At 41.0% G+C, this 50,946-nt stretch overlaps 1 protein-coding gene across 1 annotated transcript; it reads left to right on the forward strand.

Annotated features, from left to right (window-relative positions):
* The first annotated feature begins 3,400 nt into the window (after positions 1–3,400).
* Positions 3,401–28,766, forward strand: PTDSS1 (phosphatidylserine synthase 1). The gene is made up of 13 exons (XM_009585447.1): positions 3,401–3,456; positions 5,088–5,179; positions 6,721–6,765; positions 8,949–9,073; positions 12,152–12,310; positions 15,851–16,002; positions 18,019–18,160; positions 19,095–19,207; positions 20,748–20,813; positions 25,109–25,208; positions 26,375–26,443; positions 26,973–27,042; positions 28,364–28,766. Exons 1-13 carry the CDS (start codon positions 3,401–3,403, stop codon positions 28,471–28,473), a joined length of 1,299 nt encoding a protein of 432 aa, XP_009583742.1. The 3' UTR covers positions 28,474–28,766.
* Positions 28,767–50,946: the final 22,180 nt, after the last annotated feature.

Here is a 50,946-nt window from a genome sequence, read left to right on the forward strand (position 1 = left end):
GGGGGCGGGTTAACGGGATACTTGCTATCGGGCAGTGACTTGCTGCATGGTGTGCAGGCAGGGGTGTTGCATCGCTAGCTGGCTGGGGAGCGCCTTGCTCGGGAGGCCCTCCTTTCGGAGAGCGGTTGTTTTCCTCTACTATATTTCCTGAGAACTTGTTGATCATTTTGTGGCTTTCTGTTAAAGTCTTCACTAAAATGAGTGTGTCTTTCAAGCAGTTGCTAAAATGGCTTTTGTTAGACCATCAAGAAGCCTAGCAATGACATCACTCAAGTAGATAATTTACTAAGCGTTCAGTGAACAGGAGTGACTGGTTTTTGTCATCATTTTCATACAACACACTTCGTCTGAGGCCAGTCACACGTTGGTTTAGGCCCCAGTGCTGATACGCTTAGCCACATCGTTTCCCCACCACGGGAACAGCTCTGTGGACTTCACTACTACAGTCATTCATGGAAATAAAGCTAAGAATGGACACAGTTATTTTCAGGAGCCTTATTTGTAAACAGAGGGTATAGCAGTGCAGTCTGAAGGGTATCTTGCAGTGTTTTGCTGAATGTGCATACTTTTTATTGCCTCCTACTGAATGGGGCTGTGGAGATGATAACATAATCCTTCCTTAGGCTAAATTGTGCGGTCTCTCGTCAAACAGTGATTCCTGAGAGGTTTTAGTTGAGTTGTGTGTAATGTTTTGGGCTCATTTATACTTCTGTGACATTCTATGTACACAATCACAGATTTCAATGGCCTTGTTGATTAACTCTGCATTTGGCAGAAGAACATCATTATTTGTCCCTAGGCCTGGTATACAATTCAGTGTGCAGTCTTCTGTCTTATTCTAAGAATCCAAAAGTATAGTTTTTATCAGCTATGAAAAAAAATGGTCAAGCCTGGGTTGAGCTGAGAAAGGAGAATAAGGGAACGTAAAATAGTGTAGCTGCAAATGGTCTGAGGTGTGTCTTTTCTTGTTTCAACTTGTGTATGGCCCCAAGGAAGATATTTTTGGTGAACACATCCCTTGTTCTACTTAGGTAATAAGGTCTAAACTAAGGTAGAATGTCGCAGGGATCCCTTCCTAACTCTTAAATTGGAGACATGTTTCTGTGCTTTGGCTCAATGTTTAATTAGACATCTTTGCTAGAGGTGCTCCTCTTGTCCTGTCTCCCCCCACCCGATCACTTTTCTCACTACAGGGCTAATTTAGGTCAAACTTGTGAGTTACTGAGGGATTCTTATCCAGACATCATTCTGAAGGATTAACGGAATTGATTGCTCACCTTTGGAGAAGGAAAGGAATTTTGCTGTTAATTCTTTCAAGCAGAGGATGAGCCAAGCAGCTATTTCAGAACTATGGAGTCTTCTAGGCTCAAAGAATAGTGCTTCACTTCTGGGATGTTTGTTTGCATTTTTCCGTTCGTCTTGCTAGCTTTCTAACTCTGACTTCTTCAGTTTCATTTTCTTCCCCCTGTCTGTCCCTGCTCTGCCTCACTTCCTGTGTTTAAATACCCGTTGACTTCTCTTTAACTCTTCTCTGTTTCTCCTCTTCTCAGGTTGTGGAAGCTACTTGGGATTTTTTTTTTTTCTCCCTCCCTCCCTCCACTATTTTCAACTGTCGCAGGAGTTTCCTACATCTTCTGGGTGATAACAGAATGCTGTCTCTGTTCCCTTATTTGGGACACTACCCTAGCCATATGTACTCTTCGAGAAGCTGGGGGGGAGGAGATAGTTCCCCACATGCTTACAGTATGTACTCCCAGGTCTGGTCTTTCTATTGCCATCAGCTTATTGCATTGAGTCTCTAGTGACTGGGTTCGTATTTCCACCTCCTGGGCACGAGGCACTGTAGACTTCCCAGTAAGGTGTGACAAGTGATTCCTTGCTTCCCCTGTGCTGTCAATTGTTCCATAGCTCTCCTGGTCAATTTGTTAAGCAGGGGATTTTCTATGATACATTCATACTGATGTTGTTAACTAAAATTTATTTTTTCAGGAACTTCAACATAGGCAGAGGAAATTCTGCTTCCCTCTTTCTTGTCTCTTCTATAATTGTTTTATGTCAGAAATATGTGGGGGTTCAGACAAACCTAGAAAATGCTTTTCCCTTGGATGTACCAAGCCATAATGTGGGGTCTCCCTTGGGATCACTGAGAGCAGTTGATACTGTCTTTGATCTGACAGGTAAAGGTGAAGCTGAACTTCAGATAGCAATAATCTTCAGGTAGCAATAATAATAATAATAATCCAGAAAAAAAAATGTGGGTGTGTTTAACTTCTCCATGTTAAAGTGGGGAGTAGAGGATATGCTGTTTTTTTAAAGCACATCCTTCTAGCGCTTCTGACAATGGCTGCAGCTGCCTTGATTATTTAAAAAAACGCAGGCTCCTCTGCTTCCAGGCTGTGCCCTGGAGCGAAGGCTTGGAGTGGCTCTGGCTTTCCCTGTCCTCTTCCTGCCTGGAGAGAGGGATGTGGCCTTCTCTGAACCTGGAGGCAACCAGCAGGAGGGCAGGTGGGTGCTGGAGGGATATTTTGTGGAGCATAACAGAAGGACTGAGGAAGGTGACAGATTGGTAGCTTCTGGTGTGAAGTTGCAGGGGTTTATGGAAGCAGGAGTAAGACCTACGAGGATGTAGGGCTGTTGTCTTTTATATCCCTTGATTAATGGACTTGATTAAACTGGATTATTGTGCATTTAGGTTTGATTTTGGGAGTCTATGGAAGACTTCCCACTCCCTCTAAATTTAGTGTCCTAGCTACTTTTTCCTCAGTTGAGTATCCTCATTTTTTTTTCTTCATGATATAATAATGTACTAGTTTACATCTTTGTAATGTGCCAGTGTAACGTAGTGCTCTGGAGCTGGGAGAAGAGCAGGAGAGAGAAGAAGGTTATGCAGTTATCATGTGCTTTATTTTTTTATTATTTCTTCTCCAAAAAGCCACAGAATTGAAAAATATGCTGGTAAAGTGGGTTTAAATTGAGAGAATTTTCATCTGTCCTCCCACACTAGCATTAAAACCTTGTTTTTGCTGCATGAATGCTTATATTTCAAAGTCAGCATCAAAATTCCTAAGGCTGAGGAGATGATTTAGCACATTTTCCTGATTGCAGCTTGTTGTGGTAGTGTCTTTCCTCCAAAAGTTATTTTGCTTCCCTGTTTCTTTTGGCGTTCCCCAAAAGAGTTCTTCCAGGCAAACACTATAATTCGTATTCTAATTAGTGCACAGCAGCAAGTCTCTTGCTCCCACCTGTTTTTACCTGCTTCTGGCAAGAACATCGTATGTCTATTCCTTTTGAAAGGTGTCCAAAAGCCAAAATGAAATGCCTCTACCACTCCCTTGGAATGAAATGCAGTTTAACACCGCATACAACATCTTTGTTGAATTTTGGGGGAAATGGTGCCAACATGACTAGGACAGCTTTCCTGAAGCTGAGTAGTACTCAGAATCCTGATATACAAAGGTGAGGACCCTTCAGCCCAGCTGGTGTGACAATTAAGTGATGTGATCACAGTGTCTTTCACTTCTTTCTTGGCCACGCTGACCTGTACAGTGATGTGACTCTAGTAATCTGTTCTCTCTTCAAAAAAAAAAAAAGAGAAATTCCCCCAGTTGGTGGTACCCGTGACAGCATGTGTGTTTGTGTTATTTGCATACGTTAAAACAGGAATATGGTTTTGCTGTGTGAGCCATTGGAGCCTGAGGCTCTGGCTGGGAAGTGTGCTGGATGGCACGAGGCTCTTGAGATTGCCAAGGGAGCCAGAGTTAAGCTCTGGAACTTGGGCTTCATAGCTGGTGTAGCATGCCTGCTGGAAAATAACTGGTAAATCTGGACTGAGCTGGTTTAAAAAAAAATGCTGTGGGGAGTCCCTGAGGCCTGCAGAGAAACCATTCAAGTTTAATGTACTTTTTCCTGCCATACAGTTAAACTAACCCAGTGCTTAAATACCTCACAATGATGGAAGTCTGCTGTGGAGCTCTTAAGGTTTAATTTTGAGGGAAAGGGAAATAATTTGGCAAAGTGGGAAATATTTTATAACTGCAGCAAATATCTAATGTGGAGCGCATTTATGCTGTCATAGATTCTTTACTGAACCATCCAGAAATGTGACAGATGATCTGCCGGAAGAGCTTTATCTCTCTAAAGTTTGCTGGGAATTTTCTCGTATCATGGGTTGGGAATAAATAAAGGAATATATTTAAATAGGTAAACTGATCCTAAGTACATGAAAATTACCCAGACAGTAAAACTTTAATTTGAGTTGTAGTGGGTGATACATTATGAAATACTAGCTATGCATATTACGATAGTCTGAAGTTTGTTTCTATTTGTATTACTGAAGTATCCTAGAAGCTGACTGCTGGTTAGAAAATTTAGGTGGAGGGTTTTTTTGTTAATCTCGCTGCTGTACACTGTATTCTATGTGCCTGAAAAGAAAGAAGAGCTCAGTCAAGCTTGCCTTGGCATTCCAAATTAATTCTTAGATCTCTCTTCTGTCCATAATATGACAGTAGCACAAATAATGCTTCGTATTTTATTCAGAGCTTTAGCTTAATAGATCTAAAAGCAAGTTGATGTTTTTCCCTGGTTCTTTTCAGTTTTGCTGTCTCTCTGTTATACATGGATTCTAAGCTGTGTAATCATTATTTCCCCCCCTCTCTGCACTCACCTCAGGCATTTGGCGTTGGAAACACGCCAAGGGAAGTGAAGGGGATTGTGAGCAGCACCAAAACAGCAGAGGGAAACCTGGGAATTGCATCCAGGCTTCCACAGTTTTTGGTCTAGATCTCTGTTTGCTGTGTAAAAGTACTTTTGATGTTTCTATGATCATTAAAGCAGGAAGATTTTTTTCTCCTTGTGTTAAATTTAGTCATTGCTTCTGCATTGACTTCTAACAATGCTTATGGCTTGCTTGTATTGATTATATGTTTAAGTCTCTTGTGAGAAGGGGATACGCAGAAGTGCAAAGTGAAAATCATTCAGTGCGGTTACTATCTTGACTTGTTATATAACCAGCATGCTTATTTCTGTCAAGCCTTTCGACTTCATCCTTACAATGTACTTTAACACTTTGATGTTGTCTGTCTCTTCAGGGATGATTCTGTCCCAGAGGATAATATTTGGAGGGGCATCCTTTCTGTGATTTTCTTCTTTCTAATCATCAGTGTTCTAGCTTTTCCTAATGGTAAGTAAGCTTTATACTGTTTATACTTCACTTTTTGAAACATGTGAATTTCTCTTTATTGCCACTATATTTATTTTGATTTTTATTAAAATACCAATTTTTAATTATTTTTTTCTTTGCTCTTTTGAATTCCTTTGTGTTAAGGAACAGTCTAAAAATGGGTTGCAATCATACTGAGTGGAGATAATGGTAAAATGCAAGTTATTTATAGCTTGTCTGTATCTAACAAGGAAGTCAGGTTCTCAAAATCAGTGTCTCTATTTGCAGGTGTGCAGTTGCAGCTCAGATTACTAAGTAATGATGCTGCCAGATCCTTAAATAATGTTTGAAAGGAGTCTGCCTCAGTGTGTTTTAACAGAAGTGTCATTCTACAGATTCTCAGAGATATAACACCTTACCAGAAGCTAGTGATAGTTCGAAATGGTCTAAGTCACATTGCAATGTAAAATCACAGTTGCTCAGTAAGGTTAAGTTGGACAAAAGTTGTGGTAATTGTGCGAGGAGCAGAAAGTGCAAAAAGGCAAAAACCCTTGTGTGACACTTAATTCTGTGGAGGGAATGCTGTCTTCCTGTTGGTTCTTTTTTATTATTTATTTATTATTTACTTATTTTCAATTTTTACTTATTGCTGTCAGCAAGAGCATAATTCTTGGGCCAAGTCTAAATTGTCTCAGGATTGGCAGTGTTCAGGGAAAAAAAAACAGTGATTGTGCTCAGGGCAGCTTTGTACTTCAGAGTTGGGATGTGTTTTTCTCCTATTTTAAAAATCATTAATCCATACTTTTTACAAAGTGCTCCCTGAAAAACTGAATGCCAGAGAAAAATGAGCTTTATGCATACAATGGTGAAAGAGCAGTCTGCAGTGTGTGCTGAAAGTGTTTGTTCAGCTACTTCTTGCTACTTAAATGTATGATTCATGTTTAGAGGCTTTCCAGTTTCACTAGACTTATCTTCTCTGCTCTTCACGTTAACTGAGAGGTTTTTAATCTGATAAAGTCAGTTTAATCATTGGCTCTAAAGTAAATAATATTGACACTGGTGAAAAGCATAGTTATCTTACTTGTTATATATATGATACTCAGTTTGGAAGTTTTAGGAGGCCTGTTTGCATGATTTTCTGAAGGCTAAGCACCATGTTTCTTTGCTAACACACAGAAATTTGTATTAGATGGCTTCATTGGGAGCAAGCCAAATGTGAGCTGTGGTCTAGAAACCAGATCAAGAGATCCTCAGGTGACACCTGATATGTGGTGTCTGCTGAGCAAACAGCATACTACTGTTCTGGAAACAACTCCATAAAAATAATGGAAAATTTTGTCTACACCCTACTAATTGGCAGTCTCCTTTTCCTCTCTGAAATCTGCTGTTACCATTTTTTTTAAATTTTTTTAACATAGAGCCCCAACTTTTGGGTATATTACATAGTTTGATGGAGAACTGATCTGTGCTCATGCCAAATCCTCATATGAGATATACTCAAAAATAGATTATGTGGTTCTTATTGACTGTCTTCTAATAAGCTTTTTTTTTACTGTCCACAGGCCCCTTTACACGACCCCACCCTGCAATATGGAGAATGGTTTTTGGTAAGTTTAAGTTGTGTCTGACTTTTTCAGTGCTTCTGCAGGACCAGCTGTTTTAACTTTCAGATGAATGGAATTTTCATGAAACATAATTGTGTATCAAACTTGTGTGAATGTCACTTCCCTCCCACTTCTGAGCAGTTGCTTATAATCTATTCTTAATTATGTTTGGGAATGTCATTGTAGTTACTCTGTGTCAGGGTGGTGTAAATTAAATTACCAGAAAGGGATCCTTCATTCTGATACTCTGTTTTAATCCTGTTTTGTGTTTGTGCTTCCTAATCTCCCTCCCCTACATGCTTCCTACTGCCATCCCTTCCCACTCCAAAAAGGTTTAGGTTTTTTATAGCTACTGCATATACTATCTGACTTCTAACTAAATCCAGTTTAGTAGAGTGCTTCTTTTCATTACTGGCAAAATATGCTATTACTTTATATGTTTATTAAATTGTATCATTGTATAGCTTAACATACATTTATTAATATTCTTAACATGTATATATTCATATTCTTAACATGTATATATTCAGATTCTTATAATTTCAGCAAAAGTACCTGTAAATATTAGTTGCATTCATAGTTTGGAAAATAGTTCTGTTAACTACAGAACTAACTGAGTGAAATCCTGCTCTTTAAACATCTGAATTACATGGCAAAAACATAAGGAATTTTATTTTGAAATAATTCAGGGTTCACAGAGCATATCCTAGACATTTGCAGAGAATTAGGCACATTTGATTTAAAAGCTGATCTGTTGCTTTTTAAGGGACTAATGTTTCTCTCTCCCGCCACCTTATATAGCTAAAAATAAGTAGCCTCCCAAAGTAGCTGATTACTCATCTGTTGACATTGAGAGGATACTTCTGATTAGATAGTACTCATTAAAGAATCCTGCTCCTTGTGAAGTTTGGGAAACACAGGTCCTATTGCTCATTTCAGGTTTCAGCACATGTAAAGTAAAAGGTCATTCTCAATGTTGATACTGTCAGAGCTTGACCCCTTGTACTTTCAGGAAAAGGCTGCACGCAAAATCAAGAGGAACATTTTTCCCCATGTAATTCTGCTTTTTCTGGCATGGCTTATTTAGCCATGCTTGAGGTCTCAGACCTGTTCAGTAGATGAAAGGTAGGAGTAGTGTGTCCTCAGCATTTCAGGATGCACCCTCCCCTGCAGACTGTACTTCTTGTAGTAGTGTGGCATATAGTATATATACTTTCTGTTCATGTGTTGTTCTCTAGCATACACTGGGGATTAATAACACGTGAGTTCTGGTTATAGTTTAAAATATCTTTTTAGAATTGCAATAGTTTATTTTGCATGGCAGATACTAAGTTTAATCTTTCTGCCTTCCACGACATTGCTGCAGTAAGTTTGAGTGCTAGATTATGGATATGGTGTTAGTGTTTATATGCCTCTTCCAAATGTGGTCTTAGATATCTGTGAACTTGTGAATAATGTAAAGATATGCTCCCAACAGCAGCTTCATCTACCCACAGATCTACACCTAGGACTCTTAACTTCTTACAAGTTTTTCTTTTTTAAAAAAATCCGTATTCAGACATTGGGAGGAGAAGGGCGGTAGTCCCAAATGCAATAGTGTTTCATAATTTATAATGGTGTGAAAACAAATAATAATCATCTTTATCTTTAAAAGCTTCAAACAGCAAATTTTCCAGCTCACAAAAGTAACTCAAACATGCATTAGTTTATAACTACTCTTTATTGCCAGCATAGCTTGGAATTGCCAGGTGGGATTATTAAATTGATCTTTGTGTTGAAGTCTGCATACAGGCTTAGGGACCTGCATTAGTGAGACCAAGAATACTTAAAGCAAAGGGACAGAGCTAATCCAATCCTGGGGTCCTAATGTATCTCTTACTAAAGAGCTTCCTGGTCAGAGCCTTGTACTACTCGTATCTAGACTGATTTTGTTTTGATTGGGTTCATGCAGTTGAGCATATATTATGTCACTTGAAACGGGAGGTGATGTGAAGGGCTGAGTGCTCAGAGATTACCATCTGACTTGTGTCTCTTAAGCTTTTTTGCATGTAGTCACTGTATGTAGAAAACTCATTTGTGCAAACTGGGCGTGTGTAGAGCAACAGTTTGAAAGCAGCTTTTTGGACTCTCTGTGTCCCAAGGAGTTTTGTGAGTGAACATGATTTTAAAGCTGAGTCTTTTTGCAGGTCTCAGCGTGCTCTATTTTCTGTTCCTGGTGTTCGTGCTCTTCCTTAACTTTGAGCAGGTAAAAGCTGTGATGTACTGGCTGGATCCTAATCTTCGATATGCCACAAGGGAAGCAGATATTATGGTATGTATCCATGGTACTTTATTGGACATTTTGGCTACTTTAGGCATGTTTTACAAGAGTGGGAAGGGATAAATCTGAATTTGCTGGCATGAGCAGTGCAAGTTTGTGCCTATACTTGACAGAGTCAACAAGCCTTTTGTATCAACTAATATTTATTTACATTGAAATCAATTGGTGTGAAAAACAGTCTTCTCTCTATTTTTTTTCTAATGCAGATGTTCAGATGAGTGTGCAGTCGGGAGTGAGAGATATGTTTGCACTGGGGTGGGTTTGGATTCCTTTTCCTTTAAATAATAGATATGAGCCTGGATACTGAAAACAGACTCAGCAAGGTAGTATCTAAATGAGGCCTATATGGTCTGTGTCCCCCAGATCAGGTTTTTTGATGCCACAATGCTGCACTCAAAGAACTTCGGTCTTGCCTTATTACTCTGAGCTTAGTACATGACTGGTATGCTACTGAGTATGTGGAAATCCAGGTACAGCAACTGCAGGGCTCTGCTGCCTTCCAGTCACCCAGCTAAGCACTGGTGCTGTTACTATTGGGAAATTACTTCCACGGACCATGATCTGGAGTGGCACGGAAAGCCAGGCTTATTCTTCTGCCTGTTGAGCAGCTTGCAAAGAGTTTTCAATAGAGAACACTCCCCTTCAGGTGACAACACTAGAATTGAGGTAGTAAAAGGAGGCCTGGGAGAAGTATGTGAGGTATGTTGGGAGGCAGGCAGAAGAGGGTGTGAGAAGTTGAGTACCGAGCAGAAGAGGGTTACTGCATGGAGAGGCAAGAACTTCCAGTCTTGTCCTCTTCACTATCACATCAAATTGCTGCCCACCAATTGACCAGAGTGCTTCCTTGCCCTTGGGTTTGTGCATCTGCGCACCATGGTGCTGTTATTGGACTTATGCCTCAAGAGTAAGGAAATACACTGACTGTCTTTGGCAAATAGCAATTTAGTGCATATGCAAACTACTGCATAGCACCTAGTCAGCAGTGGCTGCAAACTTCTGCCCTGCCACACATAAGAGGGAATGGAAATCTTTACAGTGCAGTGAGCTTACATTAGTTGATTGATAGAGGGCTGCATACGGGCTCCTTACCTGGAAAACTCTGGATGCTTCAGGTGTTGACCTCAGCTGATCAGCAGTATGTGTTGTGCAACTCCAGCATCCAGAGTAGGGCTGTGACTTTCTGTTGGAGACGTGTGGTGGTGGTGAGGCGTGGGCAGCCTGCTGTTAGGGAGGTGGGAGGACGCGTTGCTAAATGGAGCATGAGCATGGGGGTTAGTGGTGTTGCTGAGCAACAAAAGGGAGCTGAGAAGAGGAGTCTGTCGGTAAGTCAGATTCACCTGTCTCTCCTGTCATTTAAGTTAGAAATAAATAGATTGAAGTCAGGGGAGGACTAGTATTACTACTGGCACAGAACCACAGTATAGCAGATTCCCTGACTGTAGCAGTCAGTGGAAACTTACTCTGTACTACTTTGCAATTCTGATACTGTCACTTAAAGTTGGATAAAGTTTAAAGTGCAACTATACTGAAGGCTGCAGCTTGGTCTCTTGCACAGGGCTGGCAAAGTTGCTTGAGTATAAAAGAAAGTTCAACACATTTCCCTGTATGACTGGCAGAGCTGCAGCTGGAAAGATGAGACAGAGGGGAAAAAGCCCCAGTAAAAAGAAAAGCAAAAAAGCAAGAGCCCTGGAAAAAAGCTTACTTTTGGAGTAACCTCATTGTGTTCACTCATCACAGAGTTTCAGATATCATGGTGTAGCTAGGAGCCTGAACCTTCCATTGTGCATTCCGTGCTTCTCGTGCTGAAAAATGAGCCAGTTTCAGATCTCTTTGGGTACATGCACTAAAGCTGCAGCTTTGCCATCCTTCGGACAGGTGGTGCACCTTTTTCTGAATGACCAGCAGCACTGTCGTGTGAAAAAAAAATACCATGCTTTCACTTCACGGAGCACCAGCAATAAGGGTAACCTGCAGTTTCATAGAGGGACTTATGATACAAGTATTTGTGGGACTTGCTGATAGAAGTATTTGTGTGAAATTGTGCATTCTTCTCTTTATGGAGACCAGGATTTAAATCTTTCTCTGCGATCCCCTTTTCAACTAGATCATGGTTCATTTGTGCAGGATTAGCAATAGTTCTGGCCTGAAAGAGAATCCTTTCTTAATTCAGCAGCACTGAGCAGTGCTGTGTTGTCGCCTGCAGGTGGCAATGTATATTTTAGGAGGGTTAGAGAGCAAAGATTTTTTTAAATGTGTATTTCCAGCTGGGAATACTTCACTTTGTGCCCAGTGGTGAGACAGAACCCCACAGATGCAGCCTCCTGCTTTTTGTTTTTTTTGTTGGGCAGTGATTTCTAGCACTTGCTGTAGAACATGAGAGAACACATTTCCTTTGTTATTGTGTTATTGATGACTAGGATATTAATTAATATTCTTAAGGAATCTGCAACTCATCTGTGACAAAACAGTTGCAAGTTCCCTTTGATTTTTTTTTTTTTTAAATTCAGCCCTGTGACTGAACTTTCTCAATATGAATGTGTTCTGGGAAATTGCTTTTGTGAGGAAAATAAGACACAAAAGATACTCAAATGAACATTGAGATGAGTAACATAACATCACAAACTAGTGAGATTAGCCACTGATGAGCCACATCTGAACACCAGACAGCATGAAAGTGGGGAAAGGTGGTTATTTCAAATCAAAACCCCAAAGAAAAGCAAATAACTATTTTCTGGAGTATTGTTTGCTGTTTTTATTATTATTGATTTTATTGCTCCAGCTGTTCCTCTGTCACATAAGAAATACATGGTCCTTCAGGCACCAAGGTCTATTCTATCTCCCTTTAAATTAGAGCTGTACTGTGATGACACTGAGTCTCAATACTGAAAGTTTTCCTGCAGAATTTAGAAGGACGAGAAAGTGGAATAATGTTTATTTTGATATCCTTATAATTTCAGGCTTGTTGCACTGGATAGAAAGAAGTTTCTTCTTTTTAGTGTTTCTGAAGTTGCCTGTTGATTGAGGTTTTTTGTTGTTGGTTTTGGGGTTGTTTTTTTTTTTCATTAACAGGAGTATGCTGTGAACTGTCATGTTATCACCTGGGAGAGAATCCTCAGCCACTTTGATATATTTGCTTTTGGGCATTTCTGGGGCTGGGCTATGAAAGCTTTGCTGATCCGCAGCTACGGGCTGTGCTGGACTATTAGCATCACCTGGGAGCTCACTGAGGTAGGCCACTCATTTATCTTAACTATAAGCAAACGTATGAGGCTTGAATTGTTCTTGGGGGGAAGTGTGAATGTCACTAGAAGGATGACTCACTGGTTGTCAGTATAGATTTACATTTTAAGCCTTGTAAACCAGATGCTGAGCAATTGATGCAGTTGCATCAGTGGACAACAGCAAGCTGGGGTTTAGGTAAGTGACTTACTACTACTTGAGTAGGAGGGAAGTCTAGGCCAGCCTATTGGTGCCATCCATAATTTGTTTTTCTGCTGTTATGGGAGTCAACACTCATGCTACTTCAGATGTTGACTAACGTTTCCTGATTCAGAACAGTTGTTCCCCTTTTTCACCTTGCAATATCTGTGGTCTACTGTCATAATCCCCTTACCCCAAATACAACAGTATTACACATTGTGTATAGTCATGCATGCTGTACAGTGAAATGGAGTTGAGGGATCCCTGGGGATCTCCCATGAGGAGAAGTCTATATGGAATGGCAAGACACCATTCAGTGTGTTGTTTTCTGTCGCGAGGCCTGAGTGCGTAGCCCTTCTTTTGTTAAGTTGTACAAAACAAAAGTTTTAAGTTTAGTTTATTCATGTTCACTGACACAAAAATGTGATTTTTACTAGACCTGAATCTAAGCTGGTTCACATGCAGTGTAGTCCCCTGCCCCATGGTTTGGAGGACCACTGACTTATTTTTGTTACCTAGCTTTACCACAGTTCTCCCAAGCACATGCTTAACTTATTTGACTGTTAGCACTTTCAAATCCTATTTTGGATTAAAAAAAATACAGATACTTGACTTGATTCAGTCAATTGACTGTTGCTTGGACTGTTGGTCCTTATTGTTAGATCTGCTTTAAGAATTCAAGCTGATTAATTGCTACTCTCAATATTTTCACTTGCATGTAACCTAGAGCTTGATTAGTAGAATATGTGTCACCTAAAATCCAAAGATGCATTTCTATAAAAATGAGTTTAATTTCATTATATTCTTTGATTGGACAATTCAGAGGAAAAAAAAAAATCCAATTTTTATCAGCTTTTGGGACAGCATAGTCTAACCTGGCACACGTAAAATACTAAGTGTAGATGTAAACACCTGAGTTTAGTCTTTAAAATCATAGTTTTCTGTAGAGCTTGCTGTCTTGAGAATGCTTGGCTCATCTGACAAGGCGTTTAGAATTCAGAAACATAGATAAGGATTTAGTTGTCTAAAATTAAACTTCTGGGTTTGAAAATACTGGTACCATGAGTTCCTTTTCAAAACATGTTTTTTTCCTGTGGCATTGAAGGATACGCTGTTTTCTAAGCTATTTTGAAACTGCTTAAGATTGGAAATTCACAAGTACCCATCCACAGAAAACAACTTTGCTAGTTATTGTACTCATTTTTTCCCCTCTGGAAAAGAATAAATTTGGATTTGTTTTACATGCATTCTTATCGTTGAGTTGATCATCACACAGCCATCGTCTTCAATTTGACACTGCATGAGGTGTTTAGTATTCCCTGTTGTTGAAAGGCAGATTACTGGAACAGACAATGTGTTGGGTAAGGTACAACATACAGAGAGGTTATCACCACTCAAATGGAATTTTAATGAATTAGTTAGTTCAGGAAAGTCATTAGAAATCTACAGAAGTTATCAGGGCAGTTACATAGGGATTTAGCTCTGCATCTCCTATTAGCGTTAATGGATTTCGGCTGGCTCCCCATTCTGAAATGGACACTTGGCTCATGCTCCCTACTATCAGATTAAAGTTGGGATGCAGGCAGACCTTGGTCTCTCATTCTGAGAAAACAGCTCGCACCATAGAGATGGTCTGGCCAACACCTATGCTCTGGTTTTTGCTGCCTTATTACCTGTAACTTCTGGTGTCTTTGACTGGATTATTGCAGGTTGAGATTCGTAGCCTAGTGCACTTTTCAGGTTAAATTAATTTAAAACATGAAAGGGAAAGTGTAGCAGGATAATGAGCAACACTCTATAGCTTAGGTGCTGAAGAGAAATTCAAATTTTCTTTTCTACAGGTTGAAATTCCCATAGCCTTGTCAAAGAAAAACAAGTTTCTTTGCTATAGTTTTGCAAGAGTTTTCAGAGGAACTGTCATTGTCAAATCAGTCACTGTAATTTATTATAACTGGACCAGTATTAATTCTTGCTGTATACAGAAAACATTCTTCTTGTTCCTTTTCCCACATCTAATTTTTTCAATATTTTATTTATGTATCTGTTAACAAAAGATACTTTATTACAGAATCATACCAATAATCTTCCACAGACATGTATGTACATTAACTGACAGAAATTGTACTATTTTTGTGGAGGTAAGAATATTCTTTAGTTTGCTATGTGTTTTGTTAAGCATATCTTGAGTATTCCGAAGGGACTGCTTAACACATGGCTGTCTTGATTTCCAGTCCACAGCTAACTTTTTCAGTCTTTTTTTTGGGTTGCTGTGATTTTTCTTGTAGAATAGAGAATACAATTATTTTCTCTTAAAGGAGAATGAGAGGCACTGAATCCTATTCTAGCTCTTAGTAAGTTATGTTTATATCTTGCCTTAACTCTGGCCAGTTGTTCTCCTTCACTCTATCAAAAGTGTGAAGTCACCAAGTGTATCTGTAAATACATTTAATTGCCTTACTAATGCCTCGTAGTGGTCTTCAGTTAAGTTGAGTATTCAGAAAGGAACAGATTGCTTCAGAGGTAAATGATTTGTGCATTTTCCAGGGGAAATCTTTAAGGGACTGAATATGTTTTAATATATCCAGAAGGCGTCAGCTTTTCAGCCTGATGTTGGTTTGTTTCTGGCCTATTTTCCAGTATCTTCATCGTAAAAGTACCTTCATCATTAGTGCTTAGCAGAGACCAAGCAGGAAGGGAGAGTGGAATATCCTCTTAACTTCTTGAACCATTCTGGATCAAGTATAGCAGCAAAGCTTGTAGTGTCTGAAATATTGGTGAACTCTTAATCTTTTTACAGTCACTAAATTTCCTAAAAATAGTAAATGAAAGAAAGAGTTTTGAGATAGAACAAGTCCTAAGTCCTGAACTTCAACATGCTTTAGTACTGACAGTTGTTACAAATGCATCTGTTCTACTTACTGCATCTTGTTGCTGGTTTAGAAAACATACTTCTTAAAACTATTCAGCAAAAATAAAACTAAGATTCTCTTCAATTTATTTTTTTAAAGCACAAAACACCTTCTTTCCTCCAAGAAATGCAGTAGTTTTGCTTGTTTCATGCATTTCTATGAATGTTCTGTGTATCATCTTTGAGAGGCTGAGAGCTGCATGATATCCTTATAAACAGCATAGCCCCAACAGGAGACAGTGAGAAGGAAACCTCTGATGTCTTGTGTGGTTCTATCCAAGGCGTTCTGAAGTTAATGGAAGGATGCCCATCAAATTTCAGTGGTCGTGGCTCATGTCCTTTAAGTACTGAAAAGCTGATTTTGAATGTGTACTTAAAACGTGAATTTATATGATTTCTGTGCTGTTCCTCATCCAGAATCTTTTTGCTGTATTCTGTAGCTCTTCTTCATGCACCTTCTGCCTAATTTTGCTGAATGCTGGTGGGATCAAGTCATTTTGGACATCCTGCTTTGTAACGGGGGTGGCATCTGGTTGGGCATGGTAGTTTGTCGTTTCTTGGAGATGAGGACCTATCACTGGGCAAGCTTCAAGTAGGTCTAAATTAAAGCTTGATAAACATTATGTTTGATGTTATAATATTAAATTTATTTCCTTGGGAAATAGACCTCCTTTGCATATGTAAAATGCATGTGGTATAGAAATAGCATGCAATCTGTGTGTGCTAAGAATGCTGTAAATTTATTTTAAATGTTAAAAATCCATCTCATAGTAATGCTACTGTACAGCATATATTTGTAAATATGATTATGTATATATAATTTTCCTTTGCAATCTAAGTTACAAGCATTGATGCCAAATGAAAATATAAAGTAGTAAAGCTATTTGCATTTTCAGTTTATTTTACACAAGTAAAACTTGGAAGAAGGCAGTGAACAAATCAAATTGTAATTTTTTCTCATTATACAATGCTTTTAAATTAGATTTGGGCTCACCTTTGAGGCATTAGTGTGGCAATCTGTCAGCACTAGTTGTAACTGCAGAAGAGGAATCAGGCTGATTGTACCTGTGCTGTGAATTGCCTTACCCCATTGCTGACCCTCTAAAATAAATGGAGTAGTTGCAAAATAAAGCAGCGTTTGTTGTATAAAAGGCAACAGCTTGTGGCCTAGTAAGTGTCAGTTCCTAGCCGTCCAGGTATAGTTTCTTCCATAGTTTTTTGCCCCTCTCCTGCCTTCTCCCCTGCCAGTTGGTGGCAAGCATGGTTATCTGCACGTTACCAATGGTGTAGATGAAACAGGATCAAGTACAATGAATTGCCAAAGGATATTGCCTTGAGAGATGGAAAAGGAATTCAAATCTTGACTTCCAAATTTGTACCCTACATGAACTTCTGTACTGCTTTCTTTTCTTACTCACAAATTTGTTAATTTCTCTGAGAACCATCCAGTCTTTAGTCTCAATTCAATTTTCCTGCATTTCAATTCAGGAGGAATAATAAGCATTATAGAGTTGATGGTCCCTCTGTTTTTAGAGAGTTCACTGAAAGTTAAAACAGCAGAGTATCTATGGCAGGACTAGTCTTTACTGTCTTCGTGGAATAATTTTTCCTCACATTCTTTTAAATGCATGAGTAGATTTTTTGGACCTTTAATATGAAGAGGAGCTGCATAGAATGGGAAGCTTTTGCTTGTGCCCCTTTGTTTTCTTTTCTTTTTTCATTGAATAAACACAGTTCTCAAAGATTAGAAGGTTCTCCCTAACCTAAGATCCCACTAGCCTAAAAGAACACAAGTATCAGAAATATCAAATCTGAATCTTCTTTTTTGTCCAGAAGGGCCAGGGAAGTAAAAGGGTGAAAACTGACTTCTAGCCCTGATAGTCTTCCGTCAGAAAAGGAAACTCTGAGTTTTTTCTTAGATTCCCTGTCCTTTGGATGCTGTTGCTCATCTTAATTAATGTTATCAAAAGCAAGAACCAGTAACGCATCTGTCAGATGAACCTCCATTCACATCCCCTTTCAAAAGGGAATTTAAAAGCCTTCTAGCTTTTAACAGTGCTATCGTATCGCTCCAGAAGATTCGCATGCATCTATCTAATATCAGAACAGCAGGGGTTGTCTGTGCTGGAAGTGCAGTATTTTCAAACCTGTGGAGCCAGCCCCTTATACAATTAATGAATAACAAATCTGACAGATTCTTGAAGGATTGATGTCAGTGAGCTCTGGAACAAGGAGTCTTTGGGATAAGAGCAGTGGCAGCATAGACTAGGAAGAAATATCCTCTAGATTTTCTAGGGGGTTTGCAGAATTGCAATCCTTGTTTCTTTCCTTCATGGAGAGAATGATAGATATGTTTTGTAGTTAGTTACTGACTGAGGATAGAGGAGGGTGGACTTTCATAGCAGAATGCACTCTCACTGAAATGCTTAATAGATTATATTTCCTAATTCACCCTTGCCTGGTACACAGTTGTGTCTGTGAAGATCTCTGCTGTCCAGCGAAAAAGTGTGATTGTTCTGAAACATCAGTAACATGGCTATTGCTTTTATTTTTTTTCCTTTTTTCTTGCGTATTCCTTGTATTTACTCCAGCCATTCTCTTTTTCTAGGGACATTCACACAACCACAGGGAAAATCAAAAGAGCTGTATTGCAGTTCACCCCAGCCAGCTGGACCTATGTCCGCTGGTTTGATCCTAAGTCTTCATTTCAAAGAGTCGCTGGAATCTACCTTTTCATGATCATTTGGCAGGTAAGAAATAAATTCTGTGAAATCAAAGCTGCCATCAGCTCAGTTATTGGCTGTGTTTGGCTAGAAGATAGTCTAATGCAATATCCATCACTGAAATACACAGTTAAATGAATTGATAATGCAGAATTGGTCAGGGCATTGTTCACGGGATTTACGTGATAGTTCAGGAGTGTAATTACAGAATCTGTGGAAAAAAATCAAATATTACAGATGGCTGTACTGGCCATCAGATTGCTCTTTGCAATTGATACAGTTTTAAAAACTGCTAGACAGTGGGGTTTTGGTGCGGGTTGGGTTTTTTATTTTGGTTTTGTTGTGTGGGGTTTTTTTGTTGGTGGTTTGTGGGTTGGGTTGGTTTTGGTTTTTTTTTTTCCTTCTTTCCCATTTACTGTGGATGGATCACTGATACTCAGAATTCTGGCCTTGATCCAGCAAGACTCCACAATATGTCCGAACTGCTTTGGTACTTCGTCATGCAAATGCTAGCAGACTTCACTAAAACTGTTTTTTTGTTGTTTTTGGGTTTTTTTTGTTTTTGTTTTTTTTTTTTTTTTTTTTTAATATGATCTCTTCTACTCCTCTACCAAATTTGCCTCAGTCATTCATACCTGATTTAGGATATGAAAGTTATCAGAAGACCTCTGCAGTGTGAATTAGTGTCTGGTCCCTTAATGCGTTTCTAGAAAGAGAGCAAATACTTTCATAGAGGTGTCTAGGGGATAATTCTTTGTTTTGCTAGTATATTCCTTGCTTGTCCTAGAGCAGGAATCTTAGACTCTTTAAATCCTCAATCTAACCGGCAGGGCTATAGTAGAGCATAAATAGTTTTCCGTCTGTGTTTTGGTTTCCATATTAATCTTTGCACATTTTCTGTAGTAACTCATTAAGAGTTATGTAAGTTGAACACTATTAACTAACTTTTTTTTTCCCCTAGCTGACTGAGTTGAACACATTCTTTTTGAAGCATATCTTTGTGTTCCAAGCAAGCCACCCTTTAAGCTGGGGGAGAATTCTCTTCATAGGAATCATTACAGCACCCACTGTAAGGTAATTTTGTTGCCATGGTGTTTTTTCTTCAGTTTAAAGTAGCTTGACTTCTAGGCACCCAAAAACTGCATATTGTTGGTGAATAAGTACAGCACATTTCAAGAAATTTATGCTTTTGCCACCATGAAAAGCAAAACAATCATCACTTTTCAATATAGTGTATTTTCTGGCAAGAAAACTAATAAGGTAAAATGTATATAAACATCTGTGTTTCCGTAAGGATGCAGAACCAGTCTGTTCCATCTTCTGTTTGTATAGCATCTCCCTGTTTTGTGAGTTAGCTGCATATGTTATCATTGAGTACTGCATGTGAAAGTATCAAAGCTGATGAGTCAGACGCTCACAAAAGTGTAGATGAGGAAAAATAGAGCTGTTTTTTCTAACTGAGCTCTTATTCTGTTTGTCTACAGGAAATATTAGCATGTTATAAGAAAAAATAGAGCGTTACCATATTCTGAGTAACAGAACAGTATATATGCCGTGTTAACAGTTGTATAGAAACATTAACCTGCTTTTGGTCATGCATGCTGTTTCACGTTGCTAGCAGAGTCCCCTTAATTTTTTTTTTTCCCTGTGACAGCTGGAGGTAGACAGAATGCACACAGTTCTGAAGTTAGAGGCATGGAATTTCCCATTCATGAGTAAAGTGACATTACCTTGGACAGTTAAATGGCAGCCGTGCATTGGTTTATTCCTAAAATACAGCTGTTAGTGTTTCCAGTTATGTGCAGTGATTTCACACTGTTAATTGAATCACCTTAAACATCCTATAAGCTCCTGTGTAGGTGAGCTTTTAAGTATTTTTCTGGCACTTGCCAACCTGTAGAAGTCTTTATTCTTAAACAATCCTTGTATTCTTGGATTAATAACACTTCTCTTCCCCATCTGTCAGTGGAAATCAGAGACAGAGACTGAGAAAAGGAACTTTGGTTCCACTTCTTTGGAATTCCCCTCTCAAACTCTTAAAATTTAGGAGCATAAAGAGCATAAAGAGAATAGCAGAATGGTCTCCAGACTGTTTTCAAAATAGTGAGAAATTCTACTCTGTTCTTGAGAGGAAAACATGCCAGTGGTTAGAGCACTCACCCAGGATATGGAATAGCCATATTCAGCTTCTTTCAAGATTCAAACCCACATCTCTCAAGAAAATGCAATTGTTAATAAATTAAAGATGAACTTTGGAAAAAGTGGGGGATTCTTTAATTCTTTTGAAGCTGTTGCACTTTGCCTAAAATAATTGGAGATTCAGTGGAGAGGCAGGAGACAAATATGTAGCTTTGTTAGCCTACTAGTTTGGATACTTTCCCAGTCTTTGCTCTTAGGATTGTTTTCTGTGTTGTTTCAAGCTATTCGATCTATGTGATAATCTATCCTACTAGAATTGAAGCCATCTGGTAGACATCCAGCATGATCGCATGTGATTTAACCATGGCACTTCATTTTCAGTATAGATACATTTGTAACATAAACTTGTTTTCTAAATGTAAATACTCTGGGGACTTTCAACTTCACTGAAGAATTTTGTGGTTTCCCTTCTCAGGCAATACTATGCGTACCTCACAGATACACAGTGCAAGAGGGTGGGAACTCAGTGCTGGGTGTTCGGGTAAGTGTTCTTGCTGCATTCTTGAAGCACTTGGACAAGCGTTAAGTATAAGTCCAGCACAGGAACAGGCTTTGCATGAAGCCAGTCCTTGTCTTGTGTTGTTTTTAGTATAAAGAACAGTATGGAGAGATTTTCTTTTTTTTGCAAGTTCAGAGGAAAGGAAAATTCTGGATTTGGAGGTAGAACATGGGAAGTGATGGAATGAGTAAGGAGAAGAACAGAAGGAAGAACTAGAAACTGCTGGATAAAGCTAGGCTCCTTCAAAGTAGCATTGGCCTTGCTGCCCATATTCTCAGTCAGGTGAGAAGGATAAAGCTTTTGCCTCTACTGCTTGCCTGTCATCGTAGCAATGTTTACCTGGCTGTCCAGGTAGGCATTGCCGCTGTTAGCAGAATCACAACAGAAGACAGTGAAAGAAACCACGGTTATCAACTATTTCTATTCTATTCTCGAAGAGGGAAAAGAATAACGCTATGAATGATGGTTACCTTGGCTACAATCTTTCAACAAGTCTCTTGGAAGAGACCTTTAAATGGAGAGTTTGCATGATTGCTTTTGGTGAGAACTGCCTTCTCTAGATGGCTTGACTAAAATTACTGTTCTGGAAACGTAAAGTATATGCTATTGTAGCATTGTAAAAGTTTCTTGTAAAAAAGCAGTGTAGTAGTGTCCCTTTTGATTTATGACTTGGAAGCTTACAAATGGGAAAACATAAAAGATCCTAAATCACGTCTTAAAGAAAAAAAAAAGTATTTTAAGATACTATTGAAAAAGTTAATTTCTGATGGCAATGATTTTAAATTAAAACAGCCATTTCATTCTCTTTGTCAAGATTAGTGTATAATCTTATTTCCAGAATTGTCTGAACCATTTTCGTGTTTAATAGAAGAATCTATTACTGTTTTAAATCGGAATAGCATTTCAATGAGCCATAAAATACTCGGATCTAATTTAGAGACAGTGCTCTGGCAAACTTATCTCACCTTTACTGTGAGTCTCAGGGATGTTACACAGTTTTAGGAACAGTGCTGGGCTGGAAGGCATGTTTCCAGGTGCACTACACCACTGTAAAGAATACTGCTTTCTCAACATTTAATTGAGATGAGAGCAGAGTATGCTGCAACATAATTGAAGGGATTTCTACTCTTGTTTAAATGAACCCTGGAGAACATGACACATGTCTTCTTGGGTTTGGCTGGGCTTAAATATTCACCTCTTTCACTGACTTATCACCTTCCTGGATGGATCTATTACTATCTTCAACTCATGACCGTAACATCCAATGGACATACAAAAGGTAGTAATTCTATTCTTGTTTAGTTTTAATGGTGCTGAGTAGGAATTGATAATATTTTCCCTAAGCCTAAATCTCCTTACTTAGGGAGGATCCCCCTCCTCAAAACATTATGATTCCTAAAGAGAGTCTGTAACATGCACAGTCCTTAAAAAAGCATTGGATTTTTGTAATGATCATGGCAGAGTAACCTGTCTTTCTGGGTTTGGTGTGGATGGTGCTTTAGTACTGAAAATAACTAATTAATCACACAGTTAATATGACTACTTAATTTACAATTATAATCAAATAACCTTGCTCTGTTTGTACATAAACATCCTAGTAGTTACAGATCAACTGTATTAATATTTTGGAGATACGCATTTGAATACAGACATGTTACTGAAATCTGTATTGAAATGATTTAGTAATTGAGATGTTCGTATGAAAAAGGAAATTTTCTCAACTATAGATGGTAATTCTAGAGTCTTCTATAAGACACATTTTAAACAATTTTATAATTTTGGGGGAAGAATTTTCAAGTTCTGCATTATGAAGAAAGAAAGATGAACTTCTGTTTCATCTAAGAGAAAGAATGTAAACGTATCCTTTTGCAAACTGAGGGAAATATGATGCTGAATGTTTGCCTTCTGGCTCTGAAAAATTGTTAAGGATTACAGAAACCATCATCCTTGGTTCAAAGCTCTCACTGAACACATTAATGTAATATATGTCAATAAATAGATGGCCAAATATCTCTTTATGATTGCATAACAAGAACTGCAATAGAGTATTTACCTACAGTCTGATCTAATCTTGGGAAACGTGCATGAAGTAAGTATTCTCCTTGATACTGCTTGCTTCTGTAATCTGCTGAAAAAACCAGAGCAACACTAGGAGTTCCTGTTGTTGGAAAAGCAGCACTCTTCCAGTCATTTAACTATCAGAATATAATTTCTGAAGCAATTAAAAGCAAGTATGTAGAATATTCAGATCTGTGGTGATCAAGACACACTTTAAAGGCACAAATTGAATTTGTAACAGCCTAACCATGGGAATAATTAAAATTAGTGCCTTGCATTGGTATGAAACTGTGTTCTCTGTGACTTGATGTATACTGTAGTATCACTCTCAACAGATGGACAGTAAGTGATGTAAGGCATGAAAAAGGCCAGTGCAACAGGTCTGCTGGACATTGCACCGTTTTCGTTAAGATGAAGCCTTTCAAAAAGCAATATCTGTTAGGATGTTACAAGACCATTTTGATTGAATAAAAACTTAGTGTCTTTAGTTCTATTGAGTATTCTCATCACCCTTCAGTAGGACACTAACACCTTTCACTGTTAGCATTCTTCTATCTTTTGATTTACCACTTCTTTAACTGTAATAGCTGTCCTATTGTACAATGTGCTTAACCCAGGTATTCTTGACAAGAATAATGGAAAGAATATATAAATGCAGCACAAACAGCTGTATCATTTTTTGAGTCCTTGTTGAAAATAGCCTATTGTTTTGTTTATACCTTCAAGTATATCATACCCTTGTATGTTTGTTTCCTGATGGTGGTCTTTCTGTTCCCACTGCTGTAGTTCAGTTTAACTATTTTTTAATCTGCAGCTGGATCAGTAAGAATAATACAAAACCAAGAAAGAAAAATAGTTTGTGACCCAACAGAGCAACACTGCTTTCAAGTTTTTGCTAATATGCACCTCATTAATTTGCAGTATTGGTCAATGAGGTGTTACTTCCACAAGTCTAAGTTTTGGCCCCACTCATCATGCTGCAAGTCACATCAGATGGTACAGAGAAAGCTGTAATTTATTATTTGTACCAGGACCATCTCTGCAATACCAGTAGTTAAGTCATGCACACATCTTTCCCCCCTCTCTGACGGAGGGAGCTGGGTCCTGTCTGCCAGGCAGTAGAGCTGTTTTTGGCAGCTCCCTGGTTGTGGAGAGTGCTGGTAGGGAATGTCCTGCAGTGTCGAGCTTGGGGGACCGGAACACTTGACCTGATGTTAAGTGTGCCTGCACATGTTTGAGGAGCGTTCATGCATGTGCTCATGTACAACCTCAAAGTCACTATTGAACAAGTTAAGTATTAAACTTTTATAAATTTAATAGTTTTCTTCATGACTTGCTTCAGCTTGAGAAGAGTCAATTTTCTACACTTTGCTGCACCAGTCATGTTTCTACACTTTTATTTATTAAAAAGATGTAATTTTGTGTGCAGGACCTGCACAAACTAAATATATTTCCATGGCAGGTGATGGAAGCTTTAGATTCATAACCCCTTGTTCCACACCAAATGGTGGACAAGCCTCCATAGCTGTGAGCCTAAAAAGATGTAAACATCTGGTAACGGGTAGAGAGCTGGAGATACTTGTTTTGATTCTAATAATGCCAAATAGGAAAGTAAATATTGTAATTTTTCCTCTCACATTTCTCCCCAAATCCTCTGATGCTGTAGTGTGGACCTGAGTTTACACATAAACCAGAGCAAATGCGTGGATTCTCAGGGAATTTGAAATGCTGTTTCATGTTAATTTTCTCATTAAAATCCATCCAAAGCAAGCAAAGTAGCCTATTTAGAATTGTTGTAAATTTACATCCAGTAGAGAAATACCCAAAGCACAGTTCTAGTTCACCCAACGGGGAGTCTGTTGGTTGTTCAGCATGGAAAAGAAATTTATATCTGGTGAGGACTGAAGCACAGCGGTAGGTATAAACAGAAATTCTCTGGTATTGGCACACACTCCTGCTTGTTCATTGGACAAGCAGAGGCTCGCGGAATTGTGAACTGCCAGTTGATCACTTTTTGTGTGCTGTTTATGCTGAAAAAAAGTATGGAAAGAAAAATAAATTTCCCAAATAATTTCAGTTGATGGTGGTGTTGGGGAGGTGTGTGCTCACTAGAGAGTAGCGCTTGTTTAGAGCTGACAGTCTGGGGTCTGGGTTGTGAACGTGTGAATTAAATCTTTAGTGTTTGTAACCACTTCCCCCCCTCTTTCATTTACCCACAGGGTTATTGCTTTCCTTGAAGCTATTGTGTGCATAAAGTTTGGACAGGATCTTTTTTCCAAAACACAAATACTGTATGTTGTGTTTTGGCTTCTCTGTGTGGTAAGTGAGATTTCTCATGTGAAACATAAAGCATGGCAAAAGCATTGAAAGCATCTAAATAGCTTCCTTTCTGGAACATTGGCAGCAGGGGATCATTGTGGGGGAATGCTGGTAAAGAGCTTTGTGCACGTCCTAGGAAAAGCAAATGCAAGATCATTTAGAACACACTTTGAAAGGACTAGAATAACTTTTTTCCTTATTTCTTGACATAGCAGAATATAGCCACTTTACAGTGCTTAACAGTGAAACAAACACTAGTTATAGGGCTTTTTATCTTTATGAGAGAAAATGTCAGTTTGATTGAGGCTAATTTTGGAGGTGCTTCCTATAGCACCCACTGGAAAGGAACAGGAGTTAATGAATAGCATTAATAACTAATGCATGTTGTTTCACACTGAAGTCTTACAACTACATAAACAACCCTGCTTTATCAAGCAAATCATTCTCACTCAGCCTGCAACTTTCTGTACTTCAGTGTGATTACTGCAAATGCAGCATGAAATGCCCATTTTATAGCAGTAAATGGATGTTTGTCTTGCCAGACTTGTAACTCCAATGCCAAACACATTTTTAATGGTCAGTGAAAAATAAGGCGTTTATAATGGGCTGACAGATAAATACTTCTCCTTTCTAGTTGGGAACACAGTTTGAACAGGTGACAGGGAGTTAAGATTTGTTGTTCTCTTATTTAGCATGATGATTTTATTCCTGAAATTTCAGAGAAGAAAAGTATTGAATTGCTTCCCAGATCAGAGCACCACATAACCCTGCCTGAAGCATGGGGCAGGGAGAAGGAGAATTATTTTTCTCTCAGACTGGTTGTTCTTAATAATATACCTACAAGTGCCTACCAACTGCCTTTGTATTATGACTGTACAGGGTGAGGACAAAAATCGTACTGACAGTGTGTCATGTATCTGGGTGATCTGTATGTATTCTTACGCCCCCGTTGAGAATTGGTCTGCATACCCCATGGTGGCAGAACATATATGTACCTTGAAGTTGAAGCACAAGTCTTACTCATCCTGACAAAAGATGCAGAGAGAAACAGAGCATGAAAGTCTCTGAATGCGGAATCTCCAGGGACTCTGAGACCTTGAACCAGCAAGGAATTTGGAAGAAGTTTTACAAATTATTTTTTCTTTTTCTTCTCCTCCCTTGTTTAGGCCTTTACAACTTTCCTGTGTTTATATGGTATGGTTTGGTACGCAGAATACTACGGCCACCGAGAAAAGGTACGTTATTAGGAAGCCTGTTTTTGTTTTATACCAGAGTTAAAACTGCAGTGCTCCTAGATATTAGAATTCTTTACCAGAGCTAGTATAAACGGGGGTGAAGGGGGATGGTCCAGAGTCTAACTGAAGTCAATAGAAAGAACTCTGAATTCAGCGGGCCTTGGACAGATCCCAAATTACACTGTGGTTTCTAAAGAATGCTGTCCTCTTAGTTACTCAAAATGAGGCCGTAATTTTAGCAAAGCATTCAGGGATGAATGGTTAGCTAATGTTCCCATTGTACAGGTGGAATGCTAGGGGAATATTAAGAATACTTGGTTACACAACAGATCACGTGGCAAGGGGTGAGTTCTTATTGTGTCATCTGTGTTGTACCTTCTAACTAGGAAGGGAAAAGTCCTAAGTACTGGCTGAATGTTTTATGATGACTTCTGCCACAGTTTAAATTTACAAGTCTAATTGCAAACAGGAGAAGTGCTGATCACAAGAACCAGCATCCCAATGACATGTGTCCTTCTTGGTTTTGCAGACCTTATCAGAAAGTGAAGACAGCCCATACAGTCCAGATGCTTCCTGGCTTCATTCTAAATTCAGTAGAGGTATTGGCACTGTTGCACCTATATTCTTGAAGTGGTAGCATTAAGGCTCAGCACTAGGAAATGAGGCTTGAGAAACTTACCTTGGAGACAGCTGGACTTATTTAAACATCCCTGCAGGAGCTATACAGATAAATCATCTGCAAAGCTATTTGGCTTTACTGCCTTTTTTCTTCTAACTCTTGGAAATGTATTTATTTTTTAATGAAGCAGCAGTATTTTTCTGCCTTTATTCCAGGCCATTCTTGTAGGTTTAGGGCATTATGCATTTCGCAACTGTTGTGGACAGGTTTTCTCTCTGAACATTGCATGTTTGATTTGAAACATATGAATGTGAATTGTGCTTTTATTCCTGCATGTTAAGAAACAGTCAAGAATGTGCCCTGAATCTTGTGTTCTTACTGACACTTCCCTAGTCAGTGCAGTGCTCATGGTCATAAACAGCTTTCTCTGTCCTAAGCAAAGGCAGCCGCCTCCTCTGACTTCTTTTCCCTATGCTAGAGGTCAGTTAAATTACCTGCCCCCTCTGTTAGTGGGGTCTTGCTTATTGAACAAGTATCAAGGTTCACACATCTCTGTCAGAGTTTATGCTCCAGGTGTTTGTATCATTATTTCTTACTTATCATATGCTTGAAAAGCACCAATGGCAGATCTTCATTATATTTCATACATGATTTTTCTGGATGCTGATATTAATTTATTCTTAGTTTAGTAAATTTGTGGGTTTTTATATTTTGGAAAAAAATTACTTGCACTCAAAATGTTTTTCCCATTTATATATGCCAGAGATATCTGTCCAAGCAAATTTTTCTCTTTTTGTTACTTCATTAATTGCAAACTTCAGCCTCTTTCATGTTTTGCTCTTGAATTCTTGTTTCAGTCCCCATTGTCTCCCTCTGCTTTCTCAGAGACGAACATGGTCTGTCATATGAAAGACTGAAAACAAGAAATGTATTCTTAGAAGGATCTGTCACCTTCCTTCCATAGTTCTTAATTTCTGATAGTAGTACCTGCCAGTAATAAAAATGTGGAGGTTTAATTATTGATGTCATTTAAAATGGAGGATGTCTCACCACTATATTCTCCTACAGCAAACTTCTGATTTTTTTTGGAGGAGGAAGAATTCTACAGAAGTCTTAAGAATTGCTTTTTTTAAAACAATATGCCACTAGATGGAGTATGAGTATCAGCCAGTTTGTATATCCTGAAATAATCCGTACTGTAAACACCGTAGCTATAGAAAGCCTTACTGTCTTTTAGACAAGAGGTCGACAATGTCAAATATATATATATATATAGTCAAAAAATACTTATTTCTCAGCAGGTGCTGACAATAGTCCTCCAAAACATTCAGTCAATAGTGAAAGCCATTCATCTAGAAGGAGGAATCGACACTCCAAGTCAAAAGTAACAAACGGAATCGGGAAGAAATAAGAATGGTCTCTGAAAATATCCTACAGTGTGACCAGAGGTGACAAAGAAAATCAGACCTGGCTCTGAATTTCCAGATGGAAGATTGATTTTTGAATTTAAAAGTTAAAAAAAGGAGGTGTTGAAGAAAAGGATGATCAAGATGGAGCCACCAGTGTAGTGCAAATCATTGCCTGCTGACACTTGCCATTCACTGATTTAAATCTAGTTTCTTTAGCATGTGGCACCAAAAGCTGATGAAGAGTATGCTGGAAAGAAAAGTAACTTTGTCACAGCAGGTACACCCTGTTTTGTGTTCAGGTGTTGCAAGTGCATTTTTAATATTTTAGTTGAGGACTTAAACACAAAGGTTAGTAAACTGATAATCAGTTGGCATAGTTGGTTGGATTTTTTGTTTTGTTTTACTGTGTTTTTGTTGTTTTCTGGAAGAGTATGCAATCCTTTGACTAAAAGCAACTCTGCCCTTCTTTCTCAGTATCACAACTAAAATTTTCTATACAACAGTTAGTAAGTATTTAAAATTTCCATACTTGTATCCATCTGCTTGCTTTTATGTGAAAGCTCTTTAGACCGGGTGACATGGTTTTACCAGTGAAGAAATGGGTCCAGGTTTCTTGTAAAGGATGTGAAACTGATCTTCAAACATGGTTCTTTTGTTCTGCATTGTTCTTCTGCTTGATTGTTACACATTCGATTTCTTTTAAGTTTTTAAAATACTTAAATAAAAACCTGTTGCAAAGTAGAGGGCCATGCCTCCTGCCCTCAGAGACAGATGTCCTGTCATTTAGTTGTTTTTCCTCCTTTACTGCAGTGTGTTTTGCATCTTCAGGTGCAAATATGTCATTTTTTCAGCTGTGTCACATTGTGTGCAATGTGCCTTCCCACTCCCCTCTAATTTGCCTCTGCCTCAGCTGGAACCAGAAATCCCAGTGTCTTCAGACTGATATCAGAAACTGCTTTGAAGGCTCTGATGCCCTACTAAGCCTGGTGATAAGGCAGTTTTTTGCTGAAGTTGAGTTGCTTACTGCTTCCATAAACATAATTATTTGTGAAGGCTTGCTGTAGTCTTTGGTGTTTGAGAGGCAGCATGATATTACTGTAAATATACCCCATTGCTTTGGTATTTCCTATCATGCCGTCAGATACCCAACAGCAAAGTCACTCTTTCTTGCACGGTTTTTTGTGGGGGTTTTTGTTTGTTTGTTTTTTGTTGTTGTTTTTTTGTTTTTTTTTTAATGTATTAATTCTGACATCTAGCAAAGTGGATAATTCTCCAGCAGTGAACGTAATGATTAAGTCAAGAGGTAAACAATCAAGAGCAATCAGTTCCTGTATTAAGTTATCAAAATGTTTTTGTGCCAATTAGATTTTGGGATTCATGCGGTTCAGAGTGGTGGATAGCTTAAGCAAGGATAGGTAATACCCATTAGTCACTTAGTCTTCATAAGAAAATGGGATTTCCTTTTTCTTTGAATAATGTGATTTGCCACGGGCTAAGTACTAAAAAAAAATGCAGCAGTGACTTTATACAAGTGTATGATACTGTAAATAGAAAAAAGTATCCTGTATAATCCATTAATTCCTATGTGCCACAGATTATCAGTGTTTTCAATGCACTTAAATGTTGCTGAACTCCTCAGAGGCCCTTCATTTCCCACCCTGCTTTTCAATCAAACATAAAGTGTACAACTTTGGAAGTAACATAGTAGAAGCTGGTATATCATCATTGCTACAGTGAATGTATGAATTAAATGTTACATGAGAAAAAATGTTAGGAAGACTTTCAAGCTTTCCTACAACTACTTGCTTTTCATTCATACTATAGCAATTCCATGTATTGCCTCCTTATTCGTAATGTACTACATATTGATGAATGTATTTGTAGATTTCTTTGGATACTGAAACTTGTTACTTTTTTATTTTCGTGGTTAATAACTCAGTCTGTGTAAGACTGAAGAATGGCATTGTAAATTTTCTATCGATTCAATACCAAAGCAAGAGATTGGAAGTCTAATGGTTTAGATATTTTAAGTACTGTGGTTTTCAAAGGTGAGAGCCTGTTTTGTACTTGCAAGGTGTGTACACACCAACTATGTATACAAAGCTTACATGTGTAAACAGATGCTGAAGTACAATATCTACTTGCCTGTGGGGACAAGCACACATTTTGTAAATGCAGACCTGGTGCTCACACTGCTGAACTGCACCCTAAAAATATCGGAAAGGCAAATATGAAGTGTCATCTTGTTGGAAGTTGACTTCTGTATACTATTACAACAGCTTGGCCTTGAAGAAATGTTGTTTGACAACACCTTTAGAAATATTTCCCATGAGGTCTTTTTACTTTAATTTTTTGTGTTTGGTTGGGGGTTTTTTGGCGGTTGGTTGGTTGGTTTTTTTACTACTTTAAAAGAGGGATGGCTAGGGAGAGGGGAAACTTAAGTAAACTATTCAAGTGCTGCTTGGAAAATGGCACTTTGTGTCCTCTGTCAGCAGTTCTGGCTGGAATTCGCATGTGTTCTCACAAGGCCTGCACTGACTGACAACTATTTTCAGCCCCATTGTTTTGGACGTGAGCTTTGCACTGGCAGGCATTGGAAAGGTGCTTTTGATCACTGCTGTAAAATTAGTGATCTCAATTTTATCATTTGCTGCGCTAATGCTGAACTCTGTATGTGTGTAACACAATGGCAAATCACTGAGCTGTTTAGCAACATGCATCCATGTATGAGTTCTGCTGCTTGAACAGTATTTTGTAACAGTCACGGATGCACTATCCTGTTTTTAACTATTTGTTCTGTCACAGCCTCTCATTCCTACTTTCCTGCTTCTGATTTTCTTTCCATCCTCTGTCCTCTAGTGATCTCCCCTGCTGCTATGGAGAGATCTGAATTGGCCCTCCAGAGGCTGTCCATCAATGATGTCAGTCATTGAAGGGAGGCTAATTCAGGGCAGCACGGTGTAAGCAGAGGGTAGTGGCAAGAACTTTAAGTAGTGGATTAAATAAAAATGGAAGGTTTTAAAATGCAGGTATACAGTGAACCAGAGCTAGCATTGAGCACGGGATTCCAGTATTAAAGTTGCTGCATGGATCATACACCGCATCTAATTAAATATTTGGAGTGTGATTTCAACCAGTGCTTTTGTTACTCTTCTGTGAAGATCATCATTTGATGTTCTAGCTGTTAAAACTTTAGTATTTTTTACTTTGTTATCACAAGAGGACACAGATATTACCATGTATTTAATAGTTTTTGAATAGAGTTGCTCTGTATTGATTGCAAAGTATTGTATTTTGCAATAACTCAATAAATCAACCCATGTCACCAGTATGTGTGTTTGTCTGTACCTGCAAGGCATAGGAAATGATTACATACTGCCTTTAGAAGCTATTACATTTTATTCTATGTAATTGCATGCTGACAAATGCAGCGGTTCCTGAGCAGCTTACAGTGCACACTAAAGGTTTTGCTGTAATTTATTATTTCGGAGCAGCAGATCTGGTAATATGAACAGTTATGTTATGCCTTCTGAAGTTTCTCTAGTATACAGGGTAAGTCTTGTCTTAATTATTCTTTTTGGATTTGTTTTACTATTGGATGGGAGAGCTCAGTTGTAAGATGGTCTCATGACAGGTCTTCGAGGAAGAAATGAGACTTCCTGTAGAAGAACTGTAAGACAGGCTATCGGCAAGTAAACTTCTGCAAGTATAAAGGTGTCACTGAGTTTCAGAGACACTTTGCTTTGGCTTCCACTGCTACCATAGTCTCCACAACAGCAGTTTCCAGATGTTTTTGTACCTAAAACCTGTTGTGAGCTGCTGATTGCTCCTCTGCTGTTGGCACTAGCCTGATGTCTAGTGTGTAAAGAAGCAGGGCTTTCCCTTCCTCCTCAGTTGCTTCTCTCTACAGGCATTGAATACTGGGACTTTCTGCCTTGCTGGGAAGGGTTTTTCTTCAACATGACTTATCTTTTTGAATACTAATTTATAAAGAGTCCATGAATTCTGAAGTTGTAGTAAAATAGCCAGGACTTAAGCTTGTTCATCGTCTGGGAAGAACAGCTAGGAGGCAAGTGTTGAGTTTGTAAATATCTTCTGAAGGGTGGAAAAATACTTGATTAAACAATTTATAGGAGCCACTTCTCTCACAGGACACTGCTTACTACCTTGGAGAAGGCTTTTTTATGTCTTCATTCTGATCAATTAAAGCATTAAAAATACTGGAAAAAAACCTGAAGCATTGGAAAAAACCTTCCTTTTAGAAGTAACATTTGAAAAATGTGCTCCTTTGTAAGCATGGGGCTCCGCTGCTTTTGAAGGATCGCTCTATTTTGTGTCTTGGTAGTTGCTGTTGCGGGTGGAACTGTAATCAGCAGTGTCAGGGTAGGGTCAAATGAGCCAGACAGCTTCATTTCTGCTCCGTTGTCCTGTGGCACAACTTGCATGCTATTTTGATAATGTGATTTGGCACAGACTGGAAGCTAGAGCCAAAAGCTGGCATGGTACTGATTGAAATAGGTATTGGTGTCCATGCCTACTTTCCTGTCTGAGTGCTCGCATTCAGCTGCATCCTGTTAACGTGCCCATAGGCCTAGGCACTACTTTCCTCTGCCAGTGTTTTCCCACTGGTATTTCTCTATCTGACCATGCTGGAGCACTGTAAGGACTACAGGATCAGGGGCTGGGGTTTAACAAGGTTTCTGAGCTGATTTTAAGCCTCGTATGTTCAAAATACCTCCTGCAGTACTCTGTCTCCCTCTCCCTCCAGATCTGCTCCGCCTTCTTATCTACCCATTGCCACCACATAGTTTTGTTCTCTGGAGCCCCAGCAGGGACTGGTCCTACTTCAACAAATTAAGGTAGTTCCCTAAAGGTGCAGTTTCACAATTGGATGGAAATGTGTTTTGGACAAACGCACACCCCACATTACTCACTTTGCTTTTGCTTTTTGCATGGCTGGTCAGGAATCGAGAACATACGTTGTTATTCAAAGAAAGTGGGACTAGAAAGCCACAAGCTCTTCATACACTGGGCTGAAAGCACAAGGACAAACAGACTGCTAGCTTATGCTCAACAAGATGCATGGTGCGTTACGTGTATGCCTGCTCGCTCATCTGTCGATGCTGTGCCTGTGGCTGCAGGTGTGCCTCAGGTGCCTCCCCCTGTGCTGGTTTCATGTGTACCAGCCCCCTCTGAAGCCAGCTGACATTCAAGCTCTGCCTGCTCCCAGCTCATTTTGGAGTTAGTGATACACCTTTCACACTTCTCAGCGCATCTGGGTCCAGGAGGGCTTACCATTGAAAGTGTGAAGATAGGTAGTAGGCTTTCAGGCTTTTTCACATTTTATATGTACTAATCAGGCCAATAACCCGCCTATACGTGAGAGTTCTATGCATAAACTACCAGGTTGGCTCCAGAAACACAGTTTGGGTCTGGGAGAAGTACTTTTACTTGTTTTTTCTGTTTTCTGGAGGATTCCAGATCTGCTGTTGCCTTTGGCAATGTACAGTTTGCTATACATCTGCAGAACATCATGAAGAGCAGATCCTGCACATGTCATCTGTAGTGTGTTTTTCACCTCTCTGTTCACTCTGGACAGCTGCTCAGCAAAATTTATCAAGTTCCCTCATACACTGAAGATAAGTCCAAGTCATTGTTATCTCAAAGAACTTTGGAAATTTTGGGGATCAATTTTTATTTCCAGCTCCTTCCTATGTCTTTAATTTAGACTGTATCTTCTTGTGTTTCCATCATCTCTCAGTAGAAGACCAGAATTGGTCTCTCATGCTTGGACTTTGCTTCTCTCACAAAGGAGCAGTCCTGCCCTCAACAGTCTAAATTATATTATGGTAAGACCAAGTGAGTTTTTACTTCAATTCAGAAAAAAATAAAGTCTGGGAAAGAATGTAAACTGTAAACATTGGATTCCTATAATCAGCAACAATGTAAGTGCCAGACTATACTAAGCATACACATGGGTTTAATTTTCATAGTTTTCATGGATCTCAGTTTGCAGATGATCATGAAATAACTGGATGGCTTATTTAATCTTTTTTAGAGTAGTGGAATTTACAGCAGTAGCATTCCTGTGGCCATGATCCAAAGTACGTTCTACAACTGCTGTGCCCCCCAGTTCAGTATTTCAGTGGTTCTTGCTTAAAAAATGCATAAAATAGTTGTGTGTGTATATATATACATATAAATCTACCAGATGAACTTTCTCCTCAAAATGAGTGTAGTCTCTTTGACAATGACTGCTGTGCGCCTGGACATTTGGAAGCATCCAAGTCTGTATGTACCTCTATCATGTCCAGGACAATAGGCATTAATCTCAGTTGCAGCCCCTAGGTGATGCTGTTACACAAACACAGAGAACGTGACCTGGATTTTCAAATGTTGCTTCTAATTTGGGGCTACCGGTTTTAGCCACCCTGGCTCGGTTTTAAAGACTTCGTAACTCCTGTTGACTTTAATTACATGTGCTGTACACACAGGCCTGCAAAGTGTCCGTGTTGTCAAACTTGCTGCAGAACAACCAAAGCAAAATAAAATCAAATGAGTAGCTTTGAGGAGGCTTTTAATTAAAATCTTAAATGATAACTCTAGTCTTTGGAGAGCAAGAGCAAAAGACTTCTATTTTGGTTTCTGCCAAACACACAGACTACCAATTTGTTGTCTAAGAACCTTCCCCATTTGAAGGGAGCACTACTCTCTCCAGAGGATCTTCAGGATGAAGCTCTGGGCAGGGTTCTTCTGGCTTTCCTCCTGTTCCCGCTGCCCTTTGTGTAGGGCATTGGGGTGGGACAGGGTGACCGCTGTTTGAAAAGGTGGTTTGGTTTTTGCTCCCAGGAACTCCGCTGGAGCAGGCCACAGTCTCCAGTGCTGTGCGCTCGCCTGAGTTTCTGGCTGTAGCAATGAAGCCGTGGGCTTACCTGCTTGCTCAGATGAGCCCGTCCCTCATCCCTGCCGTCCTGTTTGGGAAACGGAAGCCACTGCGTGCAGATTATTATTGCTTCATGTCTTTATGTGGCTCAGAGTTTAGGATGGTTCAGTATATTTCAGGAAGTGTTCAGAGAACCTCATACCAACTACAAAGAATTCCCATTTTTCCAATAAGAGCCACTGAGCATTTTTTTAAGATTTGGAAAATCCTGTTGGTCACAAACCTCAACAGGGCACCCAACCTGTACCAATTACTATGACTTCTATCTGTTAACACTGAGATGTTCGTATTGGCTTAGGAAAAAAAACCTCTGGAACATTTATGTATGTGGCCAACTGAGAGAAGAAATCTCAGCCCTCATTCTTTGCAGGAGGAAACACAGTGTCTTTGCTCTTCTCAATGCAGTTCTGTACAGGGTCACCACCAGTAGAAACCTGTATTGGTTTTGTGGTAGCCTGACTTTAGTACTTGCTCTCACAAAACTATTACGGGAGAGCAAAAAAAAAAAAGAAAAAAAAAAACCCCAGTGAAAAATACCACTGAAGGAAACATATTTCCATTAATCAAATAAATAATCTGGAAGAAAACCAAGACCTTTTATTAAATTAGCTGAGACATTTAGGTTTGGGGTTTTTTTCCCTATGTATGTGCTGTAAGAGCAGTAGGTGACGCATAATGATGCTTACAACTTTTAAAATACTCCTATTTCTGCCCATTTGCTGACTTTGCCATATTTGGATCTCAAATCCGGATCTGCGCATTCCATTTGCCCACATTTAAAATGTGTTTGGAATAGCAGGATGGAGATTGGGGCGGAGAAACCAGATAGAGCTGAATTGCAATTTCCTGGTGACATGTTCTCTAAACATCCCAAAATATCTCTCAGGGTGAAGTGTTCCTCTTGTTGACTTCGGATTTCAGCAGCACCCACCTTTCGTTCAGTCCCAGTGCTTCTCACAGGGGTGGTAACATGATTACCAGTAATGATCTTTCATGCTGTAGAGTTTTCTTCTCGCACCGCTTCCACGTTGAAGGAATTTCTTTAAAACAATGCATAGGACATTGCAAACTTGATGGGTGGGTGGCCAGTAAGTTCATGTTAAAGATTAGAAATGGGGACAAAGTGTAAGTGACTTGTCTAAATTTCCTCAGGAAGCTGAAGACAAAGAGAAGAGTAAGATCCCAGACCTTTTGTTCCCATGCTGTTACCAGAAAATTATCATGGGACTTGCTAAAAAAGGGCTTCTGTAGTAAATCCAAGAATGTTATCCGCATCTCTTAATCCCTAAAAATGAAAACATGCTGTGTTACACAAAGAGGTAACAGGAGTGAGGTGACACCCTCCCTCCATTCATAGATTCTAGTCTTAATTTTGTTTTGCTGGCTTACTTCAATTTACCTACCTTTTCCAATGAGCTTTCAGGACCAATATCTCGGCTGTTGATTTAAAATTACTAATGGTATGTCAAGACCTGTAGGGCAAAATAGAAGATCTTTGGATCTCCAAGGCATGCTGGGGCACCGTGGTTCTGAACCAACCTGCTGGCTCTCTGCTTTTCTCGATAACGCTTGTAGACTGATACATTTGACTTCCCAAGGGACGAAACAGGCAGGCCGTTTTGCCTTCTTCACAGCTCACCAAGTCTGGCGATCCTGGCTGAACAGGGCTGCAGAAGGGACAGCAGCCAGAGGTTGGAGCAGGGTTGCATCCTGTGTTTGAATCAGAACCAATTTCAAAGGGAAATCTTAGTAATTTGGAAGACTGTTCCCCCACGTACATGAAAAAATAGCAGCTGGAACTGTTCCAAAATAAATAACATGATAAACAATGTTTTTGTCTCATGGGCTCCTGGCTTGTTTGGGCACATGCAGGTGCCATACCCATTCTCCCTGCAGAGCCGCACTCTCCGCATCTGTCTTGAGGCGTGAGATTATTTCGGCCCTTTTGCTTCTCTCCGATGTGTCCATTTCTCATGAGTCAGAATCAGTTTTGTCTCTCAGCTTACTGCAAGGTTGTCCTTATTGTGGGCTTCCATAATGACCATCACTTGCTTCTTGCTTATCTGAGCATCGGACTCCTAGCAAGTTTCCAGAGGACCTTTCCAAGAAAAGCTGCTGTGATTAGCTGGTAGCACAGTCCTCCCGTGTCTCTCTCAACAGCAAATCTTTCAAATTTAGCTCTCATTAGCTTGGTTATGGAGATGACTATGAATACTCCTCATGCGCCACTGGCTGTTAAAACTGGCATGAAATCCAGGCTAAGTACATGGGCCACGACTCCATGCCAAATAACCACGGTATTTCCAAGCAACTGCTGACTCAAAAATACACTGCTATAAATCACTTGGAGCACCAAGCACTGAAACATCCGTTGCCTCTCTGAAGACCTTGATGTCTCCAGAGCCCAGAGCTGGGTTAAGGTAGGAGTTTGGCCACCACATAAATTTTAAACTTCTTCTTTTCTGATTAACAACTCCATGTTGTTGCAGAGAAACCTGTTTGCTGTGGGTTTGTGTGCCCAGGCACGCATTGTCTTCTTGCACCTGCATGAGGAAACTGTAATTTGTAGAACTGGGTGATTTGGCACGGTCCTGCCACTAATACCAGGACCGTAAGGCCCTCGTGGTTTTGGTTTTGCATTTATCAAAATTGCTGGGTGAGCTGATCTCCTTTGCATCATGTTGTTTTCCCTGTTTTGTTAGAGCAGGAGTAAAAGAGATGATGACCCAAGTGAGTTTGTACCAGGCTAAAAAGTTTCAATTTCTGCTCTTTAAATAATTTTCTCGAACCTGTCCGGGCCCTGGTGTTTGCTTCCATCAGCCAGGCTCTTCTGCCTTGACATGTCAGCGATCTTTCATCAAGGACTAATTACTTTTTTGATCCCGATAGGAGCACGCCAACCATTTTACAGTGAAAAGAAAAAGGAACCAAAATACAGCTTTCCTTTCAGAGCTGGGTTCCTGGCTCATCTCTATCCTTCCATCTAATGTGATCCCACAAAGCTTCAGCTTTCAGCAGGTGACTGCCCTGGTGTCAGCCTGGTTCAGCCTCTGTGCTGCTTTGCCCACAGTTATTTTTTACCCCTCTCCCTCAGCAGCTTTCCCCAACACTGCGGCCAGCCTCTCCCCTTCCAGCAGCGGGATGGGACACCTGGATTCGTCTCCACTTGAGACAATTGACAGAAGAGCCTAAATTAGGTGCAGAGTCCCCGTAGGCTTCCTTGCCAGTCAATAATATTCAGTAGGCACCTTCAAAGAGCAAGGCAGGTTGTAGATGGTTTAGTCACCCTCTGGAGTCGCAGGTGACCTCTGAAGGAGCCTCCGCTGCCAGCAGCAGGCGTGTAGCTACACCAGCCTTCTCATTGCAGCACCTCCTGGAAGCACCTACATTACAAGGGATGAGTCCTGGCGCTTGTCCTGTGTCACTCCGTTGGTTTGAGCCATCCACCTCTTTTCCCTGTTCATCCTCATAGTGTGTTTTCCTCATAGATGTTGTTTTCCAAATGCACAAATACTGTACTCCAGCGATGAATTATTCCCGTCTGATGGGATGGGAATTATTTGTCACCCCTCTTCCTGATGGCACGGTGCGCTTTTAGGATGCCGCTGATACTCTGAGCCCATTACAGGGTCAAAAAAGAAACAAAGGGATCCATGCCAGAATGAACATTTCATTCACCCGCTTTCTTACAGGACCCACTAAATTTGAGGCTGTTTTCCTCCTAATACGATAAGCGATATTCAGCACAGGAAAAGATAAGAGACAAACCTTCCTTTCTTTCTTCTCTCAACTCTCCCAAGCTGTAATTCATATTCCCCAGCTTCTTTCTTTAGGAGTTAGCTGTTAGAAGAGGGTTAAACAATCTCACTAGGAAGCAGAGAACTTTATCATAGCTAAGGAGGATTAACGCACGTGTAATCCCCTTACAAAGCCACTTGCCTTCCAACTCCAGTGTGTAAAAATAAAAAAAGGATTGGATCAATGTTATTTTTCTCATATCTAATTCGAGAACAATAGAGCACATTAAGTAATTAAAATGTTCACCTTTAAGGTGCTTAAAAGCAAGGCTGCTGGCAGATATATAATTAGCTCCAGTTAGGTGCTTTTGCTTGTTTACTTCAGTTAATTTATCTCGTGTGGGGTCTTTGGGCTTGGAGCTTTATTTAGAAAATATTTTGTTCTTGCATAAGGTAATGCAGTGGATAGGCAAGGACCAAAGACAGAAACATAGAAAAAAGATAATTTGCTGAGCCAACATACGTGCTCATATAGGACATTTCGGGTCCTCTTTGTTATGCCATCTGCAGATGCTGGCAATTTATCTTTTGTCAGAAGTATAGTTCTTAATAGGATGGGTAAAATCACCCCTAACGTTACTATTTTTTTTGTGTTGGACCATTCATTTTGCTTGGGTGTCTTAAAAAAATCTGGCAGCACTGGGAAAACAAACCTTGGGGAATGATTTGCAATTATTTATTGTTTGGATGTTACATGTGAACGGGTGACTCTGCAAAAGAGCCCACAAATGGTTAGTGTTTATGATCTGGATAAGACATATGGGAGGCTGGAAGATACTGACTGATACCAGGGAGGAGGGGGAAATATTATTATATTGATGTTGTGTGACCACTGTAGAGGAAGTGAACCTTTAAAATGTGGAACCTCCAGCACTTGAAATGATAAGCAGTGCCTACAGAAATCAGCTTGTGGGATCTGTTTCTCTTGCTAAGCTGCCTTTGAAGGCTGGGGGGTTGTTTTGCTTTCAGTTCCCCCGGGGAAGTTTTCCCGCCTTTCTATCTTGCCCACTGATCGGAGCTACACCCCCGGATCTGTAGGCGTCTGTATTCCCGTGGCAGGCTATGATAAAGCCCAGTGGTTTTTTGCATACTATAAATTATTGTACTTCCCTGTAGGTCTCGAGTTCACCAGCCACAGGAGACTGAGCCTGTCAGCAAATGAGCCCTTCATGGCTTCTGCTTTCTTAGTGAAATGTTGGTTTTATGGCTCCTGACAAGTGCATCTCAATATAAAAATCATGTATGCAAGTTGACTTTTTTTTCCCCTTCTTTTTTTCCTGTGCAAAATTTTTCTTTGCCTTCCTGTATTTACTCTCTTGCTTAGGGACTGAGGACTAAATAGCTGCCCGCCAGCTCCCCTGCCAAACCCAGGGTTCCCCCTTCCCTCTAGGAACTGCACATAGTTTCAGCAACTGGTTGATGTTCAAGTGGCCTTGGACAGACTAAAGATCCTGAGAATCTCCTCCATCACAGCCTGCTTCAGTCTTTCTAGGATAAGGCCACCAAAGCTGGGGGATTTTTACCAGAGGTGGTTCCATGCATCCATTTAAGTGAATCTAAGGCCAAGTTACTCAGGTTACCTATTTACGCCCATGATTTACTAGGTTTGATTCAAACAATGACCTAGAACATTGCCTTATACCGGAGACAGTCTGGGTACCCAACTCTTTTAAACCCCCATTTCTCACTGGGGGGTAGTTGCTTAATGCAAGGCTGGCACCTGGCCCCTGTGACACTTGACTGATATCGCAGCTCAGTATCTCCAGCAATGTCAAACCTACCAGCTCAACAGGGATGACTAAATCAGCTCCCCCAGCCTACAGCCACATAAACGCCTTTTCCTGGCAGAGCTGCCACTGCCTTCCTGAGCCGGCCCGCCGGAGCGCAGGAGCCAGCCATGCCAGGAAAGCACAGGACCTGCTCTTCCCTCTTCTCTTTCTGGAGCTTGCATGCCACCGGCACCGCGGGATGTCACAGCCCGGCTGCCGCTCCGACACTCAGCTGGTGGCCAGGCACACGTATGGAACCTTGAAACTCAACTCGGGCAACATGCACAGGGGTGGAAAGAGGACAAATCCCAATGCCAAATATGGCATTTGCCCTCTTTTCTATCCTCTAATCTTTCCTCTGGCAGCCTGTGTTTGACCGCTAGCAAGCCCACATCAGCTAATCAGCTCTCACAGTGTGCCCTGAGTATCTCCAGCTGGTCCTCGCCAAATGGTGAAGGAAGTTGAGGAGCTTGGACCTCATCAGAGAGACCCCTGGGCTCCCCTCGGCTTCCCCGCAAGGGGGTGGAGGCGGTAAGCAGCACGCTCAGCCACTGTCGCAGGCACACACGGCACCTCATCAGCGATGGGAAGTCCTACCAGGGAGCCCCAAACCAGGTTTGAGTTATTCTCCAAACCTGCCGGAAGCTGCAGGAAAGAAACGGGGTCTTGTGTCCACCAAGCACAGAGCCAGCTACCTCCAGGGGTGGGCAGCAATGCTCTGAGTGCTGGATAAGTACAGCTAAGAGCAGCCAAAGATGACACCAGTTCCAGCAGAAATGCCTACGTGAACAGTCGGGACAGAGCAGGAACTTCAAGACACATTTCCAGACAAGAAACTACAGACCTTGAGAGACAGACTCGGAAATGGGACAAAAGGTAGCAATTGTGTTTGTTTATCATTGTAAAGATCTGCCTCACCCTCTGACTTCACCCTTCCTGTTTCAGATGGGTCACCCTGACCTAATTTTCAGACAATATTTTTGGATTTCACGGAGCCACGATGAAGTCTGGATAAGGAAGAACACAGAGGCCTTTACTGGTGGGCTTGCAAATGCAGGTGGGCTTGGATTCAGGTCTGGAGAACAATATGGCGGAAAAAGCCCTCAACTGTATTTCTTTCCCCTGGTCCTGGAGTATGGCGTTTTCTTTACAAACCCTTCTGCTACAGAGGTGGCCGTGGCAGGTTGCAGTGGTGTGACCGAAAGGCCCAGTACGGGAGTGTGCGGGGCTACAGCTGGAGAAATCTGACCTGGGGTTTCCCATTTAAGCTAAATCTCTTCCTCTCCGGCAGGGATAAAGGTTAACTCAGCTATGCAAACTAATTCATATTCAGCTGCACGTGGCTGTGAACTGTACTTTTTGTTCCTGACAAATATGAATGTGGTATTTGCTCTGAAAATTCACCATTTCTCATGCAAAATCTTTCCCCTTGCCGTTTGTCTCTGCAATGTAGAGTTTTGCTTGGCAGGTGGACAGTGTGTGGGGGGGTGGCCAGGCTGCGTGGGAAAAAAAAAAAAGAGTGAGTGCCCAGGATACAGGGTATCCTCTTTTCCCCTGAACTCTTGTGCAAGTTTTACTTATTTAATATGGTGAAATGCAAATGGAAAAAAAAATGGTCTTCCAAACTGTTGAGTGCAAAGGGAAGACATCCTCCAGTGCGACGATGGACAGGATAGTGGTGGATACTGCCCGTGATAGAAAACTTCTTTCAAGTCATTTTCCAGCTTGGAGATTGGATTTAAATAAGGGAGCTGTCAGGACTCAGAGCTGTTATTCAAAGGCGTAGCGTATTTTTTCAGCTGCCCTCCCTGTATCTCTGTGTCTTTGCTCTGGATGTAAGGGCCTGGCATACAGACCTTCCTAACTAACTGGAAGGAAGCACCCACTTTCACTCGACAGATGGTTGTTACCAAAGAGCATCCATCATGACCAGCATGTCACAGGACTCATCATACAATTTTTGATAGCCTTAAGGGAGACATATCAGACACTTCTCTCAGTTACTCAGCCAGCTTTGCCACTGTCTCAGTCTGGAAGTTACTCCATGAATAATTTTTCAAGGATTTGAAAATTTAATTTTTAAAAGCTTCCCATTCTCTCCCAAAATCGGCAGGCACTGGCACGCTCTTTTTCTGGAATTATTATCTCTATCCTGTAAAAACTATGAAATTACCTACATAATGTCAGTCAGACAAACTGTTCTAAGAAATTTCTGCTTGAGCTTGGGAAACAATGGAAAAACTCTCCACGTGAATATTTTATGTTGCAATGTCAGAAAATGCATATATATGTGTGTGTGTGTACATACATGAACATTTGCAAATCATTTCCCTTGCGCTGTGAGCTGGGAAAATAATGAAGAAAAATTATTAGATAATATTATGCTGTTGGCCACAGAGCTGTTTCAAGGTTATTATCCAGCCTGTTGCCCTCAGCACAGAAGAGCTGACTTTACATTCTGCCTGTTCCCAAACCCGTCACGTTAAACACAGGACTAAACCACAGGCGCAGAACTGAAGAGCACGGGAGAAATGGAAAAGCTATTCAAGAAGCTGGCAGTTGACAACAGGATCTTGAAAAATTATTTCCTTGGATTCAACAGAATTTCTTCTTCCCCCGCTCCAGACAGGGCTCTGCTAGGAGACAGTTTGGGCCACTGTGGTTGAACCAGCTGTTGAAATCCCAGCCAGCTCCTGAGCGAGCAAAAAACTAATCGGAAACTGCCTTCAGCAACCTCTGCTTTCCTGAGCGCCGCCGTCTCCTCGCCCAAGCAATGTGCTGCCCATCACCAAATCAACAGGCAGCTTATTCCTGCTCAGGCCTTGAGCAGGCAATCCCATCCCCACGTCCTCACCTTTAATCACATGGAGGACACTTCAAGGCAGAGGGATGACAATGTGTGTCCCTTCTCTGTGCCATTGCTTGCAAGACCTATCTGGATTAAAAGGGACCGGTGTTTCCCTGGTCGGCTGCCCACCCTGGCTCGCTGCACGGGTGTCCCTGCCGTGACAGAGCAGGGCAACACAAAGCCACTCTGTCTCTTCCAGGTGCACAAAGAGCCAAGCTCAAGCTTGCCCTGCCATATGGTTCTGCTGCTAATCCCGTGGAAACGGCAGAGATGCGGAGGCTGGACACGTTGTTTTAGCAGTTTAAACATAAGCCCAGCTAGGGCTTACGCTGAAGTCCTGGCCCTGATATAGCAGCCGACACGAGGATACCTGTGGCTGGCACACTTGGGTCTCGTGCCGCAGAGGTGGCCCCAGCTGCAGCCCTCCAGCAGTCCTTCTCGCTCACATGTGCTGCAAACTCTTCTCCGATGATTAGATAAGAGGAATTGCCCATTTACTTTCATTTCAGTTGTGCGTGACTGGATCAAAGGATGTATGCTCTCTTTGCTTCAATTACGCATTTTGGTCTAATGTAGTCCAGATGGCTATTTCATCTCAGCCTTTATATTTATTCATGGCCTTTCTATTTAACTTTCCTAAAACAAATACTCACTTGTAGGCGTATATTGATTCAGGGACAAGAACTGCCTCAATCAATATGTTGAGGTTAAGTTTCTATACCACAATAGGTCCTATGTACATAATTTCTATTTTTATTACCCCACTGCTAGCCTCAAATATATGAGCAATTGTTTACTTTGGCTTTTTCCTAAATTTAAACAAATTACAGCTCTCCTGATTATTAGATTTACAGTATGCAGATATTCTTTCATTGACCTTTCAGTTAAACCCTTCTGCAAACTTCGGCAGAATATTAGTAAATATGCAAAAATACCAAGGAGCCCAAATGTTTGACAACATGATATTGCACCGCCTCTGACCATGGCTCGGGTGCCCAGCAGAGGATAAAATGTGTTGCCAAATTTAAGTGCAATCCTGCAACCAACGTGTGAACACGAAGAGTGGAAAAGCTCCAGATTCCAATGAGACAAGATACCGAGACTTTTCAGTTTACATCTACATCGTCTTTCAAACTGGAGCTGAAGGTTGGGTGCCGAGAATTGACTTAGACGCTGCTGGTGGAGAGCCGAAGGCAGCACCCGGCAGGAGGTGTCCGAGGAGGAGCAGTGCCCGCCTCTGGGCTCAGCAACGAGATGGGCGCGCGTGGCGGAGGGGACGCGGGAAGTCACTGTTTAATCTGTCTGGCATTTGATTCGGGCTTTTGGTCCTTGTTTGGATAATGGGACTGCAATTCCTCTCGGTACACTTACAATAAGAACATCTGAAACTCGGTTGCAGCCAGGCAACAGACTTTCATTTTGGGTAATCTGATTTTAGCTTCGGTGATTAGCTGCTCCATTGTCAATGACCAAATCTAATTGTCATTGTAGTTTTCCTTCTGGAGCCAATACGTGCTAACGTCTTACAAGCTGGGTTTTGCTTCATGCCTTCTCCCAAGGCATTCGCAAACAGAGGAGGTGATTTCAGACCTAAGCATGAGGAAGCTGGTAGCAATCACTTGTCAGTTTTCCTGTTGCATAAAATGGACACAGTGAGCCACCTTTTAACATTCTGGGCATTAATATTGCCCTGAAAATCTTATATTAAAAAAAAAAAAAAAATTTAGCATTCCTAATATAAACATACTTTTCATGACATACGTTAGATGAAGTTTTCCAGAATCAGATTCTCTGTAGCATTTTACACTGTATTTTTATGTGTGTGAGTGACTGCTCCAGAAATCAGTGTGAAACTGGGACTAGATGGGTCTCCAAGTTTCACTGGAGATCACTTTTTGTTTGTAAAACAGTTTCCTCCAGAGTTTGTTTGATTAAAAAAAAAAAAAAAAGATAGAGAAACAATTTATGACAGCTTTTCCCTCCTCAGCCAACCCTGTTAAATCAAAAAGCCAGTTAGAAATGTAGAGTTAACCTAAATACAAATCCTTAGCTTGGGAGGAAAAGGAGACAACAATGAATCAGGACAAGTTTCTTCTAATGCCATTTTTCTTTTGGTTGGACTTCTGCACCGAATGAAGCTTTAGGTTTAGATCCATAGCCCAGCTTCCAGGCCCACCGGCTGTTCCCGGAAGAAACTATTCCAGTCTTTTCCTTTTCTAAAAGCAGAAATAAAATGCTGTGATGGCTTGGAAGGGCAGATGAAAGACAGCCTGCTCTGTTGCGTGTGGTGGGATAGCATTGCTAACACCACATGTGTATAAAACAGCATCCGTACTGTGCCGCTCAACAGCCTTTGGACTTTCCGCCCATGGAGCTCCCTTTGGGAAACCCTTAAAAGCCGGCTAAAAGTCACCCCCAGTCCCTGCTTCAAAGAAAACTCCCAAAAACCACACGCGAGAAGATAAGTGCTTTCCAATGAAGTCACCTCAGACTAACCGGAAAAGCGGGAACAGTACGCAATCACCCTCAATACAGCGACATAAGAGTTTGCCTGCACAAATTAAAGTCCATCCATTTGTAAATATTTCTCCAATTTCTAGGCCACCGGCATGCTTGCTTATCCCCAGCTCTGAGCTGCGCCAGCCACCGTGGGTGAGCGCATGCTGTCTGCGGCTGCCGGGACGGACGGAGGCAGGACCTGCTGGGCTGGGCGCCATCCCCACCAGCCTGCTGAAGTCTCTAGGTGGCTAAACCGTTCCTACCCCACTGCTAACATACCTGAATGAGGCATCTTGTTTGTTTATAACAGCGTGGGTAAGGTGGGGCTGGCCTCAGGTGCTTGGACCTAGGCAATATTTTCCCCATCAGCTGGGGACTGCTCTGCTCACTCCCACCGGTCCCCTGCCAGCACTGGCTGCCATGGGCAAGGGACCACCAGTCTTGGTGGCAGCATGTGCAGAGATGGTGTGGGAACAAGAAGGAAAAAAGGAGAGGATATGGGATTTTGAGGGCTTATGAGATAGTCTTTCCAAAGGAAGGACGGGGAGATTGTTTCACTCAAAACGCCCATGGCAAAGGACTCGGTGAAGACCCTTGGCTAGAAATGCAAACTGTAGCTTGGCTTCAGAGTCACTGTGCACGCCCTGGGCAGTACAAATACTTTCAGTTGCTGTGGCTATAAGCAGAACTGTTAATTAGTCAATTTTCTGGGTAAACAATAAATACACATGTTACGATAAAATCCGACCACAAATTTGCTGGTTAGAATTTCTGTCCCTTAAATAACAACTCTGTGAACATGTTTTCCATATCCCTTCCCAGACTTACCCACGCCAAACCACCCAGTATTTTGGAGGGCGTAGGCTCGTGAGGGGCCAGCAGCGCAGGAAGACAGTACAACATTTTGGGTTACTCTCACCAGTCCCTGCACGAAACCTTCTGCAAGAACTTGGATTACAACTATTTGATGCATCCTGCACACACACCTGTAATGATCGCATAGAAATTTAATAACTGTTAATGGTGTTGAAAAGAGGAGCCAGGTTTCTTACTGTTTGCTGTTATGCATATTATCTTGGATTCACTTTCCTTTATTGCTGTGATTTTCTTTCCTCTGTTTTAACTCGGCCCCATGGGCCATCTTTAGCCAGATTACTGACAACGGCTTTAATCAGTTTTATAGGGATGAAGTCTGAGAGGGTCTGATGGCATAGCATGAGCTGCCTGGAGCTGGCAACCTGTCGTAACGTACCCCACTTAATTTTCCTTTTCTATTTATTTTCGTAGTGTTGAGTGATGATTCTCTTCTTCATAAGTGGATTGTTTTTGGACAGCAACAGGATGCTGTCCAACAGTTTTGAGGGTTTGTTATTGTTTTTAATAAATGTCACGGTAGTGCCAGATGGGAATTTAACTCATGGTTGGAAATCAAGAGGCCATTAGTCCTACACCCAGCTTGGCTGGACAGGCTGAGTCAATTCTTCTTCTGGGTACCTCTACGTGGAATAAGACAGGGCGAGTGCAGCGCTAAGGAGCTGGAGGCAAAGCAGGTCGTTAGGAGCCGTGTGTAGGGTGCCGGGCCAGCTTGCACCCGGGGGTAGGTTTGACTCCTTCTGGCAAGGTGTTGGCTGGGGAGAGCGATGTACGCGGGTGGCACTGAGTCAGCGGTGTTACCAGCTCTTCTGGCATGAGATCAGTATCTAGGAAGCATTAATTTTAGCAACAGAAAGTGACTTTGTGTTAAGGGGAAGTACACAGAGAGCTTTGAGTAAAAGGCACATGACTACAAAGGAGAGTGATTACTTCCGAATTGTGAAATAAATGAAAGTGGCTTGTATATTGTCTTTCTTTGGTGGTACTTAGAGACAGCAGTTGTACAGCAGCACTTGAGTTTCCTCTCTGGAAATATACTGTAGACCACAGGAAATTGCTAAGTCTAAATAAACGGGCTTATTAACTAAACAGGAAAACTACCAACTCTGGACTCCTTGTGATCACGTTTCCCATTACATTCTGGTAACTGTCTGAAATTCAGGCAAAAATCCTGAAACTCCAAGTAGCTGGAGCAACGTGGACTGTCCCTGACTTCAGCACAGCTGCACGAGGACGTGAAGAAGGAGTGAAGCGTTGAGTCATGCAGCCCTACTAATAGATATCTCGCCCAACCTTCACAGCGTGGGATCTCAGATGGCTCTGACTACCCGAAATTTTGGATTGTAACTTTCCCATTTCCTTGCCATTTTCTCACTTCCCTTACCTTGTTAGCGAGGCTAACTTCACACTGCGGAGCTAATTGCTGCTGGCACGTTGGAATGTGATGCTTGTCATGTGCCAGAAATTGCTGCAGCCAAGCACGCCTGCTTCTGAGATCCCACCGAAATGACTTGACTCACCTTGGAAACACTGCAGGTAATGGCAGGATTGTATTAATACTGCTGTGAGGGGAAAAGCTAATCCAATGGAGACAGGCACAAGAGGTAATAGCAACTGCTGCCCACAAGACATACTGGAAAAATATTATGCTGAAAAAATGTTGTTTTAAAGTAATTTGATTCATTGGTTTCCTTCTTGGAAATGTAAAAGAATTGGACAAAAATACCCTAGAAATAGAACAGAACTAGGCAATACTCAAGTTCAGGAATAAGAAGGAACCTTTTGCTACCATAGCGCGAGCAAGGATTGACTAAATGCCATCATCACAGGTTAATATCTGAAAACAGTACCGGCCAGCATTTCTGTAGCTCTGCTACAACACTTCAGAAATCAGCTGTTTGATGCTGCCAGCAGTCCTCTGGGAGCACAGCTGGTACTGTATGGATGGAAAAATACAAAGCCTACAGCTTCCAAGGGACTTGGGGCTCCCAGGTCACTGAGAAGTGGTCCAAGTCCTTTACTAAATGGATCAAGCTCCATCTTAAAACTCATCAGCTTCTTCTGTCCCCACTGCCCTGACTAGGAAGTTGACTCACAGCCTCCATGCACTTGGATGAAGTCCTAAAAAAGGACTTACAGACAGCAGTTGCCTAGGCCTTGCCTCGGTAGGCTGGAAGAGCCAACCTGATGCGGTCCTATCTAGTAAGAGGAGACTGGGGCAGCCAGAAAGCCAGAGGTGGGAATGCTCTTCAAGAAGCTCTTGAAGTGTCATTCTCCTCATTACCCAGGTCAAGGAGATGCCCAGCTGTGCTGCATCTCCCCTGGCCATGGTCTTCCAGGTGCGTGCTGCCAGCTCCCGCCTTGCTGCAGGTCAGGATGTGCCCGGCACACACACCAAGGCCAGGTACTGATGTCCTCCTGGTTTGGACAAGTCATATGTGGCCTGTTGCTCCTCCCTTGCATTTTTCCCAGGCTCAGTTCATCCTTTCTGACTGCTGATAGCCAGAATTGAACACATACCTCTGAGTTACATCTTACCAGCGGCTTGAAAAATAGTATCAACAATTCCCGTTTCTACTGGAAATGTCTCCCTACTTACTGCACTCTCCGTCACATTGCATAGGTGATTTATAGCCTGACAATAATTGAGATACCTACATCTTTTTCTTCCTTTATTTCTTTTAATTCCTGTTTTATTGTAGGAGTCCTCATTTGTTATCCCTGAAATCCTGAATTCCCACTTTTCACTCCACTTCTTTAAGTCCCATTTGTTAACTGTGCCTTCAAAGTCATGTCCTTCTCCCCATCCAATATCCCATTCCAACCTGGCAATGTTCTGGAGCTCTATGCCACAATCAGACTTTTTAAAGCCACTTCTGTGTTTTGTGTCAAGACCATTTATGAAGATATTAAAAAAAAAACCAGTTCTCGGTCTAACCTCTTAATTCACCATTCATACTTTTCCATTACCTATTTGTAAATTTGCAAATTTACAAATCAACTTCTGGTTTCGTGGCTGGTGCCATCATGAGGGTTTTGGCTTTTATGACAGTGGGACATTCTTCGATGACTGTAGCCTGTTAGGGAAGGATGGGATCCACCCTTCTAGAAGAGGCAAGGGAGTCTTTGGCAGCAGGTTGACAAACTTGGTGAGGCGGGCTTTAGACTGAAGGACTTGGGGGGCGGGGTCCAAAGTGGCAACGCTCAGGCCGTTGCAACCAACTGGGGAATAAGCCAGGCTAACCAGAGCAGCGACAAATGTTCCTTGGCTGCCTCCCAAGATGAGAACCAGAAGGCCAACCACCTTAAGTGTATGTACACCAATGCATGCAGCCTGCGGAACAAACAGGAGGAACTGGAGCTCCGTGCCATCAGAAAGTTATGATATCATAGGAATAACTGAAACATGGTGGGACAACTCACATGACTGAAGGATCGCGATGGATGGTATTAGGCTGTTTCTTAAAGACAGGCAGGGAAGAAGAGGAGGAGTCGTGCTCTGTGTGTCATGGTTTAACCCCAGCTGGCAACTAAACACCAGGCAGCCGCTCGCTCACTCACCCCCGAGTGGGATGGAGGGGAGAATTGGAAGAGTAAAAGTGAGAAAACTCGTGGGTTGAGATAAAGACAGTTTAATAGGTAAAGCAAAAGTCGTGCACACAAGCAAAGCAAAACAAGGAATTCTTTCACTACTTCCCATCAGCAGGCAGGTGTTCAGCCATCTCCAGGAAAGCAGGACTCCATCA

The sequence above is a fragment of the Fulmarus glacialis genome, unplaced genomic scaffold, assembly GCF_000690835.1.
Source record: "Fulmarus glacialis isolate BGI_N327 unplaced genomic scaffold, ASM69083v1 scaffold7959, whole genome shotgun sequence".
Lineage (NCBI taxonomy): Eukaryota > Metazoa > Chordata > Aves > Procellariiformes > Procellariidae > Fulmarus > Fulmarus glacialis.

Excerpts from the sequence above, each read along its gene's own strand:
- PTDSS1 (XM_009585447.1), top strand. The coding sequence starts at position 3,401 with ATGACTAGGACAGCTTTCCTGAAGCTGAGTAGTACTCAGAATCCTGAT. Across the intron at positions 19,208-20,747 it reads ATTACAGCACCCACTGTAAG|GCAATACTATGCGTACCTCA; the intron begins GTAATTTTGTTG and ends TTCCCTTCTCAG. Across the intron at positions 25,209-26,374 it reads TGTTTTGGCTTCTCTGTGTG|GCCTTTACAACTTTCCTGTG; the intron begins GTAAGTGAGATT and ends TCCCTTGTTTAG.